The sequence below is a fragment of the Terrapene carolina genome, unplaced genomic scaffold (genome assembly GCF_002925995.2).
Source record: "Terrapene carolina triunguis isolate 2854851 unplaced genomic scaffold, T_m_triunguis-2.0 Scaffold88, whole genome shotgun sequence".
In the NCBI taxonomy this organism is placed as follows: domain Eukaryota; kingdom Metazoa; phylum Chordata; order Testudines; family Emydidae; genus Terrapene; species Terrapene triunguis.
This window is the reverse complement of record NW_020664439.1, coordinates 5,044,494-5,116,582: the sequence shown is the minus strand read 5'-3', so window position 1 is coordinate 5,116,582 and position 72,089 is coordinate 5,044,494.

Genomic DNA, 72,089 nt, shown 5'->3' with positions numbered 1-72,089 from the left:
AAAAAAATGGTAGGAGAAGCCCATCATCTGAACCTATTTCATTTTAAACAGGATTTTTTCATCTCAGTAATAAATCTCCCTCATTGAAACTCTCATACTGATAGCTATATACAAAGACATGATTAATTGCAGTATTTGGTTCCAGAGATGATATACAGTATAAAGACTCTTAGCTCCTTCTGCTATTTTCTGTACAAATAAATTAATGAAAAGCCTGGATCGCTTTAAACAACCCACAGCAGTTAATTCATGTGTGTGCTTATTTTGCTCATATTACCTCCTAAGCATAACTACTGTGGCATCTACCCAGCTATTTGGCACACTAACCTTTTGAAACATTTTGCCAGATTGATGATTACCCAAATTTGGACATGTGGCCTATACAACGCAGTGAAGCCCCAGCAGGATCTGACAGGGTCAGCTGCAAATCACTTTTAAAGCCCCACGATGGAACATCAATGGAGGACAACATGGAACCTTCACCAGTGACAGTGGGCACAACGTGATTTATACACAAATCAGCACATTGCGCATGTTTGCTATTAAGTGTTCTTTGGGGAGATTCTGAATCTCCTCTTGAATATGTCCAAAGGACTCTGCTGCCCTTGCTTTGTAAGTTAACAGTGGATGCACCCAAGCCCCTTTGAATTGTTCCCCTGTAGCATCCAAGCCTCTTCTCCAGAAATACCAGGTCTGCTGTCTCCAGGGGAAAAGCATACAGACCAGCTTGTAGGATTCAACTCAGGATCAGCACTTGGCTTAATACCCCAGGACTGATAGAGATTTATAGTGAAAACCACCATAAGTTTATTATCAAAGATTTAATAGATAGTGAGTAAGGATAAGGGCTGGTCCACACTAACTCCCCAGTTCGAACTAAGATACGCAACTTCAGGTACGTGAATAACGTAGCTGAAGTCGAAGTATCTTAGTTTGAACTACAAGGTACTTACCGCGGGTCCACACGTGGCAGGCAGGCTCCCCCGTCGACTCCACATACTCCTCTCGCGGAGCAGGAGTACCGGTGTCGACGGCGAGCACTTCCGGGATCGATTTATCGCGTCTAGACAAGACGCGATAAATCGATCCCAGAAGATCGATATACTTACCTCCGGGTTCGGTGGTAAGCAAGACGTACCCTAAGGGAAACATTATAACACGCTTTCTGTAAACTAGACTTAACAGACTAACCTCCTGTCTAAATAGGTTTCTCACTCCAAATGTCCTCTGCAGCATTTCAAACAAGGCTGATTGAGGTTCTATTTTCATGAATGCAAACATGCTGCCAGTTTACTTCCTAGATCCGGAAAAAAGGGTATCTTTTTTGCCTTCTACATATATCCCCAAAGTTCATTGTCTGTACTCAGGAAAAAACTAGCGTCAGTGGGTTTTACTGTTTGTGTTCTACTTCTTCCCTGTTGTTTTCATGTCCCCCTGTTGACTTTGTTTGTAGCCATGGAGCCATTGCGTTAGCTTACAATGCTTAATGACAACGCCAAAAGAGAGAGAGCTGAGCAAACATCTTCTGACAGGAAATCTGTTTGTCAGCTGTCTTGAAACAGACATATTCATTTCAGTAAACATAACTCCTTACGTAGTATCTTTACAAACATTTCACAATGATCTCAACGACCAGCGTGACCCTGGCTTTCATTTAAGACCTCACGTGACATTCTTTGGTGAAGAATAATGTACCTATCAGGATATTCTTGTAGCTCCTTTGCCTGTTGGCTTTAAGAGGCTTTTGAGTCATACCCTGCTTGGGTCTGAGACTCTCCCTCTCCAACTCCCTGAGGTCAGCTGCCTCTGCAGCACTAGCAGGCGGGATAGAGGAACTTGGGATTTTATATTGAGGCACTCCGCAGTGGGGAAGCATATTTACATGAGTTTCCCATCCTAGTTGATCAACTGCACTGTAAGTTCACTGTTGTCATTAACCTCCACTACCCCTCTAGTAGATGCAACCCTGTTCTGGAGGGTTCAGGTCCTTGATTCTCTGGGTACATTTCCCTATGTTGAATTCACTAGCTGTGTGAGACGGGATGATTGGCAAACTGGATATTTACTAGAAGACTGAACTATGACCAGATATGGACAGTCAGAGGTACAGTACTTGACTGACATCCTTTTCTGCCCCATTATTTCCTTAAGGCACCCTTCATAACATTGTTATTTTAAGGCATTTAAGCACCAAGGATGGACTATGTATATGTTTATTTACTTGAAAAAAAAATCTAACTTTTAGATAGGTACACACTTATGATATATCTTACAATACAAAATATCTTAATATTTAGATAATAATAAGGCCAGAAGGGACCATTATGATCAACTAGTTTGACCTGCTGCATAACACAGCTCACTGAATTTCACCAAGTGATTCCTGCTTTGAGCCCAGTAATGGGTGGCTGAGCTGGAGAGAATTTTAGAAAAAAAGCCAGTCTTGATTTAAGGACTTCAAGTAAAGGAGAGTTCACCATATCGTTTGGTGAACAATTCCAGTTGTTAGTTATCCTCACTGCTAAAAACGTGCACCTAGTTTCTGTTACTCCTCTGTCTGCCAGATTAAAGAGCAGACAAAATAAATATTTAACTCCCCAGTTACATTGTTTGTTCTATAATTAGGACCCGTTTAATTTCAAAGTTTTACAAGTGTTGCCTGCTTTTAATTGAAAAAATGATTCAAACCATTTTTAGATTTGCTGTCAGATCAATGCAGATTTTGATGTAGGAAAAATAAAAGCAGAGGAAATATCTTCCATTGTACTTAAATGAAAGAGGCCACTGTGTTGCTCATTGGCTTCCGCTGTGGCTTGTTGGTGTTCAGAATGGAAGTGGGATCCCCTTTTATTATGTCCATCTGAACAATCTTGTAGTGCCATAGAGAGTTTTCCCAGATGTTCCCCTTTCAGAAGTTCTTAAAGGCCCAGCACTAATACCCACTGAAATTTACACAAGACTCTTGCTAACCTTTACATTTATAACCCCAGATCTGCTGAGACACCAGCCTTGTTCAGCCTCATAATTTATTTTCATCTGTGAAGAGCTCCCAGCACTTTGCATAAGCAGTCATGCTCTGCTGGTTTACAAATACCCTGTTTAGACAAGAGCTGGAGCCTGATTTGTAAGTGAAATAAGATAGTGGCTGTTTTAATGATTCTCTGTGTGATGGTGTTGCCTTGGAAACATGAACTCTTAAGGCTTTCAGAAACTCAGAAAACAATTTTTGTCATACTTGGCAGGAGTTTCCCCTTTGCTCTGCAATTGAGAAAACTCTGCCAAAGACTTCACCCCGGCTGGCTTTTAAGACTACAGTGCCCATGTGAAAAAGGTATGATGTGCAGTTATTGGGATTTCTATTCTACGTTGAAAGGATCCTGTGAGGTTTTGGTGTTTAGAAAGACCTTGTTCACTGTGGTCCAAAAGTTAGTGTTGGGATAATGGTGAATGTACAATAATGATGGAGAGCTCATGAGAGGGATTAAGACAGCGGGTAACAGCAGAACTAATGTGAATTGATAAGAATTGACTAACTTTCATACCAAAAACCCAGGTGAAAAAAAAAAGCTGCTTTTTTTTTTTTATGCTAAGGTGAGAGGTTTATCTGTAGAAAGCTTCACCATGTGCAACAGGAGTAGATGGTCTTAATTTTTCACTACTAAAATGACAAGTAATGTTTAAATCACCAGCTAAGTGTAATACTGAAAACATGGTCTGCTCATTATATTCACTAGAGGAACATAATTCTCGTATATAAGAAAACTTAGTATCTTCAGTCATTCAGACTTTCTATATTCTCTAGGGTGTCTCAGTTCTGTAAAGCTTTAACTGCATCCAACTCTCCAGCCATCAGTGTCTCTCAGGTGTCTGCTGTTTAAATGGTGGCACTACCTTGTCACCATGGGAAATTCAACTGGACATTTGGAGATTTGAGATGGAAATCCCACCATGCCAACATCATCTCTGGGGAAAGTAGCGTGTGACACCATGTGACCATGACTCAACACTTGGAGAATATATTGGGTTATATTATACCATCACTTATTCATCTCTGGCTGAGAACAAAGAAAATTGGATAAATCAATGCACTTTTCTTTTAAAGTCCTATAGCAAAATTAAACATGATTTTTCTGAAAGACTTCAGACCTTCAGTGTGCAGTAATTTAAGCTTTGGGCTTGGATTTTACAGACTGGAGGAAACATTCATGATCTTAAACAAAGTCTGTTATATATGGGTACCTGCATGGCCCCACAGTATGCCAACATTTTTATGGCTGACTTAGAACAATGCTTCCTCAGCTCTCGTCCCCTAACACCCCTACTCTACTTGCGCTACATTGATGACATCTTCATCATCTGGACCCATGGAAAAGAAGCCCTTGAGGAATTCCACCAGAATTTCAACAATTTCCATCCCACCATCAACCTCCGCCTGGACCAGTCCACACAAGAGATCCACTTCCTGGACACTACAGTGCAAATAAGCAATGGTCACATAAACACCACCCTATACCGGAAACCTACTGACCACTATACTTACCTACATGCCTCCAGCTTTCATCCAGACCACATCACACGATCCATTGTCTACAGCCAAGCTCTAAGATACAACCGCATTTGCTCCAATCCCTCAGACAGAGACAAACACCTACAGGATCTCTATTAAGCTTTCTTAAAACTACAATACCCACCTACTGAACTGAAGAAACAGATTGACAGAGCCAGAAGAGTACCCAGAAGTCACCTACTACAGGACAGGCCCAACAAAGAAAGTAACAGAATGCCACTAGCCATCACCTTCAGCCCCCATCTAAAACCTCTCCAGCGCATCATCAAGGATCTACAACCTATCCTGAAGGACGATCCCTCATTCTCACAGACCTTGGGAGACAGGCCAGTCCTCGCTTACAGACAGCCCTGCAACCTGAAGCAAATACTCACCAGCAACTTCACACCACACAACAAAAACACTAACCCAGGAACCTATCCTTGCAACAAAGCCCATTGCCAACTCTATCCACATATCTATTCAAGGGACACCATCATAGGACCTAATCACATCAGCCACACCATCAGGGACTCATTCACCTGCACATCTACCAATGTGATATATGCCATCATGTGCCAGCAATGCCCCTCTGCTATGTACATTGGCCAAACCTGACAGTCTCTACGCAAAAGAATAAATGGACACAAATCAGAGTCAAGAATTATAACATTCAAAAACCAGTTGGAGAACACTTCAACCTCCCTGGACACTCAATTACAGACTTAAAAGTGGCAATTCTACAAAAAAACCTCAAAAACAGACTTCAATGAGAAACTGCAGAACTGGAATTAATTTGCAAACTGGACACCATCAAATTAGGCCTGAATAAAGACTGGGAGTGGATGGGTCATTACACAAACTAAAAACTATTTCCCCATGCTAATTTCCCCCCCTACTGTTACTCACACCTCCTTGTCAACTATTTGAAATAGGCCACCCTAATTACCACTACAAAAGTGATTTTTCCTCCTGCTGATAATAGCCCACTTTAATTGAACTGTCTCGTTAGAATTGGTAAGGCAACCCCCATCTTTTCATGTACTCTGTATATATATCTTCCTATTTTCCACTCCATGCATCTGATGAAGTGGGTTTTAGCCCACGAAAGCTTATGCCCAAATAAATTTGTTAGTCTCTAAGGTGCCACAAGTGCACCTCGTTGTTTTTGCTGATACAGACTAACACGGCTACCACTCTGAAATCTGTTATATACTGTTTCTCTCTTCCATTCTCTTTTCTTCACTTTCCATTAAAAACCACCAGTGCACAGGATCTGTCTCATTAACTAAAAACAGTGGTGTGAGGTTAGTCTTTGTCAGCCCTCCAGGACTGTCCCAGAGTCTTCAGGAATTAAAGATTAATCTTTAATTAAAGTTTGTCATGTGATGAAACCTCCAGGAATACATCCAACGAAAATTGGCAACCCTAGGTGAGGTAGTGTTCTCATCCTAAGAGCGCCCCCTGGCATCCATGCATAGCGTCACTGGTATCCTCCTAATCTCCTGCTGGCCATTTGCCTTTCACTGGGGCTCCGCCCTTCGGCCAAGTCACATAAAATTCCAACCCTGTCATGGATAACAAGAAGGTCTAAATGAAAATCCTTACGAATCTGAATAATTATTTTGCTCCTTTGGACTACTGAAGTCATCTGCTTTCATTTCCAAACCATATCTTTGGGTTTCCTCCAACAGGAGCCTACTTTGCTCCCTGGGGATTTCTCTCTGTAGGGAATATCCTGCCTCCTGTTCAGTCTTTCCCTAGATCTTGCCCTGTTTTCCAGGCCAGCCTCAGGGATCAATTCTGTCCTTGCAGTGTTCCTCAGTCAGCCCATGGGACTGTCTGTACCCTTGCACACTACAGTATTATCATAATCATTGTACAAGTATGTCTTGTGAGATATCATCTGAAAACTCAACTCGCTGGTCAATATCATCCTGATAAAATATGTTTGGCAACACAGTATGTAAAGTTATAACATTCCACAGCATAATGTTACTCAGACATGTTCCAAGTCTGGGGAGTGGCCAAACCAGTTCCTCAGAGAAAAAGGGCACACTATTGCCTCAGCCAGGTATAAACAAGGTCAAATGGGCCATCACCTGCTAAATGGCCATTCATTGTCAGGAAAAGGGGCATAGGAAAAAAATCTGCATATTTAAAAAGAAACAGTTTGGAGATTTTTTGTCTCATCAACCTGGCTGCTTCTCCAAGAAGGGAAAGAACTATAAAAAGGGAGGGCAGATGCCCCAGTTGATTCCTTCCTTTCTATCTGCCCATGGCATCCACAACACCTGAAGAACAAAGGAAGCACCATTGGACTGAGGGAGGGATCCTGACTGAAAGAAGTTCAGGCAGTAGGGCTGCTGAAACATGTGGCAAGAGAGACCTTGCTTTGAATTCATTCTAGTTTGTTATTAGGCATTAGTTATTTTACTTTTATTTTTCTTGTAACCAATTCTGACTGTTATGCCTCATTAGTTGTATTCACTTAAAACATCTATCCTTTTATAGTTAAACTTGCTTTATTGTTTTATCTAAACCAGTGTGTTTGGATTGAAGTGTTTGGGAAACTACATTTGGGATAACAGGATTTGTGCATATCATTTTCTATTAATAAAATGATGGACTTTATATGAGTTTGTATTATCCAGGAGAGAGCTGTGCAGTACAAGACACACATTTCTGGGGAAAGTCTGGGGCTAGGAGTTTGCTGGTGTCGCTCTGTAGTGTAATTCAAGAGTGGTTGGCTACAGCACTCATACAATATAACAGGAAGTAACTTATGTGCTGGAGGCTGCGTGACAGCAGACCAGGAGTGATTGCTTTCATAGCAAAGCAGTGTAAAAGACACCCAGATTAGAGAGCTGAGGGAACACAGCTGTTCATTAGTCCAGGTTGTACCCTGGGTACATCACAGCTCGCCTTAAACCCTTTCCAGAGAGCTCAGGAACACCTACCTTCTCTCTCGGGTATTCTCCTTTCAGCTGAGTTCCCTCAGCTCCTTATAAGGCCTAGTTCTGCCTCCCCGGCCAGGAAGCAATTTGGTAATCACCCCATCCCCCCACCACCACCCCCCACCTTTGGTGCAGTGCATGATTAATTGAGGTTCTTTCCCTTGCCTTGCAGGTGACAGGTTAAACCCCATCACAGACAGGAAAGGTGTTAACAGAGGCTTTGGAATTAAACATACAATTTTCAGCAGTTTACTGAAATACCGTTTATATAAAATGGCTCCTCTTGCATTAGAAATCAATAAATTTAATAGTCTAAATCCAACAAAACATATGCTCAATTTTTTTATGCTGTCTAAATATATAATTACCGCTGCTGATATAGAACCTAGTGCACGAGCCAGTAACAAAGAAAATAAATTTTTGTACAAATGTTGAATCATAAAAACTATCATCACATTTGTTGCAATCCCTCCTATAAAATCCAGAATGCAGAAGAGGAAAGGAAACCCAAAATATTAATAAAAAGGAGGAAGGCAGCAAAAAAGAATATGTACTTAAAACATAGTATCAGGTAATCAATTAACAAAATCAGACTGCCTTAATACTAGAGCCATGGATGCATCAGAAAGGCAAACAATTTTATGTGGAGATTCATGAGTCCTTACCATTATTCTTATGTGTTGAGATTTGCTCAGTGTAGTAGGAGGTATAGTCAGGGTGCCAGTTCAGTTCCCTTCTTCTCAAGCTGCTCCAGCATAAGTTAGAGCAGCCTTGAAGCTGCTCTAACTCAGTGGTTCTCAAACTTAGGCCGCCGCTTGTTCAGGGAAAGCCCCTTGCCGGCTGGGCCGGTTTGTTTACCTGCCACATCAGCAGGTTCGGACGATCGCGGCTCCTACTGGCCGTGGTTCGCTGCTCCAGGCCAATGGGGGCTGCAGGAAGGCACAAATGCCAGTTAAATTTGCAGTGTGCAAGTATGCTCCTCTCTGTCCCTATGTCTAGGAGGCCACAGTTTGTGTAGGAGCTGGCTAAATGCAATCTGAGAGCTCCCCGATGCTGGGGAATTCTCAGCTGGCCAGTTAGAGACAAATTCCAGCTAATTTTCATAGCCCGACTAGTGAAAGCACATGGAGCGGGAGGAAAGAACGTGACCTCTTATCTTTAAGAGAAGAACGAATAAAACTGGGGGCTGATATTGCAGCATTTTTTCCTTCTAAGTTTCATTAACGTTTTGGGAATTTAAGACCTATATTTTCTAAGACTATGATGTGTGGGAGCAAATTTTAAAATCACTGATTCCAGCCTCTGAGATGACAGCAGTTAGGACTTCAGTTGTTTGATAGAGAACACCAGATTTTAAAACAAGTTCCCTCTGTCTTATCCCTTAGGGGCTTATCCTAGAACCATAGTTCAAAGGGATGGAAGAAGACCCATTTGGTTATCCTTCTGCAAGTGCAGAAGTGTTCCCTAGATACTTCCCTATAACTCAGTACTTTGGCATTTATCATAAACCTTTGTTTACAGTTCCTTAGCCAGTTTCCAAGCCCCTTGACAGCATTTATGTATACCAGCTAGCTTTAATTAGCTGTATGAGATTTCAAGAGCCCCTATATCTAATTGTTTACTAAAATCCAGATGTCACATTATCACTTTTCCTTCATCCACTAATTCTGTAATTGTATAAAACTGTTCGTCTGGCAAGGACTGTTCTTCATAAACACTTACTACTTATTGCTCATGGTTCCATTATCCTGTAGCTGTTTAGGGATTGTTTTCTCAGTATCTATTCTATTATTTCACCAAATATAGAAGTCAGACTTGTACAGCTGTTAATTGCCTAGTCATGTTTCCCTCTTTAAAAGATCAGTACAACATTGGCTTTTTTTAGTTTTCTGGCACTTCCCATGACTTTTTTCAGAAATGACTGTGAGTGGCATAGTAAGTTAACTTGCTAATTCCAACCTCTTAAGGTGCATAATATTGGGCCAACAGACTTGTAGCTATTCAAGTTTTCTAAAATTCCCCTCCCAGCTCTTTATAACTAGCTGTTTCTATGTTATCCTCACTTCCTAAGGCCTGGTCTACACTAGGAGGTTATGTCGAATTTAGCAGCGTTAACTCGAATTAACCCTGCACCCGTCCACACAACGAAGCTATTTATTTCGACATAGAGGTCTCTTTAAATCGATTTCTGTACTCCTCCCCGACGAGGGGAGTAGCGCTAAATTCGACATGGCCATGTCGAATTAGGGTAGGTGTGGATGTAATTCGACGCTAATAGCTCCGGGAGCTATCCCACAGTGCACCACTCTGTTGACGCTCTGGACAGCAGTCCAAGCTTGGATGCTCTGACCAGCCACACAGGAAAAGCCCCGGGAAAATTTGAATTCCTTTTCCTGTCTGGGCAGTTTGAATCTCATTTCCTGTTTGGACATCATGGCGAGCTCAGCAGCACTGGCAACGATGCAGAGCTCTCCAGCAGAGGTGACCATGCAATCACAGAATAGAAAGAGGGCCCCAGCATGGACTGATCGGGAAGTCTTGGATCTGATCGCTGTGTGGGGCGATGAGTCCGTGCTTTCAGAGCTGCGATCAAAAAAACGGAATGCGAAGATCTACGAGAAGATCTCCAAAGCCATGACGGAGAGAGGATACAGCCGGGATGCAACGCAGTGCCGCGTGAAAATTAAGGAGCTGAGACAAGGGTACCAGAAGACCAAAGAGTCAAACGGACGCTCCGGATCCCAGCCCCACACATCCCGTTTCTACGAGGCACTGCATTCCATTCTAGGTGCGGCCGCCACCACTACCCCACCACTGTCCGTGGACTCTGATGATGGGGTATTGTCGACGGCCGCTTCCTCAGAGATGTTTGCGGACGGGGAAGATGAGGAAGGAGATGAGGGGGACGAGGCAGTCGACAGCGCTTTCAACGCTGATTTCCCCGACAGCCAGGATCTCTTCATCACCCTCATGGAGATCCCCTACCAACCCTCCCAAGGCGGTAACCCAGACCGTGAATCAGGGGAAACATCAGTAGGTAAGTGTTTTAAACATTTATTTTGAACAGAATAGGAATGGTATCTTAACAATGGGTTTTTCATGATTAGTTTGACCTAGGCGCTTTAGTTTTTAGTCCTTTCCAGTGCAGCTACTGGAAAATTCTGTCAATATGTCCGGGGATAGAGCAGAAATCCTCCTGGGACATTTCCACGAAGGTCTCCTGGAGGTATTGTGAAAGCCTTTGCATCAGGTTCCTGGGGAGAGCGGCCTTATTGCGTCCTCCATGGTAGGAAAAATTCCGCGCCAGGCTAGCAGCAAGTACTCTGGGATCATTGCTTCGCAAAGCATGGCGGCATACGGCCCTGGTGCTTGCTGGCATTCACGCAGCATGCGGTCTTTCTCTGTCTCCGAAATCCTCATCAGAGTGATATCATTCATGGTGACCTGCTTTGAATTAGGGGAATGTTAGTATTGCGACTGATTGCCTGTTCCTTTACATAACTGTAACCGGCCGTTTACAGGCACGCGGTGGAGGCGTGACAGGGGCAGCATGGAGGGATCTTTCCCGGGGACAGCCGCGAGGGGGGTGGGACGGGGCAGAGTTCATGCTAGCTGGATTGCCGGCAGCAGGAACTGGCCAACGCTAGGAGCATTGCTTGGAACGTGAAAGGAGGGCACTGCTATAAATTAAGCTTTAAGCAGCCAAAAGTCTACGGCTTACCATGTCCGCCTGCTAGCCGAATTCCGTTGTCCGGCCCCACTTGTGTGATCTATACAGCAAGACCCCAGGCACTCAATGGGAAGGTCGAAAATTCGACCTTGTACTGAGTGCGCCTGTGATAGGTGCTGTGCATGGTCTTGTTCACAGAGAAAGACTATATTCATTGTTCGCAAAACTGTATCTTTCTGAGGAATTCACTCCCTTTTTCCCATCCCACAGCTGTGAGTGTCTCCCGAGCTACCCCGGCATCCCCCTCCCAGAGGCTGGCGCAGATCAGGCGACGAAAGAGAAGGACACGGGACGAGATGTTCTCAGAACTTGGCTGCTCCCGAGCCGAGGCGGCACAGCAGACCCAGTGGAGGGAGAACACAGCGAACGGGAGGACAGGTGGCGGCAGGAAGACCAGCAGGCGACTCAAACGCTGCTTGGACTAATGAGGGAGCAAACGGACACGCTCCGGCGCCTTGTAAATGCTCTGCAGGACTGGAGGCAGGAGGACAGAGCCCCGCTGCATTCTCTCTCTAACCGCCCTCCCCCGCCACAAAGTCCCATCCCCCCCTCACCCAGAGTCCCAAGAAGGAGGGGCGGCAGGGGCCGTGAAAGCAGTCACTCCACCCCTGCAGACTGCTCAAGTAACAGAAGGCTCTCATTCCCAAAGATTTGATAAGTCTTTTCCTTCACTCCAAAAGCACCTCACCCAAGCCCCCGTCCCAGTTTCATCCCCTAACTGTGTAGTTGTTAATAAAAAATACGTTTCTGTTAATTACTGTTTCCATCATGTTCTTTTAGAGGAGAGTGTGTTTGAAGGGGGGGGAAGGGGGTTGGTAATTGGAGAGGACAGTCACCTTTACCAGGGTACAGACACGGGGGCAGGTTCAGCAGAAGGTCACACACACATTGCAGTCACTGGGCACCCTGGTCAGTCTGGGAGGTGGTTTTCATGTTCTGTGGGGGGGGGCCTATGTGAGTTTGTGGCGGGGGCGGGCGGTTACAGATCTTATGCAGCGGTCCTTATCCTGGATCATAGAGCCACGCAGCAGGGGATCTGTAACCGTCCTCCCCCGCCACAAAGTCACATAGCCCCCACACACAGAGTCCCGAAAAGGAGGGGTGGCAGGCTCCGTTGAAACAACCAGTCCACCACTGCGGACTGCTCTAGGAGCAGGAGCCTGTCATTCCTCTAGTTTAGAAGCGTCCTTTCCATCACTACACCCGCTCCCCACCACAGTCTACGTCCCAGTTTCAACACTTTACCACGAAATCCTTAATAAAGAAAACGGTGTTAATGAACAAAGTTTCATTTATTTTATTTTTAAAGGTGTGTTGGAAGGGGGGGAAAGGGGTTGGTAACTGGGGAGGATAGTCAACATTAACTGGGTAAAGAAATGGGGGCAGGTTCAGCTTCTGTTTAAACAAACTTAATAGTCACAGGTTACCCTGCTCACTCTGGAACCTAGCTTTCAAAGCTTCCCGGATGCACAGCGCGTCCCGCTGGGCTCTTCTAATCGCCCGGCTGTCTGGCTGGGCGTAAGCAGCAGCCAGGCGATTTGCCTCAACCTCCCACCCCGCCATAAACATCTCCCCCTTGCTCTCACAGAGATTGTGGAGCACACAGCAAGCTGCAATAACAATGGGGATATTGGTTTCGCTGAGATCAGAGCGAGTCAGTAAGCTTCTCCATCTCCCCTTCAGACGTCCAAAAGCACACTCCACCACCATTTTGCACTTGCTCAGACGGTAGTTGAAGAGTTCTTTTTCACTGTCCAGGGCGCCTGTATAGGGCTTCATGAGCCAGGGCATTAGCGGGTAGGCTGGGTCCCCGAGGATCACTATAGGCATCTCTACATTCCCAACAGTTATTTTGTGGTCCGGGAAGTTAATACCTTCCTGCAGCCGTCTAAAGAGACCAGAGTTCCTGAAAACGCGAGCGTCATGAACCTTGCCCGGCCATCCGATGTTGATGTTGGTAAAACGTCCCCGATGGTCCACCAGTGCTTGCAGCACCATTGAAAAGTAGCCCTTTCGGTTGATGTACTGGCTGGCCTGGTGGACCGGTCCCAGGATAGGGATGTGAGTTCCATCTATAGCCCCACCGCAGTTTGGGAATCCCATCGCAGTGAAGCCATCTATGATCACCTGCACGTTTCCCAGGGTCACTACCTTTGAGAGCAGTAGCTCAACGATTGCGTTGGCTACTTGCATCACAGCAACCCCCACGGTAGATTTGCCCACTCCAAAGTGATTCGCGACTGACCGGCAGCTGTCTGGTGTTGCAAGCTTCCAGAGGGCTATGGCCACTCGCTTCTGGACAGTCAGGGCTGCTCGCATCCGGGTGTCCTTGCGCTTCAGGGCAGGGGACAGCAACTCACAAAGTTCCAGGAAAGTTCCCTTACGCATCTGAAAGTTTCGCAGCCACTGTGATTCATCCCAGACCTGCAGCACTATGTGGTCCCACCAGTCCGTGCTTGTTTCCCGGGCCCAGAATCGCCGTTCCACACCATCAACATGACCCATTGCCACCATGATGTCCACGGCGCGGGGTCCCATGCTTTGCGAGAGGTCTGTGCCCCTCTCAGACTTAATGTCCTCACCGCGCTGCCGTAGCCTCCTCGCCCGATTTCTCAGCATCTGCCTCTGAAAAAGGTGGATGATAAGGTGCGAGGTGTTGACAACGGCCATAACTGCAGCGATGATCGCAGCGGGCTCCATGCTCGCAGTGCTGTGGCGTCCGCGCTGTCAATCACCAGAAAAGTGCGCGAACTGATTGCCCGCCGGTGCTTTCACGGATGGAGGGCGGGAGTGACGACAGTTACCCAAAACCACCCTCGACACATTTTTTGCCCCAGCAGGCATTGGGGGCTCGACCCAGAATTCCAATGGGCAGCGGGGACTGCGGGAACTGTGGGATAGCTGCCCACAGTGCACCGCTTCCAATGTTGACTCTTGCCCCGTTAGTGTGGACTCACAAAGTCGAATTACTGTCCGTAGTGTGGATACACACGTTCGACTTTGTAATATCAGTTCCACAAATTCGCTTTAAGTAAAATCGAACTACTCTCGTAGTGTAGACATACCCTCAGTGTTGCTACTCTTCTTTATTTTTCTTGTTGAAACAAGGATTTCAGTGTCTCTGCCATTTGAGTTGTTAATTCCATCAACCTCCACTTATAGATGATCCCTTTGGTCCTTTCTTTATCCCTGCTATATTTCTTTCCCCAGCCCTCTTGCTAACATTAACTCATTGTGCTTTCATGTTGCCCTTAACTTTTCCTGCAAACCTTAATTGAGTATGTATTTTTGATCATCTGCCTTCCTCATTTTCCATGTGCAATACAGAGGATTTTTTTGCTCTTGTTTTTAATATCGTATCTGAGCAGTCCCACCTGAAACCACGCTTGCCATTTCTTGTCCTTTGCATTCTTCCTTGTCATAAAAACAGGGCCAGCTCCAGGCACCAGCCCAGTAAGCAGGTACTTGGGGCGGCCAAGGGAAAGGGGCGGCACGTACAGCTCTTCGGCGGCGGGTCCCTTGGTCCCTCTCGGAGGGAAGGACCTGCCGCCAAAGAAGAAAGCGGCATGGTGGAGCTGCTGCCGATCGCGTCTTTTTTTTTTTTTTTCTTTCTCGCGCTTGGGCCGGCAAAAACCCTGGAGCTGGCCCTGCATAAAAACTGTAGTCTTTCAGCATTCCCCGGCCTCCTTCCTTCCAGTACACTATTTGGCTACTTCCTCCCATTGAAACTTACGTCGATTTCTTAAATCTTCAAAATTTGCTTTTCTGAAATCCAATACCCTTGTGCTTCTGAATTCTGTGACCCCAATCCTTACACTGGTGAAATTAAGTAAATGTGCATTCACTAGTTCTGTTTCAAACTATATGATCACTGTCAGCTCCTCTGTCCTTCACACCTATAAATCCTCACATTCTCGATCATGTCCTGTCTGCTGGCAAGTATGGCCAGGATAGATTCTTGAAGCAAATGTCTCTTCAAGTTGTAGTTTTTGCTTTATGGTTTATAAAGATTTCTTCTACAGAACATAACTTACAAACTGCTTTGCTAATGCAACTTGGCTCTTTTTGTGATACAATAGGTAGTTAAAATCCTTCTGAAGTATGGTATCCTGTGGTTTCAAGTATCTTGAAAGCTGGTCCAAGAATGTGGATCTGAGCTGCTCATTTAACTGTTAGGGTTCTCTCTTCTGTGAAAATTTCAATCACAAAAATATTTTCAAGTTAATTTGTGACATTCACATATTTTTGAGATGAACTATTTTCCAGCTGTTTATTCTCTGGCAGGATGGGTCAAATTTACTAGTATAAACTCTGCCGGGTAGCTACAAATTAGCCTGTTCAAAAGGTGAAAAAGTACCAGATTGTCACCAAAATGAAGGAGAAGGCAAGGGGAAGAATCCTACTCTTTTACAATTTGATAATTACAAAAAGAGCTTCTCTGTTTCCCATAAAGGCATTTAATTAAATCAGTGCAAATATTTATTGTCTTCTAATCTTTGCAAGTCTTGGACATACAGTTCCTGCAAAAGGAGGGCATTTATCTAATTTTCAGAAATTAGACTGAAATGCTAATTTACCCTAAGCCACGGGTTCTCAAACTTCATTGCACTGCGACCCCTTTCTAACAACAAAAATTTGACTCTAGGACCAGGGTCTCCAGGAGGGGAGACTGAAACCTAAGCCTGCTCGAGCCCCACTGCCCCAGGCGGGGGGGGGGCATAACCGAAGCCCAAGAGTTTTGGCTCCGGCCCCGGGCCCAGGCATGTCTAACTCCAGCCTTGGCAACCCCATTAAAACAGGGTCACGACCCACTTTGGGGTCCTGATCCACAATTTGAGAACCGCTGCCCTAAGCTATTTGTTATTGTGTTGAAAATAGCTGAGATGTTGTGAGAAACAATCAGTCCTTTTTTTTTATTGGTGTCTTCAAACAATAGTCCATCTTTCCTCTTCAAGATCCCATAGTTTTGACTGAGCAGAGCTAGATGCAACTACCTTTGGAGCCTATCGGGGTCACTCCTTTGCCTGACTGCAGGAGTTGCTGTGGTGCAATAGGAGATGCTACCTCTGCCAGAGGTTGAATCAGGTACTCCTGTGGTGCCTGAATCCCCTGCTTTGTTGACCTGGCAAGCAAAAAAACAGACCTAGAAATCAATCTAGGTCTTTTGCATGGAAGTGTACAGGAGCAATGCTTCAGCATGTTCCCAAACTGCATTTTGAAAGGTCATGTGACACCTCTTTTGAAACACTATTGGAAAGGATGTAAAATGGAGCAACTGTCAAAAGTTAGTTAAGTTACAGGTCAAACACCTGACAACGTACACAATTTTCTATTGTTGCCTTGTAAATGTTATGTAGCCAGCTGTAGAGACCCTAGGTACTATTAGCCAGCTCAAGAGCTATTTCTAAATCCATACTGAAGAATTTCATAGTTTGTTCCTCCTAATTTACTAAGCACCACGTTAGTTGCAAGTGGCACTGTCTATAACAAAAACACCCCTTTACCCAGTTTATCGTCAGTTAGAAACAAGTGTTGGCCATTGTGTGTAGTGGTATATGTGATTTCTCTTTCTAATTTGCTGTCTTCCACTAGATGGCAGTTGATAAAGGGAGAGTGCTATGCTTGCCTGGCTAAAGGTGAGACCGAAGTTAATTTGATGTTAATTACTCTGATTAAAATTTCCTCCCTAACCAGATGTAGGCTCTTTCAACAATCTACTACTGTATTGTACACAGGGAATGCATCTGATAATTAAACATTTCCCCCTAGAAAATCCATCATCATTCTTTATCTGAGTTTGATACTGTACAATTATAACACCTTCAAAAGATGAGTCTGGGAGTTTAAATTCATAACTCTGCTAATCATGGACTCAGTAGAAACACTGGTTTTATGTCTCATTACAATATATAACCCAATAATTTTCCTTTGTCTTCTGATTGCAGAGGTGTTAATTGCCCACTTCATTTTGAATGGTTTCTTGCAACATGTGTTAACTTCTTATGCTTAACTATCTGTTTCACCTTGTATTTAGCTGTGAAACTCTGATTTCCTTTCCCAGCTTAGTCCTAGACTTGAAGAAGAGCTCTGTAGAGCTTGAAAGCTTGTTTCCTTCTCCAACAGAAGTTGATTCAATAAAGGATATTATGTCACACACCTTTTCTGTATAATATCCTGGGACTAACACCGCTACAACAACATTGCACAATTAGTCATTTGTGTTTCTGGATTAGTTAAAGGCTAAAGTCTAAAATCCAATAATACCTCAGAAAGATGTATTTACACTGAACTCCATTCAATACAGACTTGGCACATTTTCTGTAGTTTAAGGTGGAAAAAAATGAAATGAACTGTTCACACAGAATTCAGCATTCCTCCTTTCATAGCATGAATCCATTTGACTGCCCAAATGGTAAAGAACCTATGACAAGAGACTGCTATGGGATCAGCATGTAAAAATACATGACATGATGGTACAATATTTGATGAGGAAATGAGGGGTAATTGTAAGTGATTTAACCACAGTTAAGTTATCCTGCCTTTCCTCATGAGTAAAGATAAATGCCATGAAAGATCAGCTGCTATGTATTCTCTAGGTAATGGACTCAATAGCAATCTGTCCCCACACTTTTCACACCCTGTGATGCTGTGGTGTATTTTTGTTGTCGTGAGTTTAGAATGTTTATATTAATCACTGAAGGCAGAGCCAAGAGGGAGTTATGCCAATCTTTCCAAGCAAGTGGAAATAAACCTAGCAACATCACATAGTTTGCTTGTGCGATTTAGAGTCAGTCTAATCATTTTTTTTGTTCTTCATTTTGTCATTTTCATAAATCCCTTCTGCTTTCTTCTCCTTTTGAAATATGCTCTTTGTCACTATGAGCTCACGCCTACAGACCTTATTCGGTCAAAACCCCGATTGAGGCCCATGGGAATTTTGCTGAAATAATAACAGATGCAGTTTCTATGGAAATAGATATGACATTAGTATGGGTGGAGCTTAGTGGGGTCCATAACTGAAGTATACATTATGTATATTTTAATTCTATGAAACCCTCTCCCCCCACCCAAACTTCATTTACATGGGAGTAGGCCTCGTCTTTCCTGCTAAAAAAGGTGTGTTTTTTACCTCATGGTAAAACTGAAGTGCCATGTCTTCACTGTGTTTTTATCTTGGGATAGTTCATGCACGTTAGTTATCCTGAGGTAAAAGATGTACCTTTTTTAGCAGTGAAGACAAGGCCTCAGTGTGACATCCCCTCAGCACAAGCCCTAGATAACAAGGGAAGAGCAAGTTATGGGCACTTCTTAGCCCTACCATAGTACCGAAAGAGCATGTTTCCACTGACAGACTGCACTTATCTTCCCTCTATCTCCAGCTGCTAAGAAAACTTTACACTCTGCGTTAATCTCCCTCCGAGTATAACACAAAACCCTTATTTACGACTTCATATTTCCCTCAAAAAGGCATAGCACATGGCACACTTAACCTGTGTGCATGTCACCCCTGAATGTGTGCTGATGTTGCCAAAGTTGTAATGAAGGCTTTGCATTGTCCTGTGAGGGAGATTGGTGTGTTGAGGCATCCCGTCACTTGTTCTTTGCTCTTCAGTGTTTGCCTGGAGAGGGCAATATCCCCAGCAAACTACCTTGTATCTTAGTGGACGTTGTCCTGGGCTGGAATGCAGGCGATCACAAGTTCAAATTTCATCTCTTCTACTCTCTGCTTTTTATATTTCTATGAACTTTACTACACAAGCTGAGCAGTACCTTACACCCCTACCTTAGGAAGCAGCCACCCAATTTTACTAGTAAGTTAACAGAGCGATTTTATAAAATCATTTCTAGCTTCATCCCCTCAAGCATCAGAAGGGATACACCAAACCTATACGCTTGGCTATGTGTCTAACCACTAGGCAACACTCCCTTTCCAGAGGGTTGGCTAGAGAACAAAGCCTATTGATTACCCATATGAGGGGTATTTATGTTTGCACATAGTAGAACTCCTACTTTCCAGTATTTTTAATGGCTTAATTCACAGTGAAGAAATATTTTTAAAAACAGCTTTTGATTTAGTCATCTTGAAAACAAAGGGAAACAGGGCAGCCATCTTTGCAAGGAGTATCTATTCCCCAAGTAGTAGAGAGGCCATTTTTACTGGAGGTCTGAGCACCTGCAATCCTATTAGGTAGCTTTAACCCCTCATAAATTTTGGCCATTTTAAGTAAGAAGAAATTTTGAATAAAGTATGAAAGAAGGAAAAAACAGACTCTGCTAAATTGCAACCCAATTTTTTAAGGGTACATTCTGACAGTGTACCACCACATCAGTTTAGCTGTATGAAAATTCTGAATGAAAATAAAACCAGTCACTAGTCAGTTGGGTACTATGATCTGTTTAAAGTTAAGTCCAGGTTCTTAAAAAATGTCTGCTGTTACATGTATGAAAACTTTGTCTGACTTTTTGACCTAAAAACTCTAGGTAAAAATAATTCCTAGTATCAGCAGGCCTGCTGAAAGCAATTCTGGGCCCCAGGACAGAACAGTCAATAGGCCCCCACGCACACATAAGTTGCGGACGCGGTCTGCCTGACATTTGGGCGATGCTGCACCTGCGCTGGCTGGTGCCCAGCGAGCTGCTAGCTGTGCTGCTAGGCGCACTCTTCTGGCACAGCCAGGGGTTCCACATGCCTGCCTGGTAGGGTTGCCAACTGTCTAATTGCGCAAATCCAAAGACCCTTGTCCCACCCCTTCCCTGAGACCACGTACTTGTACCACCCCTTCTCCGAGGCCCCGCCCCATGCTCACTTCATCCCCCCTCCCTCCATTGATCACTCTCCGCCACCCTCACTCACTTTCACCAGGCTGGAGCAGGGAGTTTGGAAGCGGGAGGGTGTGCGGGGTGTAGGCTCTGAGAGGGAGTTTGGGTGCGGGACTGGGTGCGGGCTCTGGGAGGGAGTTTGGGTGCAGGGTGCGGGCTCTAGGCTGGGGCGGGGGGTTGTGGTGCAGGAAAGGGTCAGGGGGTGGGTGCTTACCTCGGGCAGCTCCTGAAAGCAACCAACACACCCCTCTGGTAGTGGCTCCTAGGCAGGGGGCCCAGAGGGTCTCGCGCACTGCTGCCCGCAGGCACTGCCCCTGCAGCTCCCATTGGCTGCAGTTCCCGGCCAAAGGGAGCTGTGAAGTCAGCGCTCAGAGTGGGGGCAGCGTGCGGAGTGAGGGCAGGCAGGAAGCTTGCCTTAGTCCTGCTGCGCTGCCAGTGGCAGCAGCCAGGGCCCCCCGGGTCCTTTTAAATTGCCTGGGCCCCTGGGCAATTGCCCCCTTTGCTCCCCCCCCCCGCCCTGTTGGCGGGCCTGAGTATCAGGTAACTTTTTGTTTGCACATTACTTAAAAGACTGCTTTGAGTCTAATTGTTTCTGCGGGTGAGAATAACTGAAATGATGGTATGTTATTGTGAAAGAAATAAAATGACAGTTATAAGTAGTTGGCAATTTCTGTTATCCGTGTAGGGTACGATGCTAGTTATGACAGAAAGGCCTTAGGCTTACAAGGATATGAATGGGCAGATTCAGTTACAGGAACTGGCTATAAGTTATTATTAGTGACTTAGGCTTTGGGAAGCACTGCACCCACAATTAGGGCTGGTCTTTCCAAAGAGTTTGGTAATGTTTGTTGTTCTCAGTGGGAGCTATTGGATTCTGAGCTGTTTTGAAAATCTGCCCTATAACTCATAGCCACATAGAGTTCAAGAAATCTGTTTCTATACACAAGCATGATAGGGTGTGGTAGCACTGGTGTGTCTTTGGTACCCAAAAGGTTAACTCCAGCGTGGCTTTCTCCTTGTACAGGTGCTCAGAGGAAGTGCCGCAAGAGGGACTGCTGGAGTGACAGACGAGGAGACTACTTCTAAGAAGCCAAAGCACCATACCCAAGTGCTGAGTCAATTTCAGGTGGGGGAATCTCCTTATGTTTTACGTTGGTAATTTATTTTCGTTCGTGGTGAAGTCAGATGGACTCTGTGTGTGTGCACGTGTGCAGGGGTCTGCCCATATAGAGCTCATTAGAAAGCTGGGGTCTTAATCTGTGTTCTTCCAGAGTTTTAAAAAGAAGAGAGATTTTCTCCTCATGAGGGTTATAGGCTTTGCAAGGAAGTCTGTTGCTTTTTCAAGATGGCTCAGGACAAGTCTCAGGAGGTGTATGATCAACTACCTTACAATCACTATAGGTGCTTTTAGGAAATTTAATGCAAGAGTAAATGTATATAGTAAACATTCTTTCAAAGTCAGCCAATACTAAAACTAAATATGCAATCCTAATTCTACCCATTGTTCATAATCTTTGAAGTCTGATAGTCTTTATGCAACCTTTCACTAATTTTCAAACACGGTAAACCAAAATGTAATTTTATGACTCATCTGAAGACAATGCAAGCTAGATGTGCTGAGCCCCTCACAGGAGCAGGCCCTATAAAAATATAACATTTAGGGTTCAGTGGCTAATGTAATTGGGTGGCTGTGTATAATGCTGCACAACTGTGAGTTGTTTGCAGGGAATTGTGGTTACTAATATCAAAGTACCAATTTCCCCCCAATTAGTCCTGCTTTCATTTCAGTTCAAATGCTAGATTAATGGAATTGCTCCTGGGTAAAGCAACTGTACAATTCTTGCAGTTGCAGAAAATCATGGTCATAAATACAGTCCCGTTTGGTAGCTGATTTGCTAGCCTATTACATTAATTAGCTAGGTTTATCACATTAAACAGACTTGGTATACATCAGTAAAGGGATAGTGCTAGTAATATTCTCAGAGGTCTCCTTTCCCTCTAACTCCCATAGGTACTGCTGGGTACATCTACACAGTGAGCGGCAGTGTGTCTCAGACTCAGGGTCAACAGATTTAGTCTTGTGAGGCTGCACTATGGGGCTAAAAAGAGCTATATGGATGTTGTTGCTCTCTAGGCATCAGTATCCAAGCCACAATGTCTACACAGCGGTATTTAGCGCCATAATCCAAGTCTGTCTGCCCAGGCTCTGAGACATGCTGCAGCTCACTGTGTAGACATACCCAACATTGCCACAGTATCTGAGCACCTCACTATGTTTGATGTATTTACCCTCACAACACCCCTGTGAGTTAGGGAAGTGCTGTTATCCCCAGTTTACAGCTGAGAAGCTGCAGTATGGAGGTTAAGTGATTTAAGAAGTCTGATAGAGCACAGAATTGAACCTGGGTCTTTCAAGGTTGAGGCTGGCACCATAACCACTGGACAAACCTTCCTCTTTGAGCCAGCTGTTGCTAGTGTGGTCTCTGTTGTTAGCTCTACCTTTTCCTCTAATTTTGACTCCTTCACCGCCCTTCCTCACACTTGCTATTTGTTCTCCTTCACTCAGTGCTTAATTTGTGCCAGGGCTGAGCCCTGAAACTTCTAGGCTTGGCAGTTCCTAGCCCTGACACCTCTGAGCTTGCTGCACGACTTATGAATGTAAAAAATTGCTTGAGCCCCGGCACCTCTTTCATTACAAATTAAGTACTGCCTTCACTGCTGCTGAGTTCCTTGGGAGACTGTCTGGGGGACTATGCTTGCTTGTTTCACTCTAAATTGGTCTCTCAGCTCTGCTGTCCTTCTGAACATGCACTTTCCTGACCAGCTCTTGTTCTTGTAAAGCCCCCTGACTCTTCCATTCTCCGCAAGATTCTGGGCAGTAGAGAACTTCTTTAATAATGAATTTATAAGTCTTCCTCTTTCAATAATCGCACAATCCTTTCCTTTTTCTTATTAAAAATAAATCAACTCTATAAACAAAGTTACAATGAATTAAACAGTACATTTGAGGTTCTCTTAGCATCTGGCTAGTGAAGATCCACTTTCCAGAAGGATCAAAGTCTCTTTCTCCCCAAACCTGTACTTCCTTTTCTTCACAAATCACGTAGCCTTATTTAAAAATGTCCCTCTCTAGTTGAAACCAAGTCATCTTCTGAGTCAAATTGTATTGTTTACCAAGGAACTATTCAGTGGGCAGTATCTCCCTGCTCATGTGTGGTTCTGAGGGGAAGGTCTAATTTGAGAGGAAGTCCAATTTAGAACACAATTAAAAATGAAACCTAAACCTATTAACAATGCTAATTAAGACTCAAAGCAAAGCTCACTAGCCATTTATTGCAGGTTGCCTGCTTGCTAGTTCATGTCCTCTTTCAGCACATAGCAATTAAAGGATATTAATAATATTTAGCCTCTTCATGCTAGTGAAATTTAAACAGCATGCAATTATCTCTGGCAATTTAAATATTAAATATCCTATTGAAATCCTGCAATTTCAGGCTGCAGATACATAAGGGTATCCCCTTCTGTATGTTCTCATAATTACAGCAACAGGCAACATACTGTAGATACTTGCTTCAGAAAAGTTATAGGGGCAACACTCGATATTAAGTTATGCTGCATGCAGGGCCAGCTCTAGGCACCAGCAAACCAAGCACGTGCTTGGGACAGCACATTTTCAGGGGCGGCATTCTGGCAACCTTTTTTTTTTTTTTTTTTTGCTTTGGGCGGCAAAAGCCTAGAGCCAGCCCTGGCAGCAGCAGCGCGTCGTGCGCAGGGGGCGCCCTGGGGCCACTGCAGTTCGCGCCATGGGGGAGCAGCGCCTGCACCTTGTGGCTGGGCCGGGCAGGCTATGAGTGGGGGACACTCAGGCTGGGGGCTGCCCCGCGGGGCACAGGGAGCCGCCTGCAGATGCCGCAGGGTGGCCGCCCCCCAGCGCCGGGGCTGGGCGAAGCGGCCCGAGCTGCCCAGGGACTGCGGCAGGGCGGCCAGAAGCAGCAGCAGCAGCGGGGCCATAGAGGGCGGGGCGCTGCCGTGCGGGGCCCGCATCCCGCTCTCCGGGGCTCCGCTCCCTCTGGGGCTACCCTGCTCCGGCTCCTCAGCCCCTTGTCAGGGCGGTCCCCCAGCTCTGCCCTCCCGGGTCCCGGCCAGTCCTGGAGGCGGGAGCCCTGGCTGGAGGGACCCTGGGCTGAGGCACAGCACGGGAGCCTCACTGCTTACCCCGACCCTGCCAGCGCCGGACTAGCTGGAGGCAAGGGGGGAGCGGAGGGAGTCAGCACTAGTGAGGGGGTTGGGGCGGCAGGAGGTGTGGGTGGGGTGGGGTGGGGTAGGGGGGAGAGCCCAGCGCTGGGGTGGCAGGGGGTGTGGGTGGGGTGGGGTGGAGAGCCTAGGGCTGGGGCGGCAGGGGTGCGGGTGGGGGAGGGCACTGGTCGGGGGGGTGAGAGCCCAGGGCTGGGGTGGGGGGCAGCCAAAAATTTTTTTGCTTGGGGCCGCAAAAAACCTAGAGCCGGCCCTGCCTTCATGTTCCCTGAAAAAAGAGGTACTAAGATAAACTAGTGTTCATGCAAAACCAGTTGCACAAGACTTCCAGCTGAAAATTTAACTTGCTTCTTGATGAAGAGTTTTGAACGATTTCTTCAAAATAAAATAATCTTTTCTGCTTGCTTTTAACATGGGAGATGATGGGTCCTCTCCCCACTGGAGAACTTTAGCAAGATTTTTGGAGGACCTAAACAGTAATGTCTTACAAGGCTAAAATGTACTTTAGCTCACTTCCTCCCCCTGAAGGGAAAGATTCTGACTTAAATTGTCTGCAGTTATGGTCCTAGCCTTGCAGCAGTCCACTGTTCATGTCCTCCAAAGATCATTGCAAGGTCATCCAGCAAAAATTGAGTACTTAATATTTCTGACATTGCAAAAGAAAAAATCAAACAGGAGAACTCTTTTGGTAAGAGAAACACGTCACATTTCAAATGTTAAAAAGGTTGTGAGTACTGGTCCAATTTGCAAGTGAGTGCATAAAGGTAGCCTCTTAAATTCATATTAATGTATCTAAATGAGTGCTGAGCCATCATGCCCCTGTTAGGTAGGTGCCTCCATGTGCATATAGGAGCCTATCTGTAGACATTCATGTTTGAAAATTTGGCCGCTGCTTATACTTTGTTCCTTCGTAAACAATAAGACTAACCAAGCTCCCCATCCCTATGAAGAGTGAATGAACTGTCATTAATCCAGAGCCATTTTATACTCCAGGCATTACTGCACTTTGCCCAAGTCACTTACTTTGATTCTGGAGTTATACTCTAACATATTAGGACAATTTACGTAATCAGAGTTTTTGCAAGGAGGATTTGGTATCTGTAGCATTAAGCTCTGGGCTCAGTGATGATTGTTTTTAAAATGTAGCCTTGGCACTAAAATGTTCAAAGGTAATTTTCTGCTTCCCTGGCTTCTTCCATAACTTGGATGATCCATATCCAGTTTCTCTGACTAGAGACATAATTTTAACAATATTGTTTCTTGTCTCAGTGTCCACATCTCTCAGATTTTCCATGTCACGTCATTAAAACTTGCTATGAAAATGTCATGGGATTACAATGAAATTATTCAGCCCTTTCCTGGAGGCCAAAAAAATGAAGTCTCTTGTAAAAAAAAAAAAAAAAAGGAATGTGTTTTTTAATGTGTCTTTCCAGTTCTTTAACCTTATTTTGAATTTCCTTGCTTTTGTGAATTAAAGTGGACCTAAATATATCAATACAGTCACTTTCTGCCCTTGAACATTGTTTTGGCTTATGCTTCCAATGTCTTGTATGCAGTAAACTCTTCATCACATTGTATCTGCAGAAACAGAGGGTCTTGAGTAAGTAGAAAGATGCTACAAAACAAATATTGTGTAAGTCGCCATGGAAGCTTTCAGTTGCTTGGGATTGCTCATAAACTCCTTGTTGAATGCTCTATGTACAGGATATTCAGTGTTACCATCTTGAATAAATTTCATTTAGCTGCTTCTTGGTTTCATATTATACTATATATGTGATACATGAAATCATGGTATAATTTGGTATCTGAACCTCTTTGAATGTTAATCTTGTAAAGAACACCAGCAGCGATCATCAATGTGTTGCAATGGTTGGCATGTCTAGCATACGAATTGCTTGAGATCCAACTGCTTCCACTTCTTACAGCACACAAGAAAATTAGCTGGTAACTTCTTTTAAGCCCACCCTATGCAGTATTGCGGCTGCCTTCTGCCTCTGGAATATAGAATTAGAACTTGTCTGTACACAAGAACTGAAGGTAGCCCCACTATATAGCTAACTAACAGATGCACTTCCTGATATCACAATTGGAACCTAGGTCATATTCTGAGAGAAACCTACCAAACAGTTTGAAGGTTGCAGCTCATTTTTTCACAAGAGCACTACTTGTGTATTATAGGATATGCAATACTTAAGGTGAATGAAGGCTAGAGCCTCTCATATTTGGATTTGCTTGGTGGTCAGTCAGATTATTACCGTATATGAAATATTTCAATGCCTGTAAATCTGGTCTCCTGCTCTGTGGATACTAAGGTCCCATATACAGTGGGTAAAACAAGGGAAGTGCTGCCATACATAGAAAGGGGAAGGATGCAGGAGGCCAATACCAATGGTTTGGGCTCTCTGTGCCATAGAGCTGGGCTCCATCCATGATGGTATGGAAAGCTATTGGAGATTGATTAGGGTTGCAGCCAGTGGATTTCAAATCTACTTGCTGACCTTCTCTTTTAGGAAGGTTGTAGCCCTCAGCGCGGGATTCTCCCCTTCAAAGGGCATTTTTGTGGTTGGGATTCAGCCCATCACAGCCTGTTCACTCAAACTTGGTGCAAGGAAAGGATTTGACCCATTGTAAAATAGCTGAGCTATCACTATCCTGGGTACCTCAGGCCTGTGGCTCTATCGTGAACTTACAATGTGGCACTTATTGTGAAGAGTCGTTGAGAAAAATAGGGTTTCATATCGTACACGTTGCTGCTCTGCCCACCCAAACTTAACATTGCCACCTAAAGCTTGAAAAGAGACACACACAAGTCAACATTATAAATTTCTAGGCAATTAACGAATACTACTAGTTGTTCAAGGGGGTCAATTTCCAGTGTCCTAGTCATCTATCTTTTTGACCTTGGTACTTAGCCAGTGCAAGTGCCTGTTTATAACTACTTCAGCCTCTACCAACCAGAGCAGGCCTGAGCTAATGATGAAGATTTGAAGGTGTGTTTTCCATTAGCAGTTATCTGAGCCATCTAGCTTCCCATAAGTAAAGTCTTGTAATATTTGTTTTCAAATCATTTCCCTGCTACTGTCTGTTATCCATATTAAAAACTGGTTGCTCTTAAAATATTGTTATTGCTAATTCATTAAATAATAGCAGTACTTCAGCAGGTAGCTGTAAAATAATTTATAATCTGAGAAAAAGGCAAGTAGCTATTAATAGAGGGAAACAATAAAGGCAAACTTCATGTATTGTGATAGTTGATTCTATGAAGACACTTGCTCTGGCACTGCTACTGGATAACAAGACTGCATCTGCTAAACTGCATGGTTGAATATAGGAAAGGCCTAATATTCAGCTTTGTGGAAAAGCTTTAGCATACTGTGATAGTTTTGGCACCAGGATGAACTTGTTGGTCTGAAATATGAGCAGCAGTGAACAGATCTGCTCTCAAGTGGTTCTAGCTGTGCAAGTTCTAGCCAAAAACACGCAGCCATGTTTTCATTAGCTTGCAGCTCACAATAAAACTCTGGAATCTGTAAGCACTCAACCTGTGCTTCTCCAAGTTAATTCGTAGGACTCCATTGTGACCCCAGTATGTGAGAGGGGACATGGAGTGAGCCACAGCTGCAATGCAGGGGACATCACCATTAAACCATTGCTCTCACCAGAGTGCAAAGACTACATGAGTTAGTACCACTAAGAGCTGGGGAAGAGGTTAGCATTGTGGTTGGGCCTTCTTTGGATGGAGGCAAGCATCATAAGGGCTCAACAGAGCTCTGGATGTTTGATTTAATATGCGTGATAACAGAAGTGGTCAATTTTGCAAAGATTAACCTCCCATGGAAATGTCACAATGAGGAGATGGAGGAAGAGTAAAATTCCTGGTGGAGCAAAAGGTCTGGATATGTCATTACTTGCATGATTTCAATTATTGACTCCTCCCCTTATACACACATGGAAATCTGTTATTCACACTGTACGTGCTCTGTCACATCCGTCTTTTACAATTGTATACAGGTAATTACACTATTAATCAGTCACTTAAATGCATACTTGCACTGTCACTCAAATGAATACACAGACAGAGGGCAGAGTGTGCAGAAAGCCTTCCATTGAAGTCCATCTTCAATATTAAATGAGTCCCTCATGTAGCCTGAGTGGTGTAAGTCTTCTGGCACTAATCAATGGCTGAGTTTGAATTCTTAGCTGTTAAATTAATAGATTCCAGCTGCAGTCAATAGACACATAGTTAATCCTTGAAACACATAGTAAACATATGACAATGCATTGGAACAGCCAAGACATAAATAGCATGAGTTTTTGGTGCTTGAAGCAGAGATCCCAACGGATGGTCTCTAAAGAGGTATCTGTTCCACAGCTGTAACTTCATTTGTTCAGCGTAGTTCTCACACTATTAAGGCATTGTTTTTGTAAAACTTTAAAAGTGTGTTAATTTTTTGTTGAATTTGCACTGCTCACAAAATGCATGGACTAGAGAACGGCATGATGTGGGCAGGAACTCTGCGATCTTCCCCCTCTCTTTCTACCTATGCACCTCAGTATTGACCTGCAACTGCCCCTGCTATTCCCCTGCCAAGCATCACCTTTGCCCACACTGTTAATTTTGCAGAATTGTGTGCTTTGTATTCTTCTGATCTGGACAAATTGTGGGGGATGGGGAGGGAGAGAGGACTATTAAGATCAAATTCCTGTCATTACCTAAATCAGGATTTTTAAATGTTTGAGTTCATACTATAGTGTTCTTTCAACAATTGCTGCCTAAGGTATTGGCATTCAGTCAATGAGTGTTTACAATATATCTGAGCTCTCAATTGGTAATATGGATAGCAGCTGGTAGCAAGGTGCCCAGAGGAATTGATACTACTAACTACATAGTTTAAATCCTTGCCAAGAGTTCTACTAAATAAATTGTACATAATTTCTTATTTTAATCTGATTTCTGTCTATGCTTAATCTATTCTGACATTTGAGTCTTTGACTGTTTGGGGGCTTTCCTGGAGAGATAAAAAGCTTCAGAAAATGTCTACATTACAAAATCGTTGACTTAATTTACATCAGCATACAGCTGCTGCAGTAATTACATTGCTTGTGAATGTCTACACTTTGCTCTTTGCGTTGGTGGTGCATGTCCTCACCAGGAGTGCTTGTATCGATTGTACTGTCAGTGTGAAGCAATCTGGGATGGCTCCTGAAAGCCAGTGTTAGATGAAGTAAGCAACGCAGTGTCGACACTGACATTGCATCAACCTAACTACATTGACCTTGACTCTACGCCACTCATGGAGGTGGAGTGATTAAGGCAGCATAAAGAGGCAGTTACGTTGGTGGGAGTGAAATTTAAGTGTAGACCCTTCCATAGTTAGGTTGATGTAAGTGTAGTGTAGACCAGTGGTGTAGTGTAGACCAGTGGTTTTCAAACTGCGGGTCACGACCCAGTACTGTCCCATCGGCAGTGCTGCCCAGCTAAGGCAGGCTAGTCCCTACCTGTTCTGACACTGCGCTGCGACCCGGAAGCGGCCAGCAGCAGGTCCAGCTCCTAGGCATTGGTTCCCGGTCAATGGGAGCTGGGGTGGGGCCATGTCTGAGGGCGAGACCCACGCAGAGCGCTTGTGCACCTCCGCCTAGGAGCTGGACTTGCTGCTGGTGGCTTCCAGGGTGAAGCATGGTCTGCGGTACCAGGACAGGCAGGAAGCCTGCCTTAATTCCCCCGCTGTGCCACAGACCAGGAGCCACCCGAGAAAAGTCCGGGCCCCAATCCCCTGCCCCAGCACTGAGCCCTCCCAAACCCAGAGCCCCTGTCTGCACCCCAAACCCCTCATCCCTGGTCCCACTCCAGAGCCTGCACCCCCAGCCCAGAAACCTGACCCCCTCCTGCACCCTAACCCCCAGCCCTGAGGCCCCCCAAGCCCAGACCCCCCCTGCTGCACCCCAGAGCCTGCACCCCCAGCCCAGAGCCCTGACCTCCTCCCGCACCACAGCCCCCCGCCCCAGCCCAGAGCCCCTCCCATACCCTGAATCCATCATTACAAGCCCCACCCCACAACCCTCACCCCTGCACCCCAACCCTCTGCCCCAGCCCTGAGCCCCTACCACACCCCAAACCCCTCATCCCCAGCTCCATTGGGTTATGGGCATCAACAATTTTCTTCAACTGGGTCTCCAGAAAAAAAGTTTTAAAGCCACTGGTGTAGACCAGACCTTGGTCTCTAAGAAGTAGTGAAGGAAAGGTGACTGGAGCCCACCCATAAGGTTTGTTGCTTGTTGAACTGTGGTTCAAAACTCTAATGAAGCATACCCCACATGAGTAAGAGGAGCCAAAGGTGACTGGAGAAGTGAGAAACATAATATACAGGGAAGAATGTAGACAATGTAATGTGGATGGAAAAGGAGATATAAGAAGGAAGAGAGAGAAGATGGACATTGAAGACCGTGTAGGAAAAAGCATGCCACAATTTGCTACAGGAAAGAGTGCAGCTAAAACAGGAAGGTGGGGGAGCAAGAAGGCAAATAAGTTACACTTCTATCTTTTTGAAAGGTTGACACAATCTGCAGTAAGCAACTCTATTCCCATACGCTGAAGTCTGTGGCTTTGGGTTGTGTGGCTGCTGGCTCTTGGGCTTAGTCCATGTGTAAAATGTCAAGTATGTAACAATATACGACAGAAATGCTACATACAGCGTATGAAACGTATATATAGTCAGATTCTTTCTGCTGCACGTTGAGCCCCACATCCTCCATTACTATTTTTAACCTGGCCCATGTGTCATGCGTTTTGGTTTTGACTGGTTCAAAGCTCTGTAGAATAGCAAAACCGCCATCATGGATCAAGCAAGGGCTTATTCACTCCTAGAATATAAGTGCCTTGTTTATTTCTCTGTTGTGAAGTAGTTAGTAGGGTGACCAGATAGAGAAATGTGAAAAATCGGGACAGGGGGTGGAGGGTAATAGGTGCCTATATAAGAAAAAGCCCTGAATATCCCTATAAAATCAGGACCTCTGGTCACCCTAATAGTTTGTGACTGAAGAACTGGCTCCCTCTTGAACACTGGATTACCTTGCAACCTCGACTGCTTTTAGCAGAATTTCTTAAGAAGTGCCACAGGAGCTTATCACAAGATGAGCCAAGAGTCTGTGGCAGCTTATCCGTATCCCCAGACTTGTGTGTGGACTTGCCTTGTCTGGAACTCTTTCCCTCTCATTGGCAACCAAATAATTTCCTTTTCCAGTCAAATCCCTTCTTAGAATACTCTGCTTCTGCACTGCCTCGTAACCCTCCAAGATTAGAAAAACAGATATAAATATTATGCATCTTGAAATTTTGGACCATCATCCTACCTGCATTACGTATTTGAACTGAGCCTGATAGTGAGCAAGTGTTAGATTTGCGCTGCCATTGACACCAATGGGGCTCTTACTATTGGTTTCAATAGAATCAAGCTTTCAGACTGTAAACTCCTTGGGGGCCATCTGGTCGTACATTGACTCAGGGCTCAGTAACTAGCCTGAATCCTATGGCTGATACAAGGGCTCTGACGTAAAATCAAGTTAATGTCTCATTTTTAACAACATTGATTACAGCTGTATTTATTTTTACTCTCCTGACCAAACACATTAGGCTGCTAATGCACAACATTGGATTGTATCGGTTACTGCTCATGTGCTCTGAGTTAGTGAAGCGCCGTGGCATTGAGGGCAGTTTGTCTGGTGTTGATGCACAGAGTATGCTGTGTGCTCCTCCCTCTGCTGCAGGGATTGACTCTTGCGGGCATTCTAGGCTGCTTTTCAGAATAATTTTGAAGCAATGCCTTGTGGGTCAGGGAATGCATGGGTAGAAAGAGGCATAGAGCAGGGTTCATAAGGACTAGCAGGCTGGATTCTCAGTCGGGTCTGAGCAGAGTGCAGATCCAGGGTGCGGTGGGGTGGTTGTGATTCCTCGTTCTGTGCTGCCCAGCTCTGACTTAATCTATGGCTGATGAGATGCTGCTGTAACTTCATGCTGCTGGCTTAAGGTTCCTCAATGACCCTATGCCAGGGGTGGGCAAACTATGGCCCGGGGGCCACATCCGGCCCTCCAGACGTTTTAATCTGGCCCTCAAGCTCCTACTGAGGAGTGGGGTCTGGGGCTTGCCCCGCTCCAGCCAGGGAGTGGGGTCGGGGTCTTGCCTCACTCTGAGCAGCTCCCAGAAGCAGCAGCATGTCCCCGCTCCGGCTCCTATGCATAGGGGCAGCCAGGGGGCTCCGCACGCTGCCCCTGCCCCAAGTGCCACCCCTGCAACTACCGTTGGCCAGGAACCACAGCCAATGGGAGCTGCAGTGGCGGTGCCTGCGGACGAGGCAGCGCACAGAACTACCTGGCTGCACCTCTGCATAGGATCCGGAGTGGGGACATGCCGCTGCTTCTGGGAGTGCTTGAGGTAAACTCACCCTAGAGCCTGCACCCCTGACCCCCTACCATGCCCCAACCCCATGCCCTACCCCTGATCCCCCTCCCGCCCTCTGAACCCTTTCATCCCAGCCCAGAGCACCCTCCTGCTCCCCCAACCCCTCATTCTCAGCCCCCCCCCCGAGCCCTCACCCGCCTCCCCAGCCTGGAGACCCCTCCCGCACCCTGAATTCCTCATTTCTGGCCGCACCCCAGAGCCCACGCCCCCAGCCAGAGCTCTCACCCCCTCCCGCACCCCAACCCCCAATTTCATGAGAATTCATGGCCCGCCATACAATTTCCATACCCAGATATGGCCCTCGGGCCAAAATGTTTGCCCACCCCTGCCCTATGCCATTGGACGACTGAAATAGAAGAGCTCTTCTCTGCTGTGCTCCCCATATCCCTAGTCTGTGTCCTGGCCTTGCACTGACACTGTAATTTAGAGGTGGAAGGGACGGCTGGCGTAGGAGATGGCTGTACTGCCTCTGCCAGCTTTATGCCAGCAGAGCTTTCCTCAAGGCAAAGGAAATTCTTAGCTGGCTAGTTTATTTGTTTTGCACTGTAAGCATTTACTTCAGTTGCAGTAGTACATCTGCCTGCAGGGAAACATAACGCATAGGGAATCCACATGGCATAACCTTTCCCCAGCATCTGTTGAGTAGTAAAATAAAGGCAGTGAGGCTGGGAAGGCCTGGTGTAATTCTGAATGACATTCCGCTTTAAGAAATGTGGCCATGTACAAACATAGTGCTGCCCAAGACCTAGTTTGACTGTTCTCAGGCAGTTTGAAGCAGAATTCTGTACCGAATTGTCATTGTATCAGTGGGCATCTACTAGTCTTAAAGGACCTACTTTTCTCAAAACTTAAACACATCTCAAATATAAATGGAAATGAACCTCAAAAAACAGGATTTGTTGTTTTACATTAATCATCCTGTTCTCTTTGGAAAGGAATACAGATTAAAAATGCATTGTGTGCTCAGACTTGTTCAGTACTTGATTCCTGTCAGATCTGTGATCAAAGGCAAACTAACTGCTTCTGGAGAATGGGATGGAGTTCTCCTTCATGGCTTTGAGGTTTAGCAGCTAGTAAGGGGGGGGGGGGAAACAAACCAGTGAACAAGACCAATCACACAATCAGTACAGTCCCATATAACTGTTTTAATAACTTCTCTTCACTGCAAACTTAGTTCTGAGTAAACTAGGATTTCAATTGGTAGCTTAGGAGCTCCAACATCCAGAACAAAACCTTTAACTCTGATTCAGGAGGCAAATGTTTGAATCCTCTTTAGAGCATGACTGTTTCCAGGCTTTTCTATTCTTCCCTTCCACACTCATGTGGGGACCTACATCCGTCTCCTTGGTGCCAATATGGAGACACTCGTCAGTGTTGAGTGGGCTCCACATCTTCAAGTATATAACTCAAACTTGCTAAGAATTCTGTTTGCTGTTATGTTATTGGCACTAATCTATATCAGTTGTGTTTAATGTTAAAAGTAATTATTTATTGTTCCAAATGCGGTAGCTGTATACCACATGGGATTTTTAAACTAACAAATATCTGCAATATTTTCTAAAACAATAGTAATCTCTCTCTTTTTTGGACTAGAACGCCAATATTTAAGTCCCAAGTTACTTGTGGTTTTCAAAACATTAGACTGGGCTAGGGTGACCAGACAGCAAGTGTGAAAAATTGGGACAGGGTGGGGGATAATAGGAGCCTATATAAGAAAAAGACCCAAAAATCGGGACTGTCCCTATAAAATCGGGACATCTGGTGACCAGGGCTGGCTCCAGGCACCAGCCGAGCAAGCTTGTGCTTGGGGCGGCAGATACTACAGGGCGGCATTCCGCCCAATCCTAGGGCGGCACGGCCGCTTTTTTTGTTTGTTTGTTTGTTTTTGTTTGCTGATCCGGCTGCCCTGTAGGGGGCGGCGGCGCGGAGGAGGGGAGCGCCCTGCTGGGAGCGGGCTGCGCGCTCTGTCCGCCCCAGCCGGTGCCAGGTCTGTAGCAAGCCCGGCAGGCAGCCCGCGTCCTTCCCTCCCCGCCAACTGGAGCGGCGTGGAGCCCTCCCAGCAGGCGGTGCAGCGGTTGGGGCCGCATGGCGAGCGCCCCACTGAAGCCCTGGCCTCCCCCATTCTCTCTCTCCCCCCGCTAGTCGGGGCACGTCTGCAGCGCAGGGAGTCCCCCTGCACCCTGGCTCCGGCCGCCCCAAAGGTTGGTTTTTTTTTTTTCCTGCTTTGCTGCTCCGGCTAAGCCGCAGGTTTTTTTTGGGAGGGGTGGCAAAAAAGCCAAAGCCGGCCCTGCTGGTGACCCTAGACTGCTAGAATCAAGACAGCTAGCTTTGATTTCAACCACTGCAATTTACAAGAGATTAATTATTTGGCTCCCTGAAGGAGTGGTATGTTTGATGGACAACTTCTCACTCCTTTTGCAAACTGTCCTCTTCAATAAGCACAATACAAAAAGCACATACTACACTATAGCATAACAAGCCTTAGGAAATGGAGAGGAACTTCTCAGTGCAAAGATAAGGAGGTGACTGTAATCTTTAACGTTTTGCTGCATCTTTTCAAAAACCATCTCTGGCCATATAATGGGCTACAGTAAAATGGCACCAGCCCTGCATCTGGGTTCGTGCTGCTTTTTAGCTTCTCCAGTAGTCTTGCCCAGTAAAGTTTTCCTTTCAAAAAAGCATCTCAGTTAGGGGTAGGGGAATAGCTTGTGCAATGCAGTTTCTCTTCTGATTATTTTCCTCAGTACAGAGGATATGCTGTTGCTGGTTGCAAGGTTCTCTTTGCAAGCTGCATAACTTCTGCTCTGGGACCGATTGCTTTTGCCGTCTCTTTTTAGCTTTAGTTTAGGTCAGGAATCATTTTGTCTCCTCATAAGACACAAATATATCAAAGATTCAATGGAAGTAGATAAATGTGGGAGAGCTCTAGCCTTCAGCAGGAAGGAAGAGGAAACCATGGACTCTCGTGTGTTCAGTCAGTTCCTTGTGAATTTGAAAGCTGCAGGGTCAGAAATGTCAACATGGCTGGTGTAAGGATAAGGAGTATTAATTTTATTACAGCCAAGTGTTCAGCTTTTCTTGAGGAAATGCACATCTCTGCAAGCAGGGTTTTCATTCTAGATCAATATTTCTACAATCATCTCTTTAATTAGGTATTTTTCTGTCTAATAAACCATTGCTGATACATTGCATGTGTAAATGTGGGAGGTTTTCTTCCTGTATAGATGCCTAAGTATCTAAATTCACAAGAAGAATTAAGCCTTATATATTGAATCTTGTTTTTTTTTTTAACTTGCTCAGGGGCTAGTGTCATGATTCACATGACGAGACCAATGTAGAAACTGCTTTGACTTCTGACTTTGGGTACTTCTACACTGCAGCCAGGGATGAGAATGGCAGCTCATGCAAATATACCCATGCTTGCTCTACTCTAGCTAGCTCATTAAACATAGAAGTGTGCCTCGGCAGGGGGTCAAGCTGGCTTGTGCAACCCGCACAGAAGCGCATGGCGCAGCATCTACTCTCCTAATTTTAGTAAGCTAGTAGAGTACAGTTAATGTGGATATGTCTACATGAGCTGCCATTCAGACACCCAGCTGCAATGTAGATGTACCCTTAGTCATTACACGGGGAACAGTTTGACAAAAGAAATGCGGTTGGGCTGAGGAGGCACTACTAACATCGACGGATGATTAGGTTCTCCCTGCTGAGAGCTGGGGGGAAAGTGCAGAATAGAAATAATTCTCTCCATCCTGGCCTGACTGTTTCTAGTTATAATCTCCAGAATCTGTGACGTACTATACAGATGGAAAACTTCACTGCTGAGATTGCAGAAGGTAAATTCATAGTGCCTTTAAGAGTGCTTGAACCAACATGTTGGACCGCATAAAGAATTACCTTTTGTGATAATAGGAACAGACTGGCCGGCCTTAGGGCAAATGTGCAACTACTAACAAAATGAAAATGGCTTATATGATCAGAGAAATTAGATTAAAAGTCTAGGCGGTTGCTTAGTCTATCCTGCTCAGCCAGTGCAATTTGGTTCGCTGCAGTGGTCTAGTGTCACTTAGTCCCTGGCCCGTGTGGGTGACTACTCACCCACTACTCACTGCTAAAGTCCCCATTGTTAGAAATGTAGAACTTTGTAGGGGTTTTTTTTCAGTTCCAACTCCTCCCTTCTGTATTTTCATATGAAAAACAATGTGCCTGATGCAAAGTGAATTGAAGTCAATGGAAGTCTTTCTAGTGACTTAACGGCCTTTGTGTCAGACCCTATGAAGAGAACATTAAGGTTGCACAGGTCAGAGCTCAGGAGACAGGAAGTGTAAATTAAAGTTGCATGTACCACAATAACTCTGTTTCTTGTCTGAATGGTCCTGTGTGTCTTTACTGATGTAGAGAAGATAACAAAATGTCTAAACTATAGATTCTAAGGGAAGAAGGAGCGCTAAGAATTCTTATGCCTTATGCACATCCTGCCTAATTACCATCCACAACTGTAGTCCCTGCTCTTGGTAATGCAGAGACTTCTCTCTTCATGGGCCCCAGGGGGGTGTCTGACACCCCAAAAAGTAAGAAGTTGGGGCATTTTCCAAGTCCCTCCTTTGCATTCCCAGCATGCACAGCTCATGGGATAGTATGTGTCATCCCTTGAAGCCATAAGACTGGAATTATACCAGCAAACTGTTTCCCTACCTTCTCCTTTGTTAGAAATATTTATTTTTAAATCTCCTTAAAAGCTAGTGGTATTAAACTAATCATAGTAAAGTGGCAACTATCAAAATTATGGCCACAAAAAGTCTTCCTCCATTGTAGGCCTGGGGTTTCAATGAGAGTGGGTGCCCAATTCCCGTTGAAAATTCCAGCCAAGGTGTTTAGTTAGATTTATGTGCCTAACTTTAAGACACAAATTTGAAGTTTTTGGACCAGGTGTCTTATGTTGTCTGGTCTCCTAAACTGCAAGTTATTGGGCTAGGGTTCATGTCATCTTCTAAGTTTTTTACAGTGCTAAAAGTAGGTTAAAAAATTAGTCTGTTCTGGCCCTGTCAAAAGACAATCTTCTGTATATGCATCTGAAGAAGTGGGTCTTTTAGCCATGAAAGCTTATGCCCAAATAAATCTGTTAGTCATTAAGGGGCCACTGGACTCTGTGTTGTTTTTGTGGATACAGACTAACACGGCTACCCCCTGATACTTAATCTTCTATATTGTTTTTCTGTGATACAGTTGCTCATTTCAACTGCCTTTCTCCTCTGTGATTTTAAAAAGACTACCTGTTACCATGAGCAGAACATGATACACAAGGGCACAGAAAAATTCCCCATTAGCAGTGGCTACCCAGGTGTAACTGGGCAATACATTCTTCTTGTTGCCTCAAAAGAGACTAAAAATCACTATTAAAGTAACTGAAACATCAGAATCTGATCAGTATAAAAACTGATCACAGCAATTTGTAAAGGAATGTTTACCTAAGAGGGAGATTTCTAGGGTAACTTCTGTATCTTGGGATGTAGAATGAGGGGAAGAGGAGATTCTTGTAGACTGGATTTTGTACATAACGTAAGTCAATTTAATTCATGTGGCAGATTCTCATCAAGACTGTTAGGTCTATTCATAGACAGTGCACCTGTATTTCCAAGGAAAGTAAGACGATTAATGTAACCCTATAATGGTATGTTGAGAGAGACATTCTGCAAAGGCCTGACTTGCTAGAGTCTTTCTTGTAAATCTCTTGTATGATTCAAAATATGGTTCTCTTAAAAGTATTACAAGATTAGGGGAATGTCACAACTTGTATGTCTTTTTTGTGAAACAGAATAAAATGCACAAATCCCAAAGCATAATAACATCTAAGCAAAAACACTAAGTGATTTACAAAAGGAACTTGGTTAAGACTAAAAATCCAGGCTGGTATTTCAGCCTATGAAAGAATACCTGATGCAGGCAAGAGAGTGAGTTAAGGACAGCCTCCGCTTGGAGTTTTAGTCTGAACTTTAAGTTTCCTGGCTTTTCTGCATTTAAGTGAAATGCTTGGGGCAGACTCACAACAATTAAATTCTCACATTGCAATTGTGCATGCAAAAGAGGCATCTATGCTCGCAAATAACATAATGGACCAAAAAAAAAAAATACTGATGTCATTTACACATGCCGGTTGGTGCTAATTAAAAAATTTAGCCCTCAATATTGTAATACAGATAGGTGGTTTTATTTCCCTTTTTATTCTTTAAAAAAAGTGAATCCTCTATGGCAGTAAGAATTAGACTGTATTTTAAAGGGGACTTCCCTCCTCAATTGAAGTAGCCTGATGTCAGGCCATTGTCCAAGAATGCTCTGGCCTGAGTCTTGTAAAGACATGACCTAGGGGATCAATTAATCAGTGAGGGCCAGCCAGGATAAATCAGTCTACATGCAATGTCTTTAATAAATAGGAAAACAGAATGCAAAAAAATTACAATAATTCTTTAGAACACATAATAACCCAAATGTCAATATTGCCAACCACAAGTATTCAAAAATCATGACTCAGGTCTCCAAAATTGAGATTTTAAAGATACGTTTTAGGTTTTTAGTTGCCTTCTGCTTTGAGTCTTTTTTGGGGGGCTGTATTTTCAGCTTTTTTTCCCCCAACCATGAGGCCTAGAAATTTACTCTTTTAAAAAAAATATGAAAGCTGAGGTTCAGGATTCCAGGAGTTGGGGCTTCAAGCAAAGCACCAAGTTTTGAGATTTGCCATTTGCAAGAGCTAGGAAGACAACTTTGTTAAAACAAAGCTGTCACTTGGTAACGAGTGCACACTATACAGTTTAAACCACAGTTTGTATTGCATTGGCAGGCTAATGCTAACACTCAAACCAAATTGCTTGCCTGGTTTCTATTAAGTTAGCTGTGTAGTGACATGAGCAATCACAATCCTAACTTTTTGTGCTGTTACTCTTTCTGCACATGCAATTATTGTGAATGTGTAAATGGCTAAATGGGACTTGCCCATCAGATACCTGTAAGCGTATGTTACCACAGTAATCAAAACATAGATCTAGCAGTTTAGTTTTTTAAAAAAATACTGTAGTGGCCAGGTCTTTGGAGCTGTGCTCCGGCTCCGCTCCAGCTCCAGGCAAAAACCTGCAGCTCCACCGCTCCAGAGCTGCTCCGCGCTCCAGCTCCGGGCTCTGCTCCAAAACCCTGGTAGCGGCTGTATGAAGATGCTCAGGGGTTTGGAATGTTAGAATGGTTAGAATTAGTCCAGGGGAGATGGATTAATGGATAAAGCGCAGGTGATGCAGTCTTTGTGAGTGATTGCACAGAGATGCACACACACTGTGCACTGAGACAGAGAATACGTTGCTTGTTGTAAAGGTTTTATTGGTACGACTTTTGAATGGCTGAACTACTCAACGCCAGCTATCGTTAATGAAAAACAGATTTAGGCTGCTGGTACCGGTGCCTGATAATTGAAACAATGTATAAGTGCTCCCAGTCTGAGACATTATATATAAGGTCCTATGTAAACCACGAGGGTTGCCAATTTTGGTTGGAACTATTCCTGGAGGTTTCATCACATGACCTAATCTTTAATTAAAGATTAATCTTTAATTCCTGGAGACTCCCAGACAATCCTGGAGGGTTGGCATCCCTAGATTTCATGGACTGCACAGAAATTGTGATACCGTGATGGATCTTGGTCTGACCTTGATTCCCTGCTGGGGCAGAGCCCCCTCTCATGACTGCTCATGCTGCAAGTGGTGGATCCTAGTCTCAGCTCCGCGGTAGCCCGTGTTGCAGTGCTTCCCTTGGTTCTGCCGGGACCCACTCCTGGGCATGCCGGGCTGGGGTTCCTAATCACCATAAATTGTCAGGGTCACGCCAGCAGCAGCAGTGGCCTGGGCTGGAGCTGAGCACGGAGCAAGCTAGGTTCTAATCCCTGTCCTGGGTCGGGCCAGGCCAGGAGGCCAGTGCCATGTAGTGAGACACCACCCCCCGCCCCCTCCCCCCACACCTACCTGACCTGCCACTCCACTCCACTCCTAGTCCACCCCTTTGGGGATGGGACAGTCCACTAGCCACCCCCAGGCGGCTGCAACCTCATTTATATATCTTTAATTTTGAGTAAATTATAAATCTCTAAAGCTCGCAACAAAATGTGGACAGGTCCTTTACTACAAAAGCATAAAAGCATAAATTGCCTACTACAGAGGCATAAATAAAAGCCTACATAATCTCATAATGTATGGGAGAGAAAAAATTTACATAAACTTAACTTGTCTTTACCCTACAATACCGAAATGCAAAATGCAACATTCCTTCCAGTTGTCTTCACCTTTAGGGATAGACAGAGGGCTCATGCTGTTGTCTTCTCCCCCTTTAAATGACTGTAGTAAGTTTAATACCCATTAACTGAGATTGCTGTTGGCAAAAACAGAAGCTGGGGGAGGAGGGGGGAATGTAAGTGAACATGTGCTGTGCTTTCTAGTTTCACTGGCTACCAGTTCTTTTAGCAGAGCTCACAAATAGCCATTCTTGCTTTAGTTTCTTTAGCAAATACAATGGCATCACTCTGGGCATGCCTAGTAGAAATGCTCTGAAGCCAGTAAACTGTGAACAAACCTGTTTGCATTGCTGTACTGTACAGCACAGCACAGCACAGATAAGCCCTAATTGTTATGCAACTCCTTAGCATAAGCTCCTGGCATGGCTCATATGCTTCTCTTGTACTAAGACTGTCCAAAATAGCAACAAGAAAGCATGTAACTAAAGACACAGCAGGAGTGTAGGAATTCACACAGGCCTCGGATGTTGTAAGGATTGAACGATTCCTCATTTTTTAAACCTCCAAAAATGCTAAGTATAATGTATTTTCTTCGGAGCTTCTTCAAGGTAAGCAATTTTTTACTTTTCCTAAGCATGTGTGTGCTTTGCCAAGAAGGAAACTAGCTGAGAAAGCTTTGTACAGGAATGGGGAAAACTGTGTTGCAGTGACTGATGCCCAGTAACTAAGTGCACTCACTAGCTTTGTATTAACATTTTGATTTCTAGAAAGTTATGTTCTGCTACAATGAAATGGAAAACACTCTGAGGTTTTGAGCCAAGGAAATTCTTATTAATTCAAACAGCAGATTTTTACGATCCAAGCCACTTTCAGAAACAGGGAGTAGTTGGCAGTAACTTTCAACAGATCCAGTGATGCATTTTCTGAGATACAAACCAATTGGAATTCATTATTCTTACATTTCCCTGAAGCCTTTATTGCACTTTAAACATACTTAAGCATAAGTGACAGGGAACAAAAGCATCATCGAAAAATATTTTGTTTAAATAAAATAGAACATCAAACGTTGCAGATAAGCATAATCTTAGGTAGTTACCTATTCTGTTAACATACCCTTCCCAAATTCAGAAGCTAAGTAAGGGAAACTAAATTATCCTGGTGCAGTTTCATTATACCTGATGTCAAATAGCATGATAGAATTGTACAGTTATGACTGAACTTCTTTTACTGTCATCTGATCGATAAAACTAACAGTTGGAGATTTGAGAACAAAATCTAATCAGTGGTATAGCACTTAAGCATTGCAGTGTCAATGTTTGTGACAGGATTTGTTAGATGTGTACATTGGCATGCTTGATAGATGATCAAAAATGTAGGGTGTAAGGAAGGTAAAGTTTAAACACTAACAGTTATTGGATTGATTACTGGTCAAATGTGCTTTCATAACTTAGAGTGCGGTAGGGAATTATGCTAATTTGAAGGCAATTCCTTAGAGAATAAAATGCTGGTAATTGTATGAAAACTAACTTTCCATTGTACTGCCATTTTTACTTATACATCTTCAAGTCAAACTAACTTACTACTTAGCTATTCTGCGGAATTGTTACTCTAGTGTAAAATCAGCAGTAATGTACCACACAAGATTGCTGAAACTGCGTCTTTATGGGAAGTTTAAATGGGAAATCAACTGTCTCCGCATTCAAAACAGGGAAAGGTTTCACTTTGGTCTTTAAACAGGTAGCTGTGATGCAGCCCATCTCTTGGACCTGCTTTCACCATCCTTTTTATAGTAAATTGACTGTATTTTAAAAATAAAAGTGTGTAATGTATGTAGCAACATGCTTTAGGATTGCAAATAAACACCTGCTCCACATTCAAGCTCCTTTCTTTAACCTGCTCCATTTGGTTGGAAAAGTTCTGTTTGGGATAGCAAACTAGATCAAAAAAGACTGAACCCTTTATGCCGTTATAGAGAGTGGAAGTGAGGGACACACAGACAGACAGACTCCTTTGAGAACAGAGTAGGAGGATTTTTCTGCATCAGTTGCACAGAATTATTGACTCATCAGGCTCATGCCAAAGCTTGTCAGGTGACAACATTGGACTTGAATAATGGTTGACACAAAACGCACACTTGCTATCTAGTGGTCGTCAATGTAAACATTTTATGTTAGCTTGGCAAAATATCTTAAACATTTTGTAGATACAAAATAAATAAATGTTTTGATATGAGAAATGGGCATCCCCAAATATTAAGACACCAGAACACTAGATGAAAAATAGGGATTGTCCCAGTAAAACTGGGGCAGATGTGCTCTGTTGTGGTGACCACTGTAGCTGGGGTAAACTTGGTCATTTTGGGTTTCGGGAATATAATACACTGTTTTGTTCAATGGGTTCAGTGTTGGTGAGTGTCACTGAGTTGAATGAACTAAATCTCAAAGTAAAACTCAGTCAAAATGGTTGGATTTTGTCAGGGTTGGTGTTGAAACAGGAAAGTTTGAGCTACACATACAAACAAACTTTTCCCTGGAACCTCTTGGGAAGTGAGGGGTTTGCTTGAAGCTTGGTCTAGATTCACTCTAAACATACCCTACCTATAATAATGCTCTATGTCCTACAGTAATTGTATGCCACACTGCATTATGCTGTTTTGGAGAGGTGGACCACTATGTTAGTATATCTATTATTGAACTTGTATAGCATCTACCATCTGTGGATTTCAAAGCACTTTTACAAGTATTAATATAGCCTCACAGCTTCTTTGTAAGGTATAGCATTTTATGAATGGGAAGAAGATACAATTAATCGTCTAGGACTGCGGAGCAAATTTTGCAAATAGTCTGACTTCCAACTTGAGAGACTAGCTCAAAACTGGCCAGGTTTTGAACTGACAGCAAACTTTGCCCAATACTAATCACTTCCTGCTCAGTTAACCTATCAAAATTATTCTCCATTAAAATAATCTAGATTCACAGATTCCCAGGCCAGAAGAGACCACTGTGATCATCTAGTCTGACCACCTTTATGACACAGGCCAGAGAGCTTCCCCAAAATAATTCCTAGAGAAGATATTTTTGAAAAACATCTTTTCTTGATTTTAAAATTGCCAATGATGGAGAATCTAGCATGGCCCTTGGCAGATCATACCAATGGTTAATTACCCTCACTGTTAAAAATGTGTCTTATTTCCAGTCTGAATTTGTCTAGCTTCAACTTCCAGCTATTGGATCATGTTGTACCTTTCTCTGCCTGACTGAAGAGCCCATTATCAAATATTTGTTCCCTATTTGTTCTCTACGACAGGTGACAATAGCTGAAGTGTGAGCGGATTGAGACACTATTCGTTAATTGCAAAACACCCAGAGAAGTTGGGTAATTTCTATACTCAAAATACCCACTGGAAAAAGTTTTGCCTCTTGGGTGGGGAAGATGCTGGATGTCGAGTGCCAGAACTATTGGAAATGTAAACAAAGCCATATGAGAGTACTTTCCTGTGGACTAATTATACAGTATGTGCCTAAATTGTGCTAGGAACTTTACAAATTGTATTTTTTAGGTTCTGTGAACTTTGGGGCACAGACTAAGTTTGTAGGCTGTCTTTGAAAAAGTGACCCAAGTGTAACCATAGCAAAGACATCCACAGACAACCTGAAGTGATTGGTCTGAGGTGTGAACTGTTGCATATATCTCAATGGGGTGTTAACTGGTCTGAGGTGTGAACTGTTTCATATATCTCAATGGGGTGTTAATGCCAATGCTTGCTGCTGTGAAGAGCCTTGCCAGCATTACCCCAGTAGATGACTATGTTGCAGGAGAAGAGTGTCAGTGGGCCCAGCCCAGCCACCCAATTGGGTACATTCTGGCTTCAGGAGTAAGTACTGGGGGGGCTCTTTCTTGGGAAAGGGTTAATTGGCTGTCCCTGCTTCTCTCAAGGGAAGAGATCCCAGCTGTAACTCTTGTGGGGAGAAGGAGGCACCATGCTGTTGCTCCTGCCTCTGGGAGGGAAAGGACCCCCCTGCTACTCCACAATGGGGCAGGGCCATGGCAAAGAGGTGGGGTTAAAGGGGAAGAGCCACAGGGGGACCAATGATGTGGTGTGCTTAGGACCCCAAATTACTTTAATCTGATTTTGTCTGGAGGGTTTTCATAGTGTAGTGCCAGCTGTATTGGCTCTTTGCCTCAAGGAGCATCCTGGGTTGGCTGTTTATGCCAGTTTCCCAGCCTGTTTATTCTGCCAGGGTGGCACAGGGAGGCTGGGCTCTGGCCCAATATTCAGACAGATCATTTTGAAGTTGCAGCTATAGCACCATAACCAGTGTTCAGCAAACACATTGATTTAATTTCTAACTATTGACCATTCTTGGGTTGTAATGCTGGAAAACTTGCTGGAGATTTGTCCCATTACCCTGCAACTTCAGAGTGAGTCACAGGACAATTAACATATTACAAGCCTCATTTTTCAAAAAATCAGGCACCTAGGTTTGTATTAAAATTGCGGGCCTAGCTTGCATGTGCACTTACTCCAGTTAGACCTCCAACAGATATGTGCCAATGGCCAAGTAGATTTGCCAGAGACTACAACTTGAATTTCCATCACTGAATGTTTAAAGTAGGCACAAAATTGGATGCAGCTGTAGATTTCAGAAGATCAGATGCCATCTTGTGGCTTAGGATATGTATCAGCAGATATATTCTGACATCTCTGCAGCTCAAGATTTCTTCCTCACATGGGAGTTAATTTAAGGACTTATGTTATTTTCCTTCCTTTCTGCCAAGAGAAATAAGGCTATATTTGACAATATCATATATTATGCATCCATTTGATTTTAATTGCTGATTTTTCTCACTAGCTACAGTAACTTTTTAATTAAAATGTCTTAAAATATCTTGTGCCCAAGGCACAATTCTTATTGTGAAAATGTTTTTAGTTTTCATATAGTACACACACAGAAATCAAAAGTATAACACTTCACTACAGGAGAGAGACATATATGTGGGTGTTTGGTCAGTCTTTAAACAATGGCAACATTTTAAAATCAAATTGGCATTTTCCACACTGCAGTATTTGTATTTACCATCATATTTTGTTGTGCTTGTTTAAGTATAATACCACAAAATACAGATTGATAATGCTGACTGTCACAGTCCAAGGCAACTGCACCTATATTTCCCTCCCTCGTGATCCACCAAGGGGACCCCTCTTGGTTCCTGGCTCATCAGCCATCATCTCTCTTGGGCAGAGACCCACCTCTGTCACCCTCCTGATCGGGGTTTTTCTAGGCCACAAAGCTCCTTGCCTATGGGAAGACATTCCCAGCACACATTACTGCCTAAACGGGCCAGCATCTGTACTTTGCTTTCTCTCCAAAGACTATGAACAGCTGTAAATGTCAGCAGTGGAAAGTTACCAGAAGCTCTTTCTAAGCAAGCACATTTATTCTTAAGGCAAAAGCATTACAGAGAAAACATATTAAAAACAATACACATATACGCATATACTAATAAGCTTACTAGAGATCAGCCCCCAACTCCAGCAGGGGCTCTGGTAGGAGTCAGTCCTGCAAACCCCACCAAGGGTTTTTTCTGTGGTTACAAGTTCATAACTGCTTTAGCTCAGAACAAACACAGTGACTGCACAGCTCAGCCTCTTTCTTTACACAACTTGGGCCTTTGATCTTCAGATTTCTGGAACAGGTATTCTGTGGACAATGGACTCTTCCTCAGGGTAAGTTTTTGCAGAACTGGCAGAAGGTATTTGCATTCTCCTCTCTCTAGAGATTCCCCAATAATTTCACTTCACACATATTGTCCCAAAAGACCATGCTAGTCTGTTCTCTTGTTCAATGTACTCCTTTGATCATCAGTGCCCACAATAATACATAACCTTTGCATTTAATACAATGGGCTCCAAAAATTCTTACACTTAATCCAATAAGGTTCCCCCGTCCCCCCAGGGATGTTGCAGGAATTTGCCTCATCTGTCACACTGACTTCTTAAAGTGGTGACCACAGGAGAATGATTGACTGCCATGGTTAAAATTAATTTTACCCTCTTATTAATGTGTAACATATTTTATTTAGTGACACCGAGTCATTCAAAACAAGGAGCCTCCTATAGTCAGTCTCAGTCCACATCTAATGGAGCTGGTACAGTAGTAAACAAGGCACCAGTGCAGATTTGCCACTAATACCACTAATGCGTCAAAAACAGTACTTCTGTTGTTCTCCTAGTACTGAAGCTCCAATCTGCTAAGACCAGCTAAACAATTAAGGCTGATATGTGCTTGGGCTTTAATTGCTACAGTTATTAGTACAGTGCAGATTTGCAGATAGCAGATTTGCTGATAGTTGCCAAATGTGCAGCTGCAGGTCAGTATGACTATATCTAATCTGAAATTAGATAAAAATATTGAGGTTTTGGTTATATTCCAATTGCCATGAATGAAATTGCACCACTCATGAAAACTCAAAATTTTTGGCATCTCCACTCCATAGAACACATGTGAGCAATACCATTAGCTGCCTGTCATCTGTTTACAGTGGGATTGTTACCATGATAGCTGTATGATACCCCAGGGTCCTCACACCACTTTCTACTTGCTCATGTCTTGAAGACTAGATGACATGGCAAACATTGCAAGCTGTTGCCAAGGTATTTGGAAGGGATGAAAAAACTCTGTGGTGTAACAGTCCTAACCATATGTTCTCCATTCAGAGAAATTTGAGAAATGAGCTCTCTCTTGAACCCCTGAACTTTCCCATAGAAATAGCCAGAATGGGATGGTCTTTCCATTCATACTGCAGCAGGCCTGTCATTAAAGCAAACCATTTCATCCCAGTGTGAAAGAATCTAGAAACGTCTAAGCGGGGCATACAGTGCTCTACAAGAAGTGCTAGGTTTGTCCAATTATGTAACTTCATCAGTTCAGAACGGTTTCAGTGTTCAAATAGATACTTTCATAATGCGCCCTCAGCTGCAGCAACCTTCCTAGAATTCAGATCGATGCTTTCTATTTTGGGGCTATGTTGGCTCCCCCATCCTACCCAGCTCACTTTAAACCAAAACCTTGCATCTAAACCTATCTTCCTGGTTGAGCTACATGCTGAACTCTTTTATCCCAAGTTTACCTGAATCAGGTTTAAATTGCTTGACCAAGATATACATTGTGTTGATTTTTTGTAGGGACATCATGGCTGTGTAAGCTGCTGCATACATGCAGTTAAGTTTGTGTGGTGTCCCAACCAGTTCAGGCTTGGTGTATTTGGTCCGGTTGCTCTCCTCTAATCTGTTTGATGTAGTTTATCTTCCCTTCTGACTGAGAAACCTTTGTCTATATGTTGAGCTTCGTTAGTCTCTGTACCTCAGAATCTGTAAAAGATCCGTATCCCTGGCAAAGCACCACTTTGTGGTTATTCTGCTCAGGTGCAATAGCCAGAAGAAACATTACACTGAAAAGCACTTTTAATTGTAAAATATCAGTCTGGGCTGGGCTCTGGGTATGTTAAAAGGCTTCTTTGCTTTGCCTTTTACTATCCCTAGTGTGTGCTTTTTTTTTTTTTTAAGGCTTGAAGACCTATTTAACTAAAGTCTTTTATTTACATTTTACATAACTAACACAAGACCAACCAGAGCGTGGTGTTGACTACAATCCAGAACCCCACCTTCCAAAATGGAGGCTAACTGTTGGTCTCAGCAGCTAAGCCCAATAGCAACTACTCTGCACCCCATTAGCTCCATCTTTTTGCTGAGCTGAGCTGCCACAGGGTATTATGGGGGCACTCAATATCCAGAGTGGCCCAGTCTTCTGTTCCCTGGAGTGTATCTGTCTCAAATGTCCCAGGTGGAAAGAACAAGACCATGATTTATGAAAGCCCCGTCCTTAAGATTGCATGGTGCAGTGGTATCCCCTCATCTTAACCTCTAAAACTTATTTAAAATGCTTTCCCCATTTTTCTTAATCTTCTGGCTCCCCTCTTGAATTCATTAATGGCTGCCTATATTTCTGGTGCTGCTGATTTTCTGGCAGTCAGCTTGATATTCTGAGCACCCTTTGTGTAAAGGTATCCTTGTGCGATTAATATTTCAGTCCCTGCATCAAATTCAATCAGAGCTCTTGTCTTCAGATTACATACAATAGTGCCAGTCACTCAGTCACAAATGGGACCTGCAACTGTGTCTGCTAATCAGCTTCCTTGCTGCTCCAGAGAGTGCCAGAGTATGACTCCATCATCTGTTGCCTCAACACTCCTGGACAATCCCTTTTACTTGGGCTTTAACACTAAAGGCAGGACAGAGCCCATTGGTCTCTCCATATCCATCTTTGTCTCTTAATTTATACTTAGATTATAAGCTACTATGGGGGAGGCACCGTCTTTTTGTTCTCTGTTTGTACAGCACCTAGCACAGTGGGGTCTCTCCTACACATTTCCAGTCTCAAAAGTTCATACCCACACGGCGTTGTAGCCATTAAGGCTGATCTAAAAATAACATAACTTCTCTTTTTCTTTCTTTTTATATTAAGGTAAGGTCACCAACAGTGTTGAAGGGACCCACTGGCACAGCTCCATGCTGAAGCTAAACTACTAGAAATCCTAATCTCTGTAGGGCCAGAAGAGTTGAGAGCTCTGCTCATGTCACTTCCAATGTATAGTTACCTATGTGGATGCCCACGTCACATATAGAATAGATACCTTTCCTGAGCAGGTTCTGTACAACCTACTAAGGACTTGATTGCTGGAACCCTTACTCATGTTGACTTCAATGGGCCTATCCATGTGAGCAAGTACTCAACAGCACGGGTAAAGTTTCCACAACTGAACCTTAAATGTGCAGCAAACTGCACTGCTGGGAATTTTCCAACAGCAATAGGTGCTCTCTGTTTCCTCTGCATGGGAGTTCCATGCCAGGCCACTCCTTCCCAGTATTAGCTGGGTATGGAAATTGTTTATGTGGCTTGTTGGCCCCTTACTGCTATATACATCAGCTACAGAACTTGATCCATAGTGAATAAGCTAAGAGTCATTAAGATGCCCTTGTCTGCACTTGTTGACTTCTGAGAGAAACAGTGCTGAGAACAGCACTAACTGTAAGCTTACCTTACTAGCTAGCATGTTGCTGCAGAGGGAACGAATAACACCTATAAATAATATGAGCTCTACTTAACACTGGTCTACACCTAAAAATTAGATCAACCTAGCTATATCACTCAGGCTGTGAAAAACTTCACACTCTGTGTGATGTAGTTAGGTTGACCTTACCCCCGCTGTAGATGCAGCTAGGTCGATGGAAGAGGCAGATTAACTACATTGATGGAAAACCCCCTTCCATTGATAGAGAAAGCTTCTACACTATGGTGCTCCAGCAGTGCAGCTGCTGCACTGTAGCAGTGCAACTGTAACCGCTGTAGTGTAAACATACCCTTATTTGTATGGCACTCAATATGATTCAACTGCTGTCTATATAGGCTACATAATTACAGTATGCTCTTCCGTGACCCTGTGTTCAGTGTTTCAAAAATAATATCGTCTATCCATTGCATTTGTGAAGGTTTAATCTCTTCACTAGTTATGTTAACAGCATTTATGACCGGGCAAGGATTATATAGTGTTCCTACTGTAGTTTCCTCCTTTCATAAAATAACAATAAGATCCATAGTTAGCAGCATTTGGTTTGTTGTTTTTAGTGATGCAATCAACTTTAGGATGGTCCTTTTTGCTACAGTTCTATTCTGAATAATTTGGAAATCCTCTGACCTTCTTGTAATTCTTGTTTATATGAAACTTTAGGTGTGGATTTTTGAAGAAATATGTTAGTTTCATGTAGGTGTGTACCAGGCACTAGCTTGTAGGCAGGGACTCTGCTGAACATAGATTCACTCAAAAAAAAAATCAAAACATTGGTCTAAGGAAATATACATTGCTGTGTATACAAGCATTGGCTGTGCTGTGGACAGCAGTATCTTAGTCACATGCTGCCATTTTTTCAACACATGTTCACAGTGTATCAACCTTTGGGACTTAATGCTGGGACTTCTCAGAGTTCACTCAGCACACATTCCAGGTAGCAAATTCAGCTCATACAATCGCTAGTGCTTGAACTTTCAAAATAGCAACAGAATTATAATGGACAGCAAAACATGCCCTTTTTTGGGGGAGGGATAGCTCAGTGGTTTAAGCATTGGCCTGCTAAATCCAGGGTTATGAGTTCAATCCTTGAGAGGCCCACTTAGGGATCTGAGGCAAAAATCAGTACTTGGTCCTGCTAGTGAAGGCAGGGGGCTGGACTATAGGATATCTCCATTAATTTATTATTTTATTATTTATTTCAGTATAGTGTGGGAAATGCTCTGCCCAAAACTGGCTTCACGCATGGCTAGGTTTAGCCAATGAACTGCTTATAACATACAGAAAACAAAGCTAATAATCAACCTGGAGCTAAAGTGACTGACCTACGTCATCCTTATTTTAATACTAACTAAATAACACTAATATTTACAGTATGTGAGCAGCCATATTGCACCAAATACCAATATACTTACCTGAGTATATGAACTCTACCCCATGTGTTTGCAGACCCATTAAACTATAAAGAAACAAACCTGTACGATTGCACATCATGTTGTACCAAGTATTGGTTTATACTGATGTGTGGAATGAGAACTGTATTAAGTACTGATGACATTCATTCTTGCTCATGTGCAGGCTTGGAAGAATTCAGTTTTTATAATTTCAATATATATATATCTATGCTTATTTAAAAAAAATTTCAATTTGTAGCTATGAAAATTTTCACAGTTTTGCACAATTATAGGTTTTAAGTAGGGCTGTCAAGCAATTAAAAAAACTAATTGCGAAAAATCATGCGATTAATTGCACTGTTAAACAATAAGAGAATACCATTTATTTAAATATTTTTTGATGTTTTCTACATTTTCAAATATATTGATTTCAATTACAACACAGAATACAAGTATTTGCACTGTAAAAAAACAAAAGAAATAGTATTTTTCAGTTCACCTAATACAAGTACTATAGTGCAATCTCTTTATCATGAAAGTTGAACTTACAAATGTAGAATTATGTGTAAAAAACTGCATTCAAAAATAAAACAATGTAAATTTTTAGAGCCTGCGAGTCCACTCAGTCCTACTTCTTGTTCAGCCAATCGCTCAGGTAAACAAACTTATTTGTATTTGCAGGAGATAATGCTGCCTGCTTCTTGTTTACAATGTCACCTGAAAGTGAGAACAGGCGTCCGCACGGCACTGCTGTAGCCGGCATCACAAGATATTTACGTGCCTGATGTGCTAAAGATTCATATGTCCCTTCATGCTTCAACCACCATTCCAGGGGACATGTGTCCATGCTGATGGTGAGTTCTGCTCAATAACAATCCAAAGCAGTGCGGACCGATGCATGTTGATTTTCATTATCTGAGTCAGATGCCACCAGCAGAAGGTTGATTTTCTTTTTTGGTGGTTCGGGTTGTGTAGTTTCCTCATCAGAGTGTTGCTCTTTTAAGACTTCAGAAAACATGCTCCACATCTTGTCCCTCTCAGATTTTGGAAGGCACTTCAGATTCTTAAACCTTGGGTCGAATGCTATAGCTATCTTTAGAAATCTCACATTGGTACCTTCTTTGCATTTTGTCAAATCTACTGTGAAAGTGTTCTTAAAATGAACAACATGTGTTGGGTCATCATCTGAGAGTGCTGTAACAAGAAATATATGGGAGAATGCGGGTAAAACAGATCAGGGGACATACAATTCTTCCCCAAGGAGTTCAGTCACAAATTTAATTAACACATTATTTTTTTAATGAGCGTTATCAGCATGGAAGCATGTCCTCTGGAATGGTGGCTGAAGCATGAAGGGGCATACGACTGTTCAGCATATATGGCATGTAAATACCTTGCAGTGCCGGCTACAAAAGTGCCATGCAAATGCCTGTTCTCACTTTCAGGTGACATTGTAAATAAGAAGCAGGCAGCAATATCTCCTGTAAATGTAAACAAACTTGTTTGTCTTAGCGATTGGCTGAACAAGAAGTAGGATTGAGTGGACTTGTAGGCGCTGAAGTTTTACATTGTTTTGTTTTTGAGGGCAGTTATGCAACAAAAAAAATCTACATTTGTAAATTGCACTTTCACGACAAAGAGATTGCACTACAGTACTTGTATGAGGTCAATTGAAAAATACTATTTCTTTTATCATTTTTACAGTAAAAATATTTGTAATAAAAATAATATACACTTTGATTTCAATTACAACACAGACTACAATATATTTAAAAATGTAAAAAAAAATCCAAAATATTTAATAAATTTCAATTGGTATTCTATTATTTAACAGTGAGATTAAACCTGCGATTAATCACGATTAATTTTTTTAATTGCAATTAATTTTTTTGAGTTAATCACGTAAGTTACCTGCGATGAATTGACAGGCCTAGTTTTAAGCTTCCCCCCTGATTTTTATTGATTTAAATGTTCATAGCTGAAGGACATAATGGGAAGTGAGACAATAATTATTTATTGACAGTAGATGTTGAGGTTCAAAGAGTTGAAGCTTTGTAACTATCAAAACACAAATTGTCTTAATCAGATGTCAACATATACAAAGTAAATATCCTTAAATCAAACTAGTAAGTTATAGAGCAGCATTTTTCTTTTTTTGCTTATCTGTACATTTCTGTTATTATTGATGGAAATATTTTTTCATCAGTTTGTGTGTTTATGGGCAAGTGGACATTTACTGACATTTACTGATAAAAGCCTAATCCATCCAAACCTACATATGTGTAATGAAACTACATCCAAAACCTATATACTTGGGTATCTTTTATCTATATTACCTGGGTGCTTAACTTTAACTATCCTAATAAAGCACAAACAGGACAAATTTTTAAATCTGTGGCTAAAGTTATACACCTATATTCATACCTAACTGTCCTAGATAAGGTACCTGACTTTCAGAGGTACTGAAGTAAATGGGAGCTAAGTGTTCTGCACCTCCAGATGCTAGATGTGAAAACTTTGGCCGAAGTGACCTGTTCACAGCTGCAGAGAGCATCCTGGCCAGAGTTAGATCTCATCTCTCATCTTAGTCATTTGTGTTGCCAAGATGCTCTGTGTTCTTGACCCCCGAACAAAGATGAAGGCTAATACTTTGCATGTCTGAAATGACTTCCATCAAAGGATCATGAAGTACTTTACATACATTGAATTAAGCCTCACAACTTGGTGCAACTCATCAATATCCTCAATACTCGGAAGTTCAGTGGGGTGAGGCTTGTCAGACAGCACTATACTAGCTAACATTTTTCAAGAAAGCACATTGTGTAGACTTATGTCAATGGGCGGTGTGTCATGGGAGAAGGTGCTACAGCATAGAAGCATACATGGTAGCTGAAGAAGAGAAACAAGATACAGCAGATAACCGCTTCTGTATGAAAGGAAATTAGGTGGCATAAGGAAAGAAACCTAGGTGATAATACCAGAAGTTATTTAATGGACGAGAGGATTAAAGAATTAGCCTTGAAAAAGAGAGTATTTTAAACTAAAATGAAACAGGGTTTGGAGGATTTAGGAATATGGGGGCAATGCAGACATAAAAATAGGGAGGCAAAAGGTGAAAATGAACTCATCACTTCAGAGTGATGGAAATAGGGCATTTTGCTTGCAATATATTTTAAAGAGATACAAAGGCAAGTGTAGTACCGCTTAACATGTAAGGAGTCCAAACAATTAAAGGACATGCAGAACTGAAATTCTTTGAAGAGTTAACGAGGCTATGTGAATACTGGGATTTGGAATTAATAACCGTCCAGGAGAACTTGCAGATATGTAGATCAACAGGGGTAGACGTGTACCTTATCCATGGTACTGCTTCAGCAGCTGAGGTGAGCCGAGGTGCTCAAGTTTAGTCTCCACATTTAAATATCAAGGAGGAAACAAGTTCCAGTGTCTAGATCACTGGCTTTTATGATTATTACTTATTTCAGTATGTAGGTGTGCATGGTACTTTACAGACCATATAGACTGGTCCATGCCCTGAGGGTCTTACAGTCCAACTGAGACCTTGTACCACCGAAGAGTAGATACATTAAGGGTTAGGGTTACAACAGTAGAAGGAAACTTTACAATACATCTGTTTTCCCAGCTCTTTACTTGAGAGCTGGTGCGGGGATGACTTTTTGGTGATCAGGATTAATTTTAAATTGTACAAGTGCCCTGAAATACAGCAAAAGGGCATATTTTATACATTAAAACAATCTTCTAGGCATTCGTATAGAACTATCACAATCAGAACTGGCGGTCAGCTCTGGAAATTCCTGTGAGAGGTCATACGATGGAGAAAGGCAAGTTCGCGGGCAATATGTGAGCCAAATCCTGAAATCCCTGCTCAGTCTTTGCTTGGTCAAAGTTCCCATGGACTTCAGGATTTCACCTAAAAGGATCTGGATTCCAAGAATATAAAAATAGACAGCTTGTCAATTGGCAGTTTGGCATCCCCGTTGGCAGTGCCAGCAAAGAAGTCAGATTGGGCTTGGGAGCTCAATATTCGCTTACCCTAAAGGTTGGAGCACAGTGCTGGGATGCTTGCGTTGCCACATAACTGTTTGGATAAATAGGATTTCAATGAATGTGCTGTCAATCTAGTACCATTTGTTCAGAAATCATGTATGATACTGCACCATAATTAAATGTTACAGTTAAAATATAACAGAGGTCTGAAAATCTATGCCTAGGCCTTTCTACGAAGCTTAAAATTACCTGACCCTGATGGTAGCCTTAGGCTCAGCTTTTGACCCCAGGGGAGTTATTACCTGAATAAAAATGCCAGAAGGTAAACCATGAAGCTTTGGAGTGATTATGTTACCAGCACCTGTTCAATTACTCTCATGCAACATTTTGATTTATGTGCAGTGGTTTCAGGAAAGAAACACACAGCTAGGATTAAAGTAAGGCACATTTTCTTACTTATAACACATGAGTGCTCCTGGAACAGGAGAGTCTTGTTGTAGCCACCTCGACAAACTGGTGCCTTGGCTTGTTGTGGCCTTTTGAACAAATAGCGGAAATGCTTCACATGTAACATGGGAGCTGTCAGATAACACATTTAAAAATAAAAGGTGAGATGCTGGGGTGCCCTTCAGAAAACAGATTGTGCCAAGTTTACAGCTGGAAGTGCAGGCAGTTCCTGTTCCAACAGCAGGAGACTGTTCACTCTTCCTGCTATAACACTACTTTGCCTTAAACACTATCCACAAAGCAACTTTCTACCATGAACCTAAGTGGTTAGGGACCCAGTTAATTATCCATTAATGTTGGAGTACCACCACTACATACGTATCCTGGGTATTCACACCACACACATTTCCGTGGTGGCAAACTGGATGCAACACACATGCCTTGAGTAAAATAGAGCCAGATCATACATATGTGCTTTATAAGGAACCACACCACTTTCTTCCCTCTCCAGTGAGATCTCATCTCATAGACGTCTGTATTACTGCAAAACTATCAGTGGAAAAGTAGAGTGGGAATGGGCTGCAGATATCGGGAGAGACTGGAATAAGACTCATCTGCCCCCAAGCTCTTATAGGAGCTGGATCTTCCCAGTTTCCTGGATCTAAAATATTAAATAGACAATACCTGGCCAAGATTTCAGTCCTGGGCTCCAGTTTTATGGGCCAGATTCAGAGTTCCTCTGACTTCAACAGAGCTGCATCTATTTATGCCAGCTGAGCACCTGGCCATGTGTATCCAGTGTGCCAACATGCCCGAAGTTTCAAGATGTGAATAGCCAGCTGTGTGCAGAAATCAGGGAGCTCAGTGCCTGTCCAACTACATGACTTACATGCACACACATTTTTTTAAAAACTCATTTTGGAGTCGCAATCAGTTGGGCATTCAAAAACTGTCTTGAGCCTGGCTGAAAGTTTGGTCTTTCTATACAGTCCTTAAGAAGGGTCAGATACCCTCCAATTCAGAGAATGACCATATCTGTGAAGAGAAAATCTGTTAAGATTAAATAGGGTAGCAAACTCTTATTAACCGTCTCAAATTCTAGACTAAATATAATTAAATTTATAAAATTACACTTACAAGGCAAATGATTCTCATTAAGGGCTATCTTTATATATGGGGTTTAAATTCTGTTTCACCAAATTCTTAGCGAAAGTCACCATATGGTAAAAAGGGAGAAAAGTGAAGGGAATATAGTCAAGTTTAGGATACTTTGTATCAGAAATAAAATATTCTGACCATATCTAGGGAAAGTCAACCCTGCAGCTGCCCAATGAATGAGATACACCTGTCTTTAAGCTTTTGTTCTCTTTTTAGCAATTACTGTCAAATGACTTTGCCCTTTTGCTATTTATTTATTTCTTGCATGCATGGACAATTTTAATGAAAATCATACAGATTTGTATCTCACCATAAGACAACACCCCATTCCACACTTCAACATACCACTGATAACTGTGAGGATGTACAGTAGGAAGCAGATGCCAAACTTTAACTTGATTTATAAAAAGTACGTTAATTAATTCAACAGTGAGTCTACAAATATTTTCACATGTAGGGATAAGTTCCCTTTTGCTATGCATGCTGAACAGTCATCAACAGTAGTGGAAACAGTGTGTGCATTGAGGGAGAAATTGGGGACCCCTGTACAAAGGGCCAGCATGCCTATCCACCACGTTGAGGGACTGAAGTAGTCAGGGCTTAAGTAGTTAGGTCCTCTACACAGTGGGAGTTTCAGCCAGAGAGAACTGGAATGTACTTTAGAGCAGAACACACATTTGGGCTCGAAGCCATGTATGATTAGCTCTAACTAAGACATCTAGAATCCATAATATTCTATCAGGACCAAAGTTATTCTAGAAAACTCACGTTTACTGAAGGATTTGGGTAAGTACCAAACATTGTTAAATACTATATTACTCCAAACAAAGATCAGGCTTGACCTATCTTTGGTGACACACATAACTGACTAATCTGAGCTGGGAGTATAATTTCAAATAGGTGTGAAGTATGAAACTTTTCCACTCAAATCTTTGGCACTTTCCCTCTAAGTAGCCACCATGTCACATTGATTTCAGTCAGTTGCATACATTTAACCAAAGTCAGAATTGACCAAAATGCACTGCATTTTCTCACTGTAATATATTGATTTTAATGCACCTGCAGAGAGGGAAGTCTGTAGATTTTTGGGTATAATGCTAAGGGTTGAGGTTAAACATTCTATACCTATATCTTAGTCAGAGATTTAAACAGAACAAAACTCAAAGGACAATCCTAACTCATTTTTATGTGAGGAAGCAAGTTGCATGGCACATCATGGCTTTGTTTTTGCAAGGGAGTGGGGTTTACAGTGACAATGAAGCTTTTATTTTATTTTATTTTTTTTAAGCTTCTGGATTTTCTCACCATATGATATGATGGGTGTCACAATTATTTCACAATGTTAAAAGAATCAGCCAGAAGACTAAAAATCCTGCAACCCCCTCAGGAAAAAAACAAAAAACAGAACACCACACTTGAAAACAAGATTATCAGCCTCCTCAGTTTTTGTCATTGTGTTGGCCAGATTCCAGCTCTAATCATTGCATTCTGCCTGCTCAGCAATTTCAGCTGGGTACAGAATTCCTCGCAGCTGTATCATTGTGACATTGCTTTGTTTAGTTTTGTTCCACCTGTGGCATGGCTGCATTTGAGTGGTGGATGAAGTGATTCCCTGATAGCCTTTCTCAACCTCAGACTTAAACCGTAAGACCCTTAGGACATTATACTTCATCCCAAAGGTTCTAAGCAGAGGAAAGAAAACCAACCCAAGCTTGGATAACATCCCTTTCCACCTCCCCCCATGTGAAGAGGCTCCATCTCATGCTCCTCTCTGTAGACATAATAAAAGACCCTAAATGAGAGGCTTGCCTTTCTACCCCTCCACTGGGGCCCCACTAAGCAGGTAGAACATTGGCCTCATGCTCCTCAGACATGTTACTTCTGGGGCTGGTCCATGCTTCCTCTATGGACACACTGCTGGCTTGGTGCTTTCAAGCATTACATACATAAGGACTAATTAGTTCATGTTAAAACTTTTGGATGAAAGCAAAGGAAGAATTGCAATACTTATTATTCTGAATATCTGAAACACTTTCCAATGACTTCACTTTTTAGTTTAAAACCTCCATGGCTTTTGTTTCTCTGAAATCTGTTCAGTGGGATGTGACTTGCTAAAACAGACAAACTTTTGCCTTGCTTACTGTTTGGATAAGCATCCAAATCATGATTAAGTCATTTACCGAAAGCAGTTTGTATTTTGATCCTTGCGTACCAGACATAGCTTTCTCGTGGCTGGGAAATTTCCATGGCAACTGATTAATAAAGATTAGCTTTGCTTATAAAGTGGTAAGACCCAAGTACATCTCGTTTTATGATGTAGATAATCTCTAGATCTCTTTTTGGAGACAGGCATCTATCAAACAAGTGCCACAAGCAATCTGTTCTGCTTTACAAACCAGGGCAGAGGGGCCATAAGTGTGACATCCTTTCTGAGTATTTTTCAGTTTTCCTACCTCTTAAATCTGCTTACTGGCCCATTTGGAGAACTGCTTCTAGTAAGGAATTGTTTCCTGAACCCTTCATGAGGGTTACCACATAAGGGCATAGTACTATCTTTTTACTTCTAAACTCTAATCTAACTTAGGCACAAGATGTTTAAAACTACATCTCCCTCTAACGTGTAAAGAGTTAAAACGAAGACATTTCAATTACAGGGGTGAAAAAGAAATCACTGAAATTTTGGAGGGGGCTTACGTTTTCCCCCATCACATTTTTTTAGTAGTTTAGGAGTTCAAAATATCTAAAAAAAAAAATTCTGTACTTGTGGTTAGGAACAAACACTTGGTTTTAGACCTAATAGGTTTAAATTTTTCTTTAACTATGAAGATGTTAATAATTTTATGTGACTGGGAAAGGGGAAGATCAGGAGCGCCGCCAGCTTTTTTGCCGCCCTAGGCGGCGGAAGGTCCCGCCCCCGAAATGCCACCCCCGACAGAGGCGGCGGAAGGTCCCGCCCCCCGAAATGCTGCCCCCGACAGAGGCGGCGGAAGGTCCCGCCTCCGAAATACTGACGACGACCAGGGCGGCCGAAGATCCGGCCGCCGCAGTCACCGCCCCCCAAATGTTAGCGCCCTAGGCGACCGCTTAGGTCGCCTAATGGGTTGCGCCGGCACTGGGGAAGATGCATGAGCAAGAATGTAAGAGCTGTCCTGTATTTTTCCAGGCTTTGATATGAACACCAAATTTGGGCCATGGTAGCTGAAAGTTTTGCAAGTTTCAAGCAAACTTGGGTGAAGTTTAACTGAACTTGGGCCTATTTGTTGTTTGAGTGCAAACCAGGCAAATTTGGCAGTTTAAATGTAATTGTACTTGGACTTTCATGCAACCTGAAATTCATTTTGTTCTTGAAACAAAAGAAAAATCATGTGCTTTGCACAGCTCTAGAACAGGTATGTCTACACTGCAAGTGAAGATAGGTTTGTAGCACAGGTAAGCATACTTGTGCTAGCTTTAATCTAGGTAGCACGGGCATGCCTACCTGTGCTACAATCAGTGGAGACATGCAGTGTAGTGATGTCCATAGTCTCTACCTTGGTGCTTTGCTAGCTGTTAAGTTTGGGAACCATAAAAATCACTTTGGACAGGGTCTTGTCCTAACTTTTCCTTCCTTATACTGTCTATGCCATAAATGTAACACCTCTTGGATCAGAGTGCAGTACAGTCACTCAGTTTCATGGCCATACTGAGTCAGACCAGTGGTCCATCTAGCTCAGTATCCTGTCTTCCAACCGTGGCCAATGCCAGATGCTTCAGAGGAAACGAATAGAACAGGGTAACTATTGAGTGATCCATCCCCTGATGTCCAGTCCCAGCTTCCAGCAATCAGAGATTTAGGGACACCCAGAATCTGGGGTCGTGTCCCTGACCATTTTGGCTAATAGCCATTGATGGAGCTATCCTCCATGAAGTTATCTAATTCTTTTCTGAACCAGTTATACATTTTGGCCTTCACAATGTCCCCCAGCAATGATTTCCACAGGTTGTCTGTGCATTGTGTGAAGAAATACTTCCTTATGTTTGCTTTAAATGCTGCCTATTAATTTCGTTGGGTGTTCTTGTGTTATGTGAAGAGGTAAATAACACTTCTCTATTAACTTTCTCCACACCATTCATAATTTTATAGACCAATATCATATCTCCCCTTAGTCATCTCTTTCCTAAACTGAAAAGTCCCAGTCATTTTAATTTCTCATCCTGTTTCATGCCCCTAAATCTTTTTATTGCCCTTCTATGTACCTTTTCCAGTGCTAATGGACCTTTTTTGAGATGGGATGACCAGAGCTTCACTCAGTATTCAAAGTGTGGTTGTACCATGTGTGATGCTGATAGACCAGGTGTCTGCTCATGCCAAGACCCCAGGCCTCACTGAAGACTAACATACATATCTGGAAATCAGTCTGGCTTACCTGTTGGGTAGTATAATTAAAATAGATATTCATGTTATACTACCTTTTTAAATCTAAGACTGTAACTCATTTGTGTGTGTGTATGTTTCCTGTTTTAACCTTGTAAATAATTCTCATTTATTTTCTTAGTTAAATCTTTGTTAGTTTATTATACAATTGGCTACAGGTGTTGTCTGTGGTTTGAGATCTGAGTACAATTGACCTGGGGTAAGTGACTGGTCCTTTGGGACTGGGAGTAACCTGAATATTGTGATTTTAGGTGTAAAGTGACCATCTATTACACAGTCCAGCTTGCATGGGTAGCAAGATAGACGGGACTGCCCAAGGGGACTGTTTGTGACTCCATGGTAAGACTGTTGTTGTGCTTTATGATTTCACACTTGTTAACGGGTTGCTGAAATCTAATTATGGAACCAGTTCGGGGTGTCTGCCCTGATTTTTGACAGTCTGCCCTGAGGTTGGCATTTAGGGCGTGAGCCACTCCAGACAGGTTGACACCAGGGATTTATATAGCAGCATTATGATATTTTCTGTTTTTTATCTCTTTCTTAATGTTTCCTAACATCCTGGTTTTTTGAATGTCACTGCACATTGAGCAGATGTCTTCAGAGAACTATCCATGGTGACTCCAAGATCTCTTTCTTGAGTGGTAACAGCTAATTTAGGCCCCATTGTTTTGTATGCATTATTTTTTCCACTTATCAACATTGAATTTCATCTGCCATTTTGTCGCCCAGTCACCTAGTTTTGTGAGATTCCTTTGTAACTCTTTGCAGTCAGCTTGAGTCTTAACTATCTTGAGTAATTTTGTATCATCTGCAATTTTTGCCACCTCACTGTTCACCCCCTTTTCAAAATCATTTATGAATATGTTGAACAGCACAGCTCCAAGTACAGATTCTTGGGGGGCCGTGCTATTTACCTCTTTCCTTTATGAAGATGGTTTTCTATCTTTTAACCAGTTACTGAACCACGAGAGGACCTTCCCTCTTATCCTATGACTTTCCTCTAAGGTTTGTAACTACAGTTCCATGTTGAGCTACAAGAAAGTTATCTAGGGAATTAGATTTTAAAGCTGCATGAACGTGATTTCACTGTAGTAACTATTGAAGCTGTACTTCAGCTAAATTTTTGGTTTTGAAATGACTTTTGTAGCTTCTTTTCACATAACGCAATTTTGCAAGTGAAATACTTCTTGATGGTGAAAATGACAAAATGTTATTGGAGGCCAGTAAGTGTGGACAGGTCTTTCAGCTAATCATAAGATATCAGACTCTTTTTGATGGGGGGTTCACAGTGGGTTGACCTCCCTTTGTCTGTCAGAAACTCTCTGAAAAAAACAGCCTTTATAAGAACTGAAAAAATACCTATTGAATAGATTTCTTTTATCCCTTGCTCAGTACAGCAGGTTCCTTCACTAGACTTGCATGCCATAAGCAATGCTTGATCTGACAAAACAATTTTCTACTCTCTCTCTGTGTAGTCATTCAGTCCTGCATCCCTTTTGCATGAACCATGCCAAGTTCTTTTGATGCCCTGGGAATGTGGGCCACTATTCTGAAAGCTGAGAAATGAGCCAAGACCACACACATTTAAGATGAAACTTGCATTTGCAAACTGAAAGAACTCAATGATGCAGGGTATAATTTATATTACTGCATTGGGGGACAGCATAATATCCATGAGGCTCAGAATCACGAAATGCATAGTGGGGTTGTAAGGGAATAAAGCAATTAAACTGTAAGAAGACACTGCAGAGACTCATGCTATGTACATAGCAAGATGAAATTCTGGCTTCTGACAGATTCTCACAGTACTAATTTTTGGGGGACAATTGTCCCTCTTTGGGTCAATATTTTAGAGTGCCCCAATGAGAAACTGGGGGAGGAGTCTGGTGGGTGGATCTGAAGAAACACAGGACTGGATTGTCCCCATCCGTCAGCTGTAGAGGGAAAATGTTTGAAGAGTTGTGTTACCACTAGCTAAATTCCCTCTAACTGCAAAACAGCAGCCACAGAAGAGGATGATAATTTAGACAGCACTGATTTCCATTATGATATCCTCTGGCTCTTCATCAAATGAAAATGTTGGTGGGAAAAATGTAACTTTCATCAAGAAACCAGAAGCCAAAACAATTTTTGGTAACTTTCCATTGAGGCAGATTCTGGCTGTCCCAGACACAATTTCACCCCACAAATAAGTTAAAATCATATTGGCTCCTGTGCTGGACTCTCCATTGTAACATGCACTGTTACTAGTAGATTAGGTTCCAAAGAAGGCATTTTGTGTACTTTGTAGCATGTGCATACATGTCAGTGAAGCAAGGCTGAATTTATACACTTGCTTCTTGTGGCTGCTTGGCACCAGAGCTCTGCCGTACTACTGGCAGATTGTGGAAGGGCTCCTCTGAAAAGGTGTGAACTCTACCTTCACTTCACTATGCGCACAACTGGCTTCATGCTTTGCCTCCTCCCACATTTTCTATTTCTATTCTACAACAGCTGTACTGTTTCACAAGCAAACTATCCCCATTTCGCTAATCCCAGGAGTTTGATGTTTCAAAAGAAATGACACTATTTTTACATGCTCATGAAGAACTGTTCATCTTGAGATTTGAGCACAAATGTAGAGATGAAGGTAAATACAACTATTTCCCTAAGCAGAAAACCCATGCAGTAGGTGTTTGCCAAACAAGATTACTCCCATTATTGGCCCTAAGAGATCATCCCAAATCTTTTATACTGAGCAACCCTTCGGGTGCAGAAATTTTGAGGTTGGATTATTTGGATTAGAAGACATTTTGTACAAATGCATATGAATTGCCATCTCTAGATAAGAGAAGGGGGAGTGGAATTTTTCACTTAAGGTCAGGAATAATTGCCTCTTCTGACATGAACTTTAAAAGATTTTATATTGAGAAACTAATGTATAATGCCTTTATACAGTTGCCTTTTTTCTACAGTACCATCATCTGAAATGTGGACAAAATTACTGATCCAGTTATGTGTATCTGAGGCTAAAGAGGAATGCATTACGCATTTCTAGGCACAAGTCACTTTCTAAAGAGCTGCATATACCACTGTGGAATTTGGCCCTTACCACACACTGATGCCAAAACACATTGAGAACATTATCAACTTTTTTAATTGCTGCTGGCACGTTCAGGAAATTTACACATGACATTTAACGGCTACTAAATTTTCAACAGTGAGGAGAAAAGATATGCTTCAATTTCATCCTCAGCTTGAATTTATATACAGTATGGAGCTAAGGTAAACATCAGAAATGATGCCACTGCCATGACACAACTAATAACTCTAACATACACTAACTCTTCCGTGTGAGCACAAATTATATAAAAGTTGTCATTGACCATGACACTTCACTGCCAGTCTTTCCTTAGCATCAGCAAAAGGACAAGTGCAGACCTCCCATTGGTTTCGCTCAAAAGACTCATTAATTATGTCAGTAAAATAACTGCTGCATTCTGAGAATGAGAGTCATCCTATTGCAGTCATTCATATAAAGAAGCCTTTTAAGAAGGGAAATTGGTTAAGTTTTAGACTTGCAGTACTGTATCAATAAGAATCTTTCTCTTCTCAGAAGTGACGGGGGTGGAATACAAGAGCCTTATTCTTCTAGTGCAAAATACTAGTAAACCATTGCAGCCAGAATCCAGCCCTCTAATGTTGTCAGATCCTGTCCTCCTTCATTCCCACACTTTAGTATAGAGATACAGTAACATTTTGTAAATACTTTATATATAATTTTTAAACTTGTCTAGCTCTGAGAAAACTTCCGATGCTTGATAATCAGCTCAAAATGTTACTGTTCTCATTGTCTCAGATGGGTATTCCACCTGGCTTGACTATGCTGCAGTTGTTGATGCTATAAACCAGGGGCGGGCAAACTTTTTGGCCTGAGGGCCACATCGGGTTTCAGAAATTGTATGGAGGGCTGGTTAGGGGAGGCTGTGCCTCCCCAAACAGCCAGGAGTGGCCCGGCCCCGCCCCCTATCTGACCCCCCCCCCCGCTTCTCACCCCCTGACAGCCCCCCCTGGACTCCTGCCCCATCCAACCCCCTTGTTCCCTGACGGCCCCCCTGAAATCCCTGCCTCATCCACCGCCCCCCGCCCCCTGTCCTGACAGCCCACAGAATCCCCGCCCCTGACTGCCCCTGCCACACCATCCAACCCCCCCTCTCCTTCCTGACTGCCCCCCAGGACCCTGCCCCCATTCAACCCCCCTGCTCCCTGCCCCCTTACCGCCTTGCCTGGAGCACCGGTGGCTGGCAGCGCAACAGCCGCACCACCCAGCTGGAGTCAGCCACGCCACCGCTGCCACCACGCAGCACAAAGCACCGGGTCAGGCCGGGCTCTGCAGCTACGCTGCCCCAGGAGCTTGCAGCCCCGCCGCCCAGAGCATTGCGCCGGCGGTGCAGTGAGCTGAGGCTGCAGGGAAGGGGGAGTAGCGGGGGAGGGGCCGGGGTGAGCCTGCCGGGCCAGGAGCTCAGGAGCCGGGCAGGAGGGTCCCATGGGCCAGATGTGGCCCGCGGGCTGTAGTTTGCTCACCTCTGCTATAAACAGTACTTCATCTAAAATCACGGGAACAGAAAAGGGGAAATGACTTGTGAATTGCAAATCTAAACCTGGGTCAATGGGAGTAACTTCCTATGCTGTGTTGGGAGAATAAGGCCCCATGATCCTGAAAGTTCAAATTCTAAAACACTGAAATTGTCCACAGAAAAAATTCTAAAACTGCATTAAAGTTCTTGAAATGATGGTGTGCCAGGGATTTCCCTGGGCCAGGCTCAGTGTGTACATCACACCACCTTGTACTACGCTTGTTGTCTGCCTGCACCCGAGGAGGAGTTTCACACTATGGGGGAGGGCAAATAGAATCATAGAATATCAGGGTTGGAAGGGAGCTCAGGAGGTCATCTAGTCCAACCCCCTGCTCAAAGCAGGACCAATCCCAACTAAATCATCCAAGCCAGGGCTTTGTCAAGCCAGGCCTTAAAAACCTCTAAGGATGGAGATTCCACCACCTCCCTAGGTAACCCATTCCAGTGCTTCACCACCCTCCTAGTGAAATAGTTTTTCCTAATAGCCAACCTAGACCTCATCCACTTCAACTTGAGACTATTGCTCCTTGTTCTGTCAACTGCCACCACTGAGAACAGCCAAGCTCCATCCTTTTTGGAACCCCCCTTCAGGTAGTTGAAGGCTGTTATCAAATTCCCCCTCACTCTTCTCTTCTGCAGACTAAATAAGTCCAGTTCCCTCAGCCTCTCCTCATAAGTCGTGCCCCAGCCTTCTAATAATTTTCATTGCCCTCCACTGGACTCTCCAATTTGTCCACATACTTTCCGTAGTGGGGGCCCAAAACTGAAGGCAATACTCCAGATATGGCCTCACCAGTGCCGAATAGAGGGAAATAATCACTTCCCTCGATCTGCTGGCAATGCTCCTACTAATGCAGCCCAGTATGCCACTAGCCTTCTTGGCAACAAGGGAACACTGTTGACTCATATCCATCTTCTCGTCCACTGTAATCCCCAGGTCCTTTTCTGCAGAACTGCCGCTTAGCCAGTCGGTCCCCAGCCTGTTGCAGCGCATGAGATTATTCTGTCCTAAGTGCAGGACTCTGCACTTGACCTTGTTGAACCTCATCAGATTTCTTTTGGCCCAGTCCTACAATTTGTCTAGGCCACTCTGGACCCTATCCCTACCCTCCAGGATATCTATCTCTCCCCCCATTTTAGCGTCATCCACGAACTTGCTGAGGGTGCAATCCATCCCATCATCCAGATCATTAATGAAGAGGTTGAAGTAGTGGGGTTGCTGCAAGCCACCCTTGGGGTTTTCAGCTTTTTAATTATGGTTGGGATTCCACTGGAAATGCACTAGACAATGAGCTGGATAAGCTTGGTGGGGGTAGAGTGTCTTTTTTTCTTACTGGTTTGAACAGTACCTAGTACAATTGGATGTCCTTGCAGCTTTATAGTACAGTTTCTATAAAGAATAAGGGCGACAGAAGGGGAAAGTTCTGAAATGTTTATTTTTCTGTATGGATCTTGTTCTCCTTTCGTTTGTTTTTAAATGATTCTGCACCAGCAATGTGTTTGCCAAGTGTACATGATATAAACTGACAGTCCCTAATCCAAAGAACTCAGTCAAAAAGAGAGGCACTGAAAAGTACACACAGGGAAGCCAGAAGAGAGAGAATAACTTGGTGACTCTAAAAATGCTAGCTCACTTCTTGCGGGCATGAGGAAAGGAGCACTGAATGAGGACAAGTTATATATCCTACTCCATAGTACCACAAAGCATTTGCTGGGCTCCTCACGCTGGTGACATTGAAAGTGCTCAGGCTCAGAGTGCTCCGTGACATCACTGTCCATGCAGATGACAGTTCTTCTGGTGACAATTCTTCTGTGCTGACTCAAGAGTTCTTGGCTACCATGAAAACGAGGGGACCATTCCAAATAGCTTCTGGCTCGGAACATATCGTTGGCAACACTTTATCTATGTTTACAGTGGGTTTGGAGGTGGGAAGGTAATCAGATACCATGACTAAAAGGCTATTCCACCTGCAATTTGGAATTGGAGAGCTCTTAACCAGTTGGGGCAAGTTTTAATTGTCAACCCAAAGAGACTGATAGAACCAGTGGCAAAAAGTTTTGAGCAGGTTACTATGGCACCAACTGACCACTGCATCACTGGTCTGGGATATTGTCCGGCTATTGCACTGGCTCCTAACCCCAATTCTGCTTACCAATTTCTGTGATTTACAAATGACTTATGACTAGTTGAAACAGGAGGACCCAGAGGAAGAATGTATCTCCTTCCCCAGTTTTCTAGAACCCAGTTTGTTAACCTTGCTGCAGATCTCTTTATTTTGGGGGCGATATGAGGGGAGGGTGGCAAAGGGAGAAGCAGGGGTTGGATGTTAAGAATGCAATGGATTACTGGAATAGAATAAATTGACTGGCTGGATGACAATGGATTTTAGCAATGTAACTGATAGTCATAGCAGCAAATATTAAACAGGTGGTATGTAGTATCCTTGGTTGTAGTTGGGTGCAGTTAGTCCTGCTCTTGCTTCCCAGGATTGTCCCTTGCAGACTAAAGAAGTTGCCAGGCTTTATTAGGGAGTCTTGGAGACATCTTCAGCATGTGGTAATCTGAGGTCTCAAGTAGTGGTTGAATACAAAGGATCCCGCACTTTACAAGGAAGCAATGTAGCAGAAACTTGCAGGAGAAATTGAATATTTATGGGATCTTGAGAATGACCAGTTCTTTCAAGGGGAGAAATGGATGAACCCATAAATAGTCCCATGACCTCTCTACTTTTTTAAACTTACGACCGAGAAAACAGGCAATACGAGGCAAATCACATGCTGACATTTTCTTTCATTGGTTTATAGACACACTTTGAGCATCTACCATGCAAAATCCCCCTGCTGGTCATTTGTTAGGTGGCATCAGTTTAGTCATTTTATGCTCAATTCCACCTGTCAAAACTGTGTGCTTGAATTGATCCCACTGTACATATGGCTTCCCTGGAGCTCACAAATCCCACAGATATGGCTAGTGAAGCTCTCCCCCTTACTTTGTAACTGTCTAATAGAGGCTGGATTAAGAAAATTACTAAAGTATTTACCGTGCAAGAACAGAGTGAGCTGTGCCTGGCCAACAAGCATATTAATTTGGGATTGATTTTTTTCTTTAATTTTGAAGAAAAAACTTTCACCCAGCTTGTAAACGTAAGGAAGGTCAGAGCTAGGCAAACAGGCTCATTAAAAGTGCTATTTTGGGGACCCACAAAGCAACTAAATCCATCAAAATGACACATTTAATTGCTGTGAGACTGGGTGGAGCTGTGCAAAACTTGCTGGGTTTTGATTCATGCTAGACTCTTCAAGATGACTAGTCTGAGGTGAATTTCAGTTTCATAACTAGTGAGGTTCATGTGAAGCTTTGTGTTCAAATGAGTCAGTACTCCAAGTGAAACTGTGGCAGAACTACTGAGTCGTGCATGGTTTCAGCACAAAGCCCTTCCCCCCATGCCTTGGGACTCCAATGTGACCTAAAACTTTCTCACCTCTTATTGGTTTAAGAAATTTTGGCTGGCTGCCTGTCCTCTTGCATTCAGCCTGCCTCCCCAAACCATGGCAATCCACCTGAGAAGTCTCCATTTTGGGGCAGCAGGACTTTGAGTAACAAGGGCCACTAAGGAGCATTAGTTCAGCCACTTTCTCCTGGGCTGCAATGTACTAGACTGGAGAAATAGCTGTATCTCACCAGACTTGCACATTGTTACCAACCTCATTGACATCCTCCATCAGTTTCATGATCAACAGAATGAACATGAGTCTAGCAACCAGCATGCGACTGTCTGACACCTTTTCCCCTGGTGGTTCGCTTTCCATTAGTGATCTGAAATTTGGTTATTCAGAGATTCCATGGCCAGAAAGGACTATTGTGATCATGTTGTCTGAACTCTTGTACAGCACAGGCCATAGAACTTCCCCCAAATAATTCCTGGAGCAGATCTCTTAGAAAAACATCCAATCTTGATTTAAAAATTGTCAGTGATGGAGAATCCACCGCAACCCTTGGTAAATTCTTCCAGTGGTTAATTACTCTCATTGTTAAAAAATTATGCATTTCCAATCTGAATTTGTCTAGCTTCAACTTCCAGTCTTTGGATCATGTCATACCTTTTTCTGCTAGATTAAAGAGCCCCTTATTAAGTATTTATTCCCCATGTAGGTACTTACAGACTGCAATCAACATTTCTTGTTAAGCTAAATAGACTCAAGTAGATCAGTCTATTACCTTAGGTATACTTTCTAATCCTTTAATCATTCTCGTGGCTCTTCCCTGAACCCTCTCCAATTTATCAACTTCCTTCTTGAATTGTGGGCAACAGAACTGAATACAATATTCCAGCAGCTGTTGCATCAATGCTAAATGCAGAGATAAAATATCCGTTCTTCACCTTCTCGAGATTCCCCTGTTCATGCATCCAAGGATCACATTACCCTTTTGGCCACAGCATCACACTGGGAGCTCATGTTCAGCTGACTATCTGCCATGACCCCCAAATCTTTATCAGAGTCACTGCTTCCTAGGATAGAATCCCCCATCCTATAAGTATGGCCTACATTCTTTGTTCCCAGATGTATATATTTACATTTAACCATATTAAAACCCACATTGGATGAAAGCAAACAGTTTACCAAGTGATCTAGATCTCTCTCTTTTTTATTTACCACTCCCCCAATTTGTGTGTCATCTGCAGGTTTTATCAGTGATGATTCTATGGTTTTTTTTCCAGGTCATTGATAAAAATGTTAAATAGTATAGTGCCAAGAACTGATCTCTGAAGGACTCCACTAGATACACACCCATTTGAAGATTCCCTGTTTACATTTTGAGACCTATCAATTAGTCAGTTTTTAATCCATTTAATGTGTGTCACGTTAATTTTATATAGTTCCAGTTTTTTAATCAAAATGTCATGTGGTACCAAGTCAGTTTGAACCCAGGAGTTCTACATTTGGAGGTAGAACCACCTGGCCAGGCAATGAGGGAGCCATACTTTTGTTCCTGCCTGAGTGTAGCTCTTGCCTCTTGAAAACAATTCATCAGGGGGCATGTCTTTTACATAAGACTGCACCTCTGCTGCTGAGTATCTGCTTGATTTTTGCAAAAAGGCTTGCTGGGAATGGGAAAGTGGAAATAAAAGGCGGGTCTTGTTTCTTAGAGTGGAGAGATCTGGGAAAGTAGTAGCTTGGTAGGGAAGCTCTGCAGGGACTGGGAGGTGGGCATGGGCTGAAGACTGCCAGGGTGCTTGCAGTCTGAACGGGAGTCAGGGAAGAAGCGTAGATGGAGGTGGCTCTGGGATAAAGGAAGCAGGGTAATTTTAGGAGTTTGGAATGGACAGGTGTTTAGTTCAGCCTGGTGTCAGCGCCTGGAGTAGTGGGAGAGGGTGGGCTCCATGGCAAGACGTGGAGTAGGCATGGGATGGGAAGACTTAAAGGGGAGCTGTGACCGAAGGAGTGTGAAGGATGGTTTGAACACCTGACATGTGGAAAGGTTCCTTCTTACCCAGAAAAAGGTTCAGAGTGAAGGGAAGGGTTGCTCTGCTGATGGGGGGACTTGTTTTGGAAATCTTGTACTTATGGATTGTTTGCCCTAGAGGGAGAGAAATTTTGACATGGCTGGAGGGCCAAATTGTTCTATCAGCCTGAGGGAGATCATCTCCAGTGGGGAAACTGAGGCACAGCTGCAGTAAATAAGCCAGAACGTTGCACAGTTCCACACAGAAGTGGGCTTACTCACACAAAATGTCTTGAATCCAAAAACAGAATATGCCTTCCATGTTGCGCCAGAGAGAAATTTTTTATGTAGGCACATTCAATACAGATTCCCAAGTAAAAGCAGTAATTGACTTACACATAGCAAACTTAGTACTAGGAGTCTGAACTGGCCTACCAGGCTGGACTGGCCT